This window comes from Theropithecus gelada, chromosome 5 (assembly GCF_003255815.1).
Source record: "Theropithecus gelada isolate Dixy chromosome 5, Tgel_1.0, whole genome shotgun sequence".
Lineage (NCBI taxonomy): Eukaryota > Metazoa > Chordata > Mammalia > Primates > Cercopithecidae > Theropithecus > Theropithecus gelada.
This window is the reverse complement of record NC_037672.1, coordinates 159,780,087-159,852,175: the sequence shown is the minus strand read 5'-3', so window position 1 is coordinate 159,852,175 and position 72,089 is coordinate 159,780,087.

The window sequence follows — 72,089 nt, the reverse complement described above, 5'->3', positions numbered from 1 at the left end:
GTAGAAAATTCAGAAGAACATGTTATTAAAGCTTCAATTTATGTTTTTTCCTAGATGTCTAAAAAATTTCTTTATTGAAAACAAATATTTCAAAGTTCCTCTTATCTACAGAGCACTGACTAATCCACAGCTGCTATTCAAATCATTTTAGCCAGGCAAATATTTCATAGGAATTTTATGTATTGAAATGCATACATATGTATGTAACTGGTTCTACTACAAAAATAGAGGGGGTTATCTTTTCTGCCAAGTATATTAGAAAACATGATTTTCGTGCTCTATATGCAAAGGAGCAAAAAAGGGGACAAAATGCAATATATTATAAAATGAACAATTGGTTAGGTTAAATTCTAAAAAATCATTTTAAGTAAAATTAGTTAGACAAAAGCAAGGATATGAGTACACTGAGGAATACATTGAACACTATTGAGAAACTCAGAAGGAAATAATTATAATGTTGTACTTTTTAATAAGATATCTGTGGTATCTGGCAGCCTGTCAGCAGGGACATTTACTCTGCTCAATAATTATACAGAGAGGAATTATTTAGTCTGTGTTCCCAAACAATTAATGAGATCAAGATTTCTTTCTTCTGAAACCAACTTTGATGGTTTGTTTCTGGAGTGTTCAAGAAGTCCTTGACAGGTTCTAATAAAAGCAAATTTAAAATTGTTCTTGAGATTGTCTTTTATTGACACGCTAGCATTTGTTACTTTAAATTTTAACACTTTATATCTTGGCAAAGTGGTAGATAGAGAGAATTATGAGTAGCAGATTTTTGTTTTGAATACTGGTTAATTAAGTGATAAAGTTTTATTGTATCCTGCCTTTAAAGGAGTCAACTTTATCCAGACTGAGAAATAAATGCTGTACTGGAAAATCAAAAACAATAATTGAATAACATCAGGACTAGAAAATCATATTTATTTACCTATCTATTATTTGCTTATTTTTAGTATAAATTGTACAGATAGTTCATATAAAACTTTCATTGTTATTTAGCTTTTAAATATCAAGAGGTTTCCATAAGCAATAGAACAATGTTTGAAAAATATTTTAAAGTGTGATTCCTATCATGGCAAATCCATCAGTGAAACTGATCAACTGAATTATAAACACTGTTTGAGGAGAAATCTGACATGACATGAAAACACAGGCTCATCGTGTGAGTTGGTAGTATCCTGAATCTTCTCCTTAGAAGTTGAGTGATCCTGGGCCAATCATTTAATGTCTCTACACTTCAGTTTCCTCATTGGAAAATTGGGATGAGAAATGATATATTTTTAGTGTTTGGCTGTATTAGACAGGTTACTAGAAAGAAACAGATGACACACTGAAAATTTAAAACAAGCTGTTCAGTGAAGGAACTATTTTCAGAAGTGTGAACTGGGGGATCAATGAGGGCTGTGAAGCACCCAGATTCTAGCAGCAGCAGGAAGCTGCTAGCACCTAGGCCTTAAAGGGCAAGAAGCTATGTAAGAGGGTCACTTGCAGGATTTGGGGCTTTGGTAGGTAACGTAACTTCTGCTAGACAATAGCGGGGTGCACAGTGAGCTGGGAAATAATGTTCCTTCTTTCTACTATGCTCTAATCTCTGGCTGGTGCCTCCTAGTTGCTGAATGCAACCAGGAAGCAAATGGACTAGAACTCAGTGACACGGGTCATAGGGTCCTGGGGCATAGAGCACACCAGAGAAAACTGGAGAGTGGACCTAAGTGCGACCCAAATTGAAGACAGGCACCACACTGGCATACATTACATATTAGCTGTAGAACAAGAACAACAAAACAATTTCCTAACCCCCAAGTCTTGCTGTGTCATAAACTTTCTCCAGGTCTTCAATAAATCTCATACATGTGCACTGTTCTTTTATGGTACTTTTTTCCCTTAGTGAAAATCAAGATAAGGGGCTCAGTGCTGTGATTAGGTTAATGCCAGGGCAGAGATAAAGAAATAACTGTAAGATTCAGAACAGAAAAGAAGACGTCAACAGAGTCAAGAAGTAAGAGCCAGAGAAGGACTTGAGGACACAAAAGCCGTAGGAATTCAGAGAATGTTTTGGAAGAACATGGTGTTGGATTTTCTGCAAAATAATTCTTGTTTTGTATTTTCTGCAAAAAATGAAATTTTGTTGAGGCAAAGGGTAGGGGTACCAAAGTCTAACTTGCAAAACAAGAGCAGAATCCTGTGTCAGACACATGGACAGGACACTTAACAACAAAACAGAATAACTGAGATAATTAAAAATGTCTGAGATCCAAACTGATAGCGTGGTTTAAGCAAGGCAGAAGAATACACAAGCACATTTCTAGGGCAAGTTGCATGTAACTGGCCAGCCTTCTCCTATAAGCATGGCACTGCCAAGAACTATGGTACCTGAGCTAATATCCTACTTGAGAGCTAAGAAGGTAGAACACAACAGTCTCATGGCTGCTGGGAGAAGACACAGAAACTTCTGGATCAAGCCCAGGGATTTTATTTCTCATGGCACAGCCAGCAGCATGAGCATCAGCACATTTGTGACAGGAATTTTTTTTTTTTTTTTTTTGCCTCAAGTCTTATAGGCTGACATGAACGGGTCCACTAGAAGCCTACATGCCTAGTGCATTGCATTACTAAATTTATGGGACACAAATCTTTTATAATGGGCAGTTAAGCATGCTTTTATAATGGGCAGTAAGCATGTTCCAAAGGAGATACCATCTTCCAAGGTTATTCACTAGACAAATATCCATGAAAAGATTATCTACCACAAAGGACAGTTACCAAGAAAACATGCAGAAATGCAAGAGATCCATATAGAAATGTGTCTCAACAGACAGTTTACAGGGCTTGTGGTTGAGCATGAGTTTATGAGACTAGCAATGGCATAGCATTTTGACATGATTGTGTGCCATAAATAATAATTCCTATCATAAATCTGGTCTATGTAGATATTACTAGACGTACATGTGTTCTATGTAGACATTATTAACCTATAATATGAGGAAGGCAATATTCTATAATAATTTGATATCAATTTTATAGGAATTTTTTTTTTTTTGAGATGGAGTCTTGCTCTGTTGTCCAGGCTGGAATGAAGTAGTGTGATCTCGGCTCACTGCAACCTCCGCCTCCTGGGTTCAAGCGATTCTCCTGCCTCAGCCTCCTGCCAAGTAGCTGGGACTACAGGCATGCACCACCATATGTGGCTAATTTTTGTATTTTTAGTAGAGACAGGGTTTCACTATGTTGACCAGGTTGGTCTTGAACTCCTGACCTCAGGCGGTCCGCCCACCTCAGTCTCTCAAAGTGCTGAGATTACAGGCATGAGTTACTGTGCCTGGCTGATTTTATAGGATTTAGATGTTTATGTTTCATAGGTACAAAATAAAGGTTAAAAAAAAGGACTGACAGGTAGGAAGGAATCATTTAGTCATTACAAACTGTCTACTTCTGCCTTAATTAAAGATGAAAGAAATGTCCAGAGGCATTCTGGGGGTTAATTATAGGGTCATAACTGAAGTGATTTGGGCTCAAATGCTAATACAGTTTTCTGAAGAGCTGAATTGGATTCAGATGATGGCTCTTTTACTCCACTCCTGCCTATTCTTCCTAAGGCTGGTGGTCCATACTAAATTGGTGGCAACTTAAGTCATGTTTTATTACAGCAGACATCAAAAAGAAGCACTTAGAAGTTAAAGGAACCCAAGATGAATCACGCAGTAAACTATGAATGAATAGAATCCTACGTTGATGACCTAAGAGCACAACGGTCTTTACTCCAAGAATTACCAGCTGTCAGGCTGCTGTTGGGATTTAACAACCCCTTTGACTCTCACAATGATTTAAAACATTGCTCTAGTTGTCAACTCTTAATAAGAACAATTCACATAAAGAATCAAATTATTGACTTTTGTAGGAAAAAACCTCTAGTACACAGGGACGATATTTTTAGATGGCAGAATTGGGGGCTGCTCCTCATTCAGGTAAATCTAGTGATTTTTAAAATTGTGTTACAGTTGTCATTACTCTATATTGTTTCTTAAAAATGGAGGCATAATGCAAGTTACTATTTTTCATACATTTGTGCTTTTTCCTTATAGCTAAACTGTAAAGTAGAAATTGCTTCTTTGATTTGACTAACAACTTGGTCTCTTCAGATATTTAAGTTTACAAACCCTGTTTAACCTGTTTGCTCTTGACTTTGAAAGGCAGTCACTGGTATGACAGCCAGGAGTGGCTTTTACCCTGATCCATGTAATTGGGATTGGGTCAAGACTTGACCTTCTACTGGAGGATGAAAGGAGCTCCTACTGTATTCCAATCTCCAGGGACAGAATTTAGACTCCAAATTGGTTATAGAGAGGGAAAATTGGACCTGCATTTCTGGTGAAGAAGCCAACGTTTGTAATGACAGTATTCTTAGTTTCTTATTATTTTACAAAAGATACATATTTTGCTCACAAAAAAGAAAATATTCCCCCTGGCTCAGGTTCACTGTTTAAGTCTTGAATGAAAATCTTAAGAATCCTTCTGACTTTATTGAAGCTTTTCTATCTTATCTTTTCATGTTTTTCCACACCTCTGATGTAATAACAGCCATGATTCTATCAGTAGCATTCTGCTGCATTCCCTAGAGTGAGTGGGAAGCTTGGATGTCGCCTAGACTTGCTTCACTAGCCGTCCACCCACGTCACATCTGTCACTGGCCTTGAGCCTGTGAGCCAAGCTGAGGCACATTAGACTAATTTTGTTATCCTTAGTTCATAAATGCTTGTCCGTATCACAGTGCCTTGTTATAATCTCCCACTGATATGTAGGTGGTATTCAGCTGATTCTATGTTTTTGGGACAGACTTCAGATTTAAACTAGGACAACAGGTACAATAATTTAAAAATAAAGGCAGCAGTATTTACTTCAGAGTAGTTGCCTATAAGTGAGAGGTGAAGCCAGCTGGACTTCCTGCGTCAAATGGGGACTTGGAGAACTTTTCTGTGTCTAGCTAAAGGATTGTAAAGATTGAGAGGTGAGGCCAGCTGGACTTCCTGGGTTGAGTGGGGACTTGGAGAACTTTTCTGTCTAGCTGGAGGATTTTAAACACACCAATCAGTGCTCAGTGTCTAGCTAAAGGATTGTAAATGCACCAATCAGCACTCTGTAAAATGGACCAGTCAGTGCTCTGTAAAATGGACCAATCAGCAGGATGTGGGTGGGGACAAATAAAGGAATAAAAGCTGTCCACCCCAGCCAGCAGTGGCAACCTGCTCGGGTCCCCTTCCACACTGTGGAAGCTTTGTTCTTTTGCTTTTCACAATAAATCTTGCTGCTGCTCACTCTATGGGTCCATGCCACCTTTAAGAGCTGTAACACTCGCTGCGTGCGAAGGTCTGCGGCTTCATTCTAGAAGTCAGCAACACCACAAACCCACCAGAAGGAAGAAACTCTGGACACACCATCTTTAAGAGCTGTAACACTCACTGCTAAGGTCTGTGACTTCATTCTTTAAGTCAGCAAGACCAAGAACCCACCTGGAGGAACCAACTCTGGACACATGAGGAAGAGGCAAGAAAAGAGCTCTTTTGTGAACCCATTGTGCCAGCATAGTGAAGCTTAAAAGAGTCTCTAGATGTGATAAGACCCCAAGAAAATCAGTGGCATGTGACACTGTTAATAGCCATATATGGCTATTACCATATGTGGAACTTAAAGTTCAAAATCAAACAAATCTCTCTCTTTTTTAATACAAGTTGTACCAGCAATAACTTTTAAGGGCTGTCATTGTAGCCCATGTGGGATGGGGCAGGAAACCAGAACTAACTCCCAAGAAGAGAAGGTGGCAGCAAGGAGCTGGGAGTGGAAAACTCATTGGCCTCTCTATTCCAGAAAGGGCAGCTGCTTAGGCAGAGATGAAGTAATTTGGACAATTGAATAAGAAAGTCCAGGCCTCTAATTATGGTTTGGGCCCCACAGAAGCCTTGATAATTAGAGAGTTTTGTGTACTAAACTAAAAGTATGAAGACTCATTTAGGGGTCATGAGAATAGACATTGGATAGCAGGTCCCAGAGCCAGAGGTGATGTGGAGATGGCACACTCAGTAATTCTGTGAATGTGGTATATGGTTGGCAGTCGAATTTTTAAGGTCCATGCCAGCGTTCTTGTCTTTTAAATGCCTGGAAGCCTTTTTTGTTCGACTGTTAGAGGATGGGGTTATGATTGATAAGTATACAATTTAAAATAATTTTTTCTTAAAATTCATGGCCCCCAGCTAACATTTCGAAAATGAAATTATGTAAGATTATCCAAGGTAAAAATGTGTCAATATCTTATTTATTCATACACAAATACTGCTATCCATAACAATATGGAGCATTTAGGCAAAGAAAAAGAACTCCTGTCAATATTTTTCTAACGAGTAAGAAAATAGAAAATTAAGCTTGTATAACATTATAGAAAAAAATTCAGTTTACTATGTTGTAACATGACAAGCAATATATAGCCTTAAAAATAACTACATATATACACACACACACACACACACATATATATATCTCCTGTTTCTTGAAAAGTGTTTCTGACATTGACATTCAAAATAGAAGTAATTTCAATATCATTGGACCTGCACTGGAAACATGAGAGGAACTGAATTGTACAATAAGAAATAATTCAAGAGCTTTTTCAAAATGTCGGTTGTTTAAAGAAAGATATTTGAATCAGAATGCAAACATTTGAATGTAGGAAATGTTTCCTTTGGAATTAAATTGCATACCAAATAATGCAGTTCTTTGTTTTTCTATTTTTTTCTTTTATGTTACTTAGTGCAATTGTTTGTCCACAGCAGGTGACAAACGTATGCTTGACAGTGGAGCCTCGCGTTGTTAAATTTGTAACTCTACTGTGTTTATTATTACCATTATCACAGCATTGGCCCAGGTTATCTGCCTATAATGAAGAAGTAAATGTGTTGGGTTCAATTTAACTTTAAGTGGGTTAGCTTCCACAGTAATGACTTCACCAGGTGCTTTCACATATATTAGGTGATTTAATATTTCTTCTGAAGTAAATGATACTGTTTTGATTTTACAAATGAAGATACCAAGGTATACTGAAGCTCAACAATTTACCTTAATCGCATAATAAGTAGCAGAGATAAAATTCAAACATATTTTTAAATTTCAAATGTCACACTACTTCAAGAAAACGCCTAGCTTATGGGCATTTTCATTTCTGTAACTCTGGTGGATACCTTAATTAATCTTGGCACATTTTCGATTAACCTAAACTTGTCTTAACAACTACTCAACACAATACTTTAGGCAAAACTTTCGGTTAATTAAATATGTCATTCCAGTTAAAAACTCTCAGTTCTAATTCTGCATGGCTACATTCTAGTTCATTTTCTGTAATGCACAGTAAATAATAACTCTTCTCACTGAAATTACAATCAAATCACACTTAAGGAGTGAAATATACAGTAATTACCTTCTAGAATTCTCAGAGGAAAAGCAAAGGAATAAAGAAGTATCTGAAAGATGAAAACAAGTTTTGCCTTAAGAATTCTATCTATATATGAAAATGTTAAAACGAAAATCATAGCAACTGGAAACAAAAGTCTTCTTAGGGGGAAAATTGTCTTTGTTTAGGAAAACATGTATAAGTACATGGGCTAGAAGGTGAGACCTTGATTATATGGATTTACAGAAGTTAAGCAAATAAACAAAGAGAATTAGACTACTCAGAGAGAGAGAAAGAGAAAAGTTGAGAGGGAATTAAACTCCAGAGGGAAGAGACCCACAAGAAAAAGAGATACGAGAGAACACGTTGAGCGTTTAAGGCATTTGTGATATCCTTCCAATCCCATGAGAATCTGCTGAATGTTTTGAGTGAGAGTTCTGTATCCTGTATTCTTAGATTTCACTGATTCCTGAAATTTGCATGGCCTTAGACACGGATAGTGTATTTGAGAGGTGATTCTACAAGGCCGAAGTGAAGAAACACGAAGGGTGGTAAAGGGTAGTGGGGAAAAAAAGCAGTATAAACTGGGTATCACTCTGGACAAATAGCATTTACTGCCTCTGGGGACGTGATAAGGATCCATATAATGCATACTTCAGAGATTTTTCACCAAAGACTAGGAAGCCAGGGTAATCATCTACCAAGCCCAGTTTCTCGTGGCTTGAGTGTTATCCCCAGGGCCACTAATTCTCTGTACGTATGGGTTATGCCTATGTTGGCTAGGTGGTTTGTCCTGACTGTGGAGAAAGTTTCAAGGTAGTAGAGACTCCATGTGACCCAGAGGTGGGAAGCTGACAACATGCATGCAACAGACCATGACAGCTGTGCTAAAATCTAGTGGACCAAGAGGATGATGTAGGAAGCATCACAATCGTCTGCTATACGTTATAATTTCCCATTTTTCTCTGGACTAATATCCATTGGATTTTGTTTATTGCAAATAGCAAGCCTGAAATAGGAGTACCATCTAAATAAGATATTGGTCCTCTGTGATTATTTGTAATTTTAAATTTATATCTCTGTGGTTATATGTTTTTTTTTTTTTGTTTGTTTTATTAAAATATCTAACCAGGTAAAGTCACATCCCTATGGGGAAAAAAAGTGACCTAACAAATTCAATATGCTTATCTCCTCCCTTTAAAAATAAATGAGCTTGGTATTTTATATTTAAAGAATCATCTTAGAAAGGCCCATGAGTAGAATTTAACATGGAAAATATTCTGATATTAGAGAAATATCTATAGAAAAATGTTCTGAATTTAATTAGAGGACAACAATTATATACATAGCATTTCTTAACTCTTAAAAATGTTGACAGGTAGAGCCCCTTGATGATTTTTACTTTAATAATAAATTTTTAATTAGCATATCAGGTAATATGCAAAGTAACTTTAAAACAGTTGGTAATTCTTTATCTTAATCAGGTTAACGAAGTCTATGCTTCTACTGAGATATTAGCATTTACAAATTTTTTAATACATTTAATGATTTAAGAAGCGGCATACATGCAAACTAATTAATTTGAAGAGCAGAATATTGTCTTACTTTGCTTTTTGACTTGGTCAAAGGAACTAACAATGATGGATATATGAGCTAAATGGATTATTTTTAGGACTCTGTAAATAAACAAATAGCATTACCTTTTAACAATTCATTTCACCATATCACCACCATACATTTTAAAATTGAATGTAAGGTCTTCTCTGCAGCATATAAATATAGACGTTTCTTCAAATTAGTTCTGCACTTCAGTTTTAGCTTCTAATTTTAAATCTGGAAAAGCTTACATCTCTGCTTTTTAAAAAATCAGCATTCAATAATAGTAGAGTCCAAGTAAGTAGAAAATAACATTTCTTGCATTCATATCATGAAGATGTCTACTTCTGTTTTCCAAAGTGTTTCTTTTTCCAGATTGAACTAATTATTACAATATATTTTTAGATAGTTAACAATTTTTTGGTTAATCAACTACATGTGTCCATGTATCTGGCATATTTCATAATGTTTATAGCATTATTTTTATCACTATAAAATTTATTTATTTATTTTTGTGACAGGGTCTTGCTCTGTCCCCCAGGCTGGCGTTCAGTGATGAGATATCAGCTCACTGCAACCTCTATCTCTGGAGTTCGAGCGATTCTTGTCCCTCAGCCTCCCAAGTAGCTGGGATTACAGACAGGCACCACTATACCTGGCTAATTTTTGCATTTTTATTACAGACAGGGTTTTGCCATGTTGGCCAGGCTTGTCTTGAACTCCTGGCCTCAAGTGATCTGCCCGCCTCGGCCTCCCAATGTGTTGAAATTATAGACATGAGCCACCATGCCCGGTTTTATTACTATAAAATTTTAAATGAATTTGAAAGTATAATTTGTAAGGAATATAAAGGATAAGTATAAAAAAGCAAAATATGTAGTTTTTTAGTCTGCATAAAATTCCAAAAAGGTGATTATTGTGTAAAACTAAAAACAAGATTAAACGACAGTAAGGATTAAACAAAAAGAGAAACTGAATGAAAAATCTAGACGAATTACTAGAAAAGCATATAGAAAAATGATAAAGCTGTAAAAAAGATAATATATTTGTTCCTGTAGTTACATTTTATTTTGTCAATAAAAAGAAATAGTGAAAGTGAAAGCAATTATATTTTTATTCAATTATATTTAACTTATTCAGTACTCAATAATTTACACACATTTGAAATGGAGCACTGTTTCCTCATTTTTACACTGTGTTGAAACAGCTATATGAATATTTGCTCTATTTGGAGGCATGTATGGGACAGACTGAATGAAATATAGATTATAAGATATATATGCAAGGTACTCTGAGTAATTTCAGGTAGCTGCTCAAATATAAAGATACCAGGATGATGTCTAGAGATGACAATTATCCAGGCTAAAATAAACAGAATAATACCAGTAGCTAAGATAGGACTTAAACATTCATCCTCTAAGACAGTTAAAGCTAAGATTGCCATCAGATTTCAAATATGCATTTTGGATGGACAAACACAACATAGTATACATAAAGTTTACTTTAAATGGCTTCCAAAGAGCTTAAAAATAAGGAGAAAACACAGTCCCATATAATTGCTAATAGAAACATACCATATGTATTAGATTCTCAGGAAGAGAACACAAACGGTAATTTTAAGTATGACCTTTTAGTTACAAGTTGCAACGGCAGATGCTTTAAACTGCAGTTGTTGAATGACATTTGGCTCATTCTCATAAGTGCATAACTCACCTGTGCATGACAGAGACTGGTGGTAGCAGGTATTTTTTTATTGAATAATGGTTATTTTTTGTATTAGTCCATTTTCACGCTGCTAATACTAGATATACTCGTGGCTGGGCAATTTACAAAAGAAAGTGGTTTATTAGACTTACAGTTCCACAAGGCTGGGGAGGCCTCACAATCATGGCAGATGTTGAAAGGCACGTGTCACATGGCAGCAGACAAGAAAAGAGAGCTTCTGCAGGGAAACTCCTGTTTTAAAATCATCAGATCTCATGAGATTTATTCACTATAATGAGAATAGCACAGAAAAGACCCATCCCATGATTCAGTTACCTCCCACCAGGTTCCTCCCATGACACATGGGAATTGTGGGAGTTACAATTCAAGATGAGATTTGGGTGGGGATGTAGCCAAATCATATCATTATTTTTAAAAAGTGAGAGATAGTTCAACTGTTTTATTTTAGGTATGAGTTGATGAAATGAAAGATGCTGTAAGGTATAGAGAGAAAAGGAGTGGGAACTGTAGTAGTTAGTGGAGTGTAAGCATGTCATATTGGAGGCCACCATGGAAGAAACATGTTACGGGGAATTTTGAAGGGAGGAAAGTACAAAAGTGTAGTTTGTTTCTGAAGAAAGAGAAATTAAATTTGCAATGCTTCAGACGGGTTTAAGAGGATTATGTATGGAAATCATGACTCTCTCATAACTGGATAAATAGAATTATGTGAGAGAGAGGCTGAAAACAGATATTAAAAGCCCATGATCGGTTGTTTAAATATCATATAGGACTTTATTTACCTAAGATTTTGAATGCTAAAATGGTCATATTTATGGATGAAGAAAATGACTCTTACAGTAGGTGGACAAATTTAGTTACATAAAAAGATTTATTAAGAAACACATGCATATGCGATTTCATTTTTAACAGAGCTAATAAGAAGGAGTTTATTTTCCCCTAACAAATATTTTCAAAAGCGTTGGCTTACTTCTTGGTGTGTGCACAAGGGCTGAGGGGATTACTACCTAAAGATTATAAATGTGCAGAAGCCAAGAGATGCTGAAAGATAGAAAGATTGAGAGGGATGAGTAAAATTTATGTTTTAGATATTGTTTGATATTAAGAGGCTTTGGAGGATTCAAGTGTATATACATCTAAAATCATGATATTTCACATATAAATCTTTATTTCTCTTCTGTTCTTTGAGAATATGGCTTATTCAGGCAGAAAAGTATGTGTCAATTTAACTTTTCATGTTAAACACTGCCTTTCTTTCTTGGTAATGTTTCTCTTGCATTATCAGCACCCTTAAAACCATGCCAAATAAATGGTAACACCAATAATAACAATAACTATCATTTGTTTAGTGCTTATTCTGCTTAAGCCCTGTTTTATTTTTATTTCTTTTCTTTATATCACTTAGTCCATAGAGGAAACACATAAAAATATTTTCTGAGGTTTCAAGAGGTTAAACATTTGCTTTAAAACACTCAGCTTGGAATTTCTGGTTCAGGAGTCCAAGCCTAGGTTGGACTCCAAGTCTGTGCTCTTAATTTCTATATTACAATGTTCTGAGTTTTAACATATTGTCACAACTTCTCTTAATGCTTCTTAAAGTGATTAAGAAAAAATTATATTGACTTACATTTGCAGGTTTTATTTATTGACCGCTTATTTACAATGCACTGTGCCAATTCTTTATATTCCTTATTTCATATAACAGTTAGATATATAAAATAGTCACTGAGGATAACAATGAGTTTCACAAAGATACTGGTGCAGCCAGATTATCAGTGCCTTGAACATGGAAGAGTTAGGAAAGCCATCCAGGTTAAAGAGTGAATTTGACTCTGCCAGACATTTACCTATTAACTAGGAAAATGGGAGATGATGATGATTTCAGAAGTACAATATTTATATTGTGTTTCAAGCACTTATTGTATAATTTTTATAATTATTCCTCAATTAGGAAGATTATTTGTGGAAAACTATGTTTCTTAAGAATTGTGATAAATAAAACACATAAAAATACAAAACCATTGTATATTAGCCATCAAAATACCACCTTCAATATTCTAAAAATTCTCAACTTCCACATACTTAAAAAAATATATAACATGAATAATCACAAATCTGAACTAAAACATTTACAGAAGTTTGTGAGGAACAAGTTAATATGCTTTTTATTTGGACAATTTAGAGAAGAATAATGTTTTTTAAAATGTGTAAATCTAAATAGCCACGTTCTCTCAAAATGTAGGGTTTTCCAAGACAATGGGGAGTATCTTAATTCGGTCAGTTACTGAGAAGAGGTTAGGTTAGAGAGTTTTTAGTGTAATTTTCCATGATATTAGATGAGATCTGTGGGTAGAGGTGATTCAGTAATGCGTACACTTTAGATGTCTAGATTATTGACATAGTGTGTGGACTGGTCTTCCTGCTTTGCAGTTTGCCTACACTTTGGATGTCTAGATTACTGACATAGTGTGTGGACTGGTCTTCCTGCTTTGCAGTTTGAGCTTCAAATAGCAGCCAGCATATGTCTGTTAAGGGAAAATCAGATCACGCCACTGTTCCAAATGCTCTAGGGGTTTCCATCTTACTCAGAGAAAAAGCTAAACTTTGTCCACTAACCTATGATATTTGATGTGTTTTTGGTTTCCATTCTTTTTTTTTTTTTTTTTTTTAATTTTCTAGTACCATCTCCCTGGTGTTCAATGTGCTGTAGCCACACTGAGGTACTTGTTATCTGTCACCTGTGCCATTGTGAGGAAGCATGTGGAGGTTCCTGACTCCAGGCCTTTGCTTGGCTGTACTCTGCCAGGAACTCTCTTCCTCGGAGCATTTCTACATAGCTCTCTCTTTCTTCCTTCATTTCTTTTCCTTCCTTCCCTTCCCTTCCCTCCCTCCCTCCCTCCTTCCATTCCTTCCTTCCTTCCCTCTTCCCTCCCTCCCTCTCTCCCTCCCTTCCTTTCTCTTTTCTTCCTTCCTCTCTTTCCTTTCCCTTCCTTTCCCTTCCTTTCCCTTCCCTTCCCTTCCCTTTCTTTCTCTTTCATTTCTCTCTCTCCTTTTCTTTTTTCTTTTTTTTTTTCTGAGACGGAGTCTCGCCCTGTCGCCCAGGCTGGAGTGCAGTGGTGCAATCTCAGCTCACTGCAACCTCCGCCTCCAGGATTCAAGCAATTCTTCTGCCTCAGCCTCCTGAGTAGCTGGGACAACAGGAATGCACCACCATGCCCAGTTAATTTTTGTATTTTTAGTAGAGATGGGGTTTTGCCATGTTGGCCAGGCTGGTCTCAAACTCCTGACCTCAGATGATCCTCCCCCTCGGCCTCCCAAAGTGCTGGCATTACAGGCATGAGCCACCGTGCCCGGCCTCTTTTCTATTTTTTGATGAAAGGTCTTGCTGTCTTGCCCAGGCTAGAGTGCAGTGGTATGATAATGGCTCACTACAGCCTCAACCTCCTAAGCTCAAGAAATTCTCCCACTCTGCCTCCTAAGCAGCTGGGAGGTCAGGCATGTGACAGCACGCTCAGATAATTTAAAAAATATACTGTCGAGATAGGATCTAGCCATGTTGCCCAGGCTGGTCTTGAACTCCTGGCCTCAAGCAATACTCCCACCTTAGCCTCTCAAAGTGCTGGGATTACAGGTGTGAGCAACTGCATCCTGCCACTCCTTTATTTCTTTCAGACCTTAGTAAAATGGCAGCTCATCACTGAAAATTGCCTTGTATCCTTTGTCTAAACTTATATCCCTCTGCCAATTATTCCTAGTGCTACCCTATCTGATTTTTTCAGCACTTCTTACTGTTGAATATTCTACACATTTTACTGAATGTTTTGTTCATTGTCTGCCTTCCCCACTAGAATGTAAACTTCATGAGGAAAAGGATTTGTGTGTATTTTGTTCACTGTTATTTTCCCAAGATCTAGAATAATGCCTGGGATATAATAGATATACAATAATATTTGAAGAGTAAATTAATACATAAATTTATTATTAATTTATTAATTATGCCCATAATTTCCACAAAAACATTAATTGATTTGTGTAGAAAAGCAGGCACACAGTGGATACTCACGTTTTTTTCAGAAAGATTCTGGAATCCACAGGAAAAGATATAATTATTCATAGATTTTCTCTACTTCCACCCGGAGAAGACATTATTAATAATCTCTATTTTAAGATAATTATACGTAGTGATTTCTAGGATATTTAAAAATGGATTAATTTTTCTTTCTTATTGATGTTATTTTCTTGATGATGCTTGTCCAGTTCTTAAGATAGCGATTTTCAACTCACATGTAGGTCTTGCCTCTTAATGAGTTCTAGAATCCCTGGGTTGAACATTTTCCAAAATTAACCTACGTTTGAAGGACGAAAGAAAGTTATTGGCATGAACTTTTCAATTCTCATGTGAGTCCATTTGTCTTGCTTTGAGAAAACGTATCATATCCCAAATCTCACCTATTTATGTCATTTAGTGCTTATAACCGATCCAGGCCCAAATGACAGTGTCCTTTTTGTGCAAAGGAAACTGTTACAATTATATAACTTACTGTAACAATACTTTATAATCCTGACAACAGCAACAGAAAAAGCATAAAATCTGTTCAGTAGCATGTATTAATATTCTCTCTTCATCACGGGTACTAAAATAGCATTGCAGATATGACTAGAAAGTCAATGCAAGATGTTTCAGCAATTGTCTAGATGCCTTATTTTCCTCTTTGGAGACTGTCTCTTTTTCTGGAAGAATTAATCATGTTCTCCTTAGTTAACTTTGTACTCGTTGTATATTTTTGTGATTAAACTTTAGAGGATGGAGAACATGTCTTACTCATCTTGGTAAACTCCACATTAAAGAATTTGAAGAATAACTGACTTGATTAATGTTAATGATATTTAGAAGAGAATGTTTAAACATAGAATCTGATTTTATAATTAAATCTTTCAGAATATACTATAATTGATAGTGTAATACGGCTTGAATATTGAAAATACTTTGATAAAAATTTATGGCATATATAGAGAACCAAAAATAATTAAAAATTTACATCTTTTAGAGATGCAGACTAATTTCTTTTTTTTTTTTTTTTTTTTTTTTTATATTGAGATGGAGTCTCGCTCTGCTCCCAGGCTGGAGTGCAGTGGCGTGATCTCGGCTCACTGCAAGCTCCGCCTCCCGGGTTCACGCCATTCTCCCGCCTCAGCCTCCCAAGTAGCTGAGACTACAGGCGCCCGCCACCACGCCTGGCTAGTTTTTTGTATTTTTAGTAGAGACGGGGTTTCACCATGTTAGCCAGGATAGTCTCGATCTCCTGACCTCGTGATCCACCCGCCTCGGCCTCCCAAAGTGCTGGGATTACAGGCTTGAGCCACCGCACCCGGCCGAGATGCAGACTAATTTCATCTGGTTATAGATAACTGTCAATGGAAGAAAAATGTTAGAAATAGGAAGTTTAATTTCCTGTGCAATGAGGTGAATGATTAACATTATGCATTGAAATTTCTCCTGTTAAATTTCTTCAATGTGATAATTCATTTATCAGCTACTTTTGTAATGATCTAACAATACAAAATTAGCACCATCAGGGAACATGAAGTAACAAGACCTAAGCTATATATGACTCCTATTCGGCCCCTGCATTGTTGTCTTTTCATAGAAAAAATAACTGGAATGTGCAGGCTTACTTTACATTTCCCCTCTATCAATCTCTGATTTCCCAAAGATTGTTTCTCATTGATCAAGTTGAAAAGGAGAAAGTGTAGTCTATTAAGCTGTTAGAATAAAACAAATAGCGTTGGAGTCAGGCATAATCACAGTTCTGTGGTTCCTATGTGGCATGCTACTCAGGAAGCCTCTTGTCAGCTCTAAGATTCTCAGTTTCTCATTTTTGAAATAAAAAAACAAACAACCCAACAAATAACCTCAGTTTGGAAAATCTCTGATTCTTTAGTGATACAAATATAGTGATTTGCAGCAGGATAGCAGCCACTGCTGGTTAAGTAGTCAAGGGATGAGATAGAATTTTATTTGTCTTTATTTATTTATTTATTTTATTTATTTTTTTGAGACAGAGTCTCATTTTGTCACCCAGGCTGGAGTGCAGTGGCGTGATCTAGGCTCACTAAAACTCCTGCCTCCCAGGTTCAAGCAATTCTCCTGCCTCAGTCTCCCAGGTAGCTGGGATTACAGGCGCTTACCACCATGCCTGGCTAATTTTTGTATTTTTAGTAGAGATGGGGTTTCACCATGCTGTCCAGGCTGGTCTCGAACTCCTGACCTCAGATGATCCACCCGACTCGGCCTCCCAAAGTGTGTGAGCCACTGCCCGACCAGAACTCATTTTGTAAAATAGATCACTCTGGCTGCTGTGAGAAGATCACCTGTGAGAAATCCACATGGAAGCAGGTAAGTGGTTAGGAAGCCACCACCATTGTCCAAGTGAATAGCAATGGTGTCTGTGATTCAACAGATTGAGGTGGATTCTAAAGGACATGGTCATACTAAAGCAACACGTGGTATGAGATGAAAGAGAAAGAGACGTTTATGGCCTGAGCAATTGCTATGTTCTAAGAGGATAAAAACAAACGGTACAAATGAAGATATTCCCAATCACTCCCAGTTGTAGTGTGCTTATTATGTGTCAAAGAACTGTTTAACATGTATTTATTAATTTAATCATCAAAACCAAACCTTGAGATAAGTACTATTTTTAATCCCACTTTACAGATGAGGCAACTGAGGGAGACAGTGGTTATGTGACTTGCCCAAAGTCAAACACAGTGGAGCTGAGAAGGGAAACCGAGTTATCTGGTTCTAACATCCATGTTCTTAGCCACTGGGCAATATGACCTCACTGGGCAATATGACCTCACAAAACAGGGACAAGTGCATGTTTTCTGAGAAGGAAACTGAAATATTTAAGACATACAAAGATATTCCTTCTTATATGTGAATGTTGGTTTTAAATTAAAATAATTTATGGGCAGAAAGGACAGTTACTTCCCTCTTATATCCAATACATGATGTTTACTATATTCTATTCTTTTACTCTGTGAGACTAATAAGGATTCATTTATTCAGATTTATATTGTCTATGTTCGTGACTAGGAAGGTGCCTTCTAAGCAATGTCTTTTGTAAGAACTGGGTTTTGTTTTTATTTCATTACCAAGAGAATAGATACATGTGTGGTTGTTATAGCTTACCAAATGTGTTGCTCTCTTTGTATATTAGATTTTAGGGCATCGAGTCTGAGTAAGAGGAGTCTCTTCTCCTGTCTCATTGCACTGTAGCTAAGCAGTCTTCTATCACAGCCCAGAAATGCCAGCTGTATTCTTTTACTTCCTAATCTTCCCTTCTAGACTGTGAGATATTTTAGAGAAGTGTTTATGTCAGTTATATCTGTGTTAGGTATATAGTAGGTTGTTAATAAATATTTGTAGGAGAAAATGGAACTTGGTGTGAGAAAACACAGATTTGCAAGTCAAATATAAATAGGCTGGCAATTAACAGAGCAAACAAATAAAAAATAGATTACTAGGAGACAAGAGTCTTCCAGGGGAAATAAAATAAACTACTTACTAGGATAATTCATCACTGCTGCGCACGTTTATTTAGCTCAGTGGTGCATCAGCACTGTTTAAAAACAGCTTATTGATGCTATTATTTACATGTTTGATATGTGTGTAGCCATTGATCAGTTAAACTGAAGGACACCTGAACTAACTCAATATAATTCAATAAATCATGTTAATATTAGCAATTAATTTAAAAAGCTCATTGATAAAAATAATAGCTAAAATTTTATAGTATTTGCCATATTATTTGCATATATACATTTGTTTAATCCTCATTACAACCCTACAAGGATGATATTATTATTATTATTATATCCACTCTGCAGATGAGTGAAATAAGGCACAGTGGTTAAGTGGCTTGTCCAAGTTTACCCAGCCTCTAAGTGGATATGCAGAAGAAATAGGATTCAAACCCACACATAAGGCTCTGCAGGCTATTATGTTCAGCATATGCTATACTGTTCTGTTAACATCTCACTCTCTCCCCTCAATACAGTTTTACTAAGCGCAAAATAATTAAACAGCAACAACAGAAGCCACAGCAAACACATCCAGGTCTCTGCTAAGGATGTGAATAAATTATGTTGTTTAATGTCCCCAATAATCAAGTCACAGTGGTATTATCTCCACTTTCATATGAGGAAATTGAGGCAGAGGAGGATAAGTTACTGCTCTATGCTGTAGAGTTTTGAGAGAGAGAGAACTAGAATATGAGAAGGAGAAGAAACCATCCTCAAAGAGTCAGTAACTCATTTACTATACAAGAAAACCCAAGCCCAGTAACTTTGCCTGAATGCTTTTGGGGCTGGGGCAGAAAATCACTAGATTTAGCTCTTCTAGGAAGAGTCTTATTAAGAAAGAATCCTGAGAAAGCGTTTCTAAATTTTAATATATTTTATTGTATGGTTTTTAAATTTGTTTTAATTTGAGATGGAGTCATGCTCTGTCACCCAGGCTGGAGTGCAATGGCGCAATCTTGGCTCACTGCCACCTCTGACTCCTGGGTTCAAGTGATTCTCCTGCCTCAGTCTCCCGAGTAACTGGGATTACAGGTATGTGACACCATGCCCAGAAAATTTTTGTATGTTGAGTAGAGACAGGGTTTTGCCATGTTGCCTAGGCTGGTCTCGAACTCCTGACCTCAGACAATCCACCAGCCTCAGCCTCTCAAATTGCTGGGATTACAGGTGTTAGCCACCACACCCAGCCACTTTTCTAAATTTTAGTATATTTTAATGGCTACATGTCTAACTTACTTATGTTAGCATTCATGGATTAAATATCTCAAGGAAGTTACATTTGTTCATATTCTTTGGTAGGCATATAATTGAAGAATTGTCTTGTTCATAAATTAAAACTGTCAGATTACTCTTACATAAAATAATGTATTAAAGATCTTTTAATTACAACAATAAATTATTAAATAAAATTGTACTGATGCAATTATTTGTAAAAATTTTCCTCACTTGTTTATAAAATGACAAGAATTTTAATGAGTTATAAGAACATGTAACCCAAGAGTTAGGGGCTATTTTTCCATTTCTTTTGTTGGGATGGTAATACTGAATTTGAGGCAAGTTAATATTCTGTGAGTTCATATTCTAAACACTAAAAAAAAAAAAAAAAGAAAAACAAACAAAAAATAAAAAAAAAACAAGACAAACAAAAATAGAAAGTACATAGTATAAAAGAAAAACAATGGCTGGACGCAGTGGCTCACGCCTGTAATCCCAGCACTTTGGGAGGCCGAGGCGGGAGGATCACGAGGTCAGGAGATTGAGACCATCCTGGCCAACATGGTGAAACCCCGTCTCTCCTAAAATACAAAAAAAACATTAGCCAGGTGTTGTGGTGTGCGCCTCTAGTCCCAGCTACTTGGGCGGAAGAGGCAGGGGAATCGCTTGAACCCAGGAGGCAGAGGTTGCAGTGAGCCAGATCACACTACTGCACTCCAGCCTGGTGACAGAGCGAGACTCTGACTCAAAAAAAAAAAAAAAAAAAATTAGTCATGATTTATCTGGAACTAGATTCAAATAGTTAAAAGTGTGACTGAACTGTGTTTAACTGGTCCAGCTCTGTGGCTCATGCCTGTACATTCCAACACTTTGTGAAGGCAGGTGGGTGGATCACTTGAGGCCAGAAGTCCGAGACCAGCCCGGCCAACATGGCGAAATCCCATCTCTGCTAAAAATACAAAAATTAGCTGGGCATGTGGCACACTCCTGTAATACCATCTACTCTGGAGGCTGAGGCAGGAGAATCAATTGAACCCAAGAGACAAAGGCTGCAGTGAGCTGAGATTGCACCACTGCACTCCAGCCTTGGTGACAGAGTGAGACTCTGTATCAAAAAAAAAAAGTGTTAAACCATTAAAATTCCCAATTACTTTATTTTTATCTGTAAAGTAATAATATATTTCTCACAATTATGATGATCAAATGGGCCATTATTTTAAAAGTGTTCATTGTATAAAAGTTGTATAATAAATACTATTGTAATCATGAGATTCAATCTTAGTCCTTTATAGGATGAATTTAGGTTTGAATATTTCAAAATTTCCACGTTCTGCAAATATGTTTGCACTTATATTAACCTCTTTCTTAGTATATATTTTTACACCTATCTGCCAAGAAAAATTCGTCATTTTTTAGTAACCTCATCCATGGATTAAGTTTCTTTCTCCTAATATGCTTTGGAATTGTTTTCTGGCTGTCTTTTACATTTGCCTTTCTTATTTCGCCAGGCAGATGACAGCTTTCAATCCCTGATGGGCGAGAGAAGAGGGGAGGCCTTCTTCCAGTGAGTACCGCAGGCATCCCTGGGAACAGCAGCTGAAAACAGGAGGGTTTTCCGGATAATCCAAATGGCATATGGAATGCAAAGGAATGATAGTTAGATGATCCGTTCGCGTTCTATTAACCAGTTGTCACATTCAGGAGTCATGACATTTTCCATGTTCTGACCTCTTTGACTTCTAATAGATGCAAAAATATATGAAACTTATAGATGATATATTGAATATCCAGAACAGGTTTTGGTGGGTCTTGTTAAGGTTTTCACGTGTTCGGCGTGTTACTAGTTCACACTGGAATTAAAAAAGCCTTCAGAGTTCAGGCTTTATACATTTACTGTTTAAACCACACTAGTTTAAACATGTTGGGAGCAAGTCCACACCTTGTACTGGAACATAGAGAATATGGAACATGCTTATTAGACGTGGGAGCAGTGAATATTGATTTGCTCATGCATTATCCACACCATCCATATAGTGGAAATTAGTTTTATTCAGTTCCTTTTCCACTTAGTAAAGGTGGATTTTTCTAACTTACTGACCTCTTCTGGCATTAAAAACCAGTGCTGCAATTTGCAAAAGTGTTTCATCTTTCAGACCACTCCCTCCCCTCTGCCAATAGACTGTCAGTGATAATTAAGTCTTTAATTAGGAATGATGACAAATTACCTTGGCCATATTGCTGTCTATATTTCTTACTCTTAGATATAGTTGATATTTTTGCTTTAAAAATGTTAATATATTTAATGATGTCATGCAATCTGTACTATTCTTCAGTAGTTGTAACATTGTAATATTAATTGCTTTAAAAAATTTTTATTGGGATGGTTCGAATTAGGCCAATTAAATATCTTTGAAAATAATATCTAAATTACATTATTAACTTGGACTTGAAATGTTCCTGGGCTTTTCCAATGAGACCACACCTTTTACTGAATATAAAAAACTGCAATATTCAAAGCTTGGGAGGTAGGTGGTCAGTACTGGTGGGAAGATTCAGATTTGGGGTTAAATTTTAAAGGCAAGAAATGTGTAAAATAATATAGCCCAGTTGCTGGCTTTTATGGGTGCTATTGGAAAACGACCCTACACATTTTATGTTAAAAGGTGACTTTCTTCTGAAAGAAATTTTATTTTGACTTTATCTTTTTTTTGACAGTTTTCCTAGAAATAAAGTGAAGCATTCTTCATATCTACTTTCCAGGCACAAAGACTCACATCTTACCAAAGATTCAAGTCTCTCATTCTTGTTCCTCAATAGTTAGGGCAATAGCTTTCAGCACAGGCAAGTTTGTGTCTTACTAAATCTGTCTTTTCATTCTCTTCAAAGTAAAAGTCCCTTCCTTAGAAAATGTTCATCTCATACCTTGTGTAATCATTAGAGACTATAGACATGTTTCTTGAACCACTATGCATTTAAGTTTCTAGAAAAATGAGCCTGCAGCCACAGAATTTTTAAGAGAAATAAATGTGACAACCTAATTTCCTTTTTCCCCCTGAAAATCTATTTAGTAGATTTAGCAGGTGAGACATGTGTAGTTCAGAAGTACCTATGAAGAACAGTTGGTAATGAAGTACTTCAATGGTTTAGAGAAATTGTGTGCTCCTGCAGGACAACAAAATTGCTAATGGTCAGTTACACTATTTTAATATGATTTTCTCCTTCTGCGTAGATTATTGCTACAGTAGAACGGAGACTACTGAAACTGCCAAACTCCCTCATCCTCTTTTGGTCAAATTTCATTTACTAACAAAGTAGTCCATACTTCTCCTTTCTTCTTCACCTTGCCCCTACCCTCTCTCATCTGACTTTTACTTTAGGGAAAGAGGTTTTTCTCTATGGCCTGATGTGCCCCCAACATAATTAGTGTCCTTTGCCTTCTTGCCATAGTTGCCACTTTTGACCCAATGTCTCCTTATTTTATTTTCTGAGGATCTACATTCTGGAAAACTCAGTGTCTCCTTACAGCTCTCCATTTACATGAGAATGTTATATGCTTGTTAGAAAAATTTAAGCCAGGTGCGGTGACTCATGACTGTAATCCCAGCACTTTGGGAGGCTGATGCGGGCGGATAACTTGAGGTCAAGAGTTCGAACCAGCCTGGCCAATATAGTGAAACTTCGTCTCTATTAAAAATACAAAAATTAGCTGGACATGGTGGCACGCACCTGTAGTCCTATTTACTTGGGAGGCTGAGGCAGGAGAATCGCTTGAACCTGGGAGGCGGAGGTGGCAGTGAGCTGAGATCACACCATTTTACTCCAGCATGGGTGACAGAGCAAGACTCTCTCTCAAAAAAATGTTTTGTTGATGTTCAAACTGTGTCAATTTTTTTTCTCCTTCCTTTTAGCTGTGGGTTGCTTCCAAACATGGAGATTGGGTTATTGATGCAACCAGTAAGTAATATAGCAAATAGTTGTGTTGCCACTTCCCAGAATCAAGTATTTTAAACATGGCAAATATTTTGTCCAAATTGTTTTGTCTTTAAAAAAAAAATAAAATCTAGAAATATATTAAAAGTTAATTAAAAAATTAATTTTACTTCCCTTTGACGGCATCCCCACTCAGGTTTACCTGACAATTGACAATGCATTCTGTGCATTTAATGCATATCTTTAAAAGACATACATACATAAAAGACAAAACAAAACACTCTGTGTGTGTATAAACCCACTGTGAGTTATGTATATGTTTGTGTGTCTGTGTGTATATCATGTATTTATAAATATTATATAATTCTGCATTGCTTAGACTGAAAAATTTGCAGAATTGGTAGTGTTTGGTAATTAATATACTATAACTTGATTTTATTTTTTACCGAATCTAAACAGTATTTTTTAGATATTTCCCTGATAGTACCTTCTTTTTTTCTCAATATTGCTCTGTTAGCTTCATTTACTTTTGTTTAGTTTCTTTTTCTTTTCTTGTTAATTTGAAGTTGTATGGTCTTGTTAACAAAGTTAATAAATTATAATGTTAACAAAGCATAATGATAATTAGTATCTATATTCTTTTTCTAGGCAAGATAAATAATTTAGTGTGTATGAAACTCCCTACAATTTCTCTAAGCATAATTCCTTCCTATGGTTTCTCAAATATGATATTCATCTTGTTTAAAATATTAAAATTTATTATTAATACAATTACTATTAATGGGCATGTATTTAGATTTAGCTGTATGTGCTTTTACTAGTTTTGTTCTTACATCTTATTTTTTTCTAGGTCATTTTTCTTCTTGTTAAACTTATCTTTCAATGTTTCTTCTATTGGGGTCTGTGAATCGCAACATTTTCTAGTCATTGCATTTATAGACATTTTTATTTTTTTTATTACTCCAATCATACTAGGTACTGTTTACTCTGTCACTTTAACTCATAAATAAAATTTTTATTCTTCATGTACTCTATATTGAAGTACTTGATGAACGAATTTTTATGAATTTAAATTACAGCCTCTTATTGATGACCTTTTTTTAGCTCACTACGGCTAAAAAAAAAACTTTCTTAATTGCACTATGGCCCTATTGTATCTCTAATCTAAATGTCACCCACCTCCATTATTTTTATTCCAATGGCAGCTCAAACTCAATGTATTTAAAATTGAGCCAATTATTTTATCTTTCTAAACAGCTCCCCCTGCAAGTACATTATTTCTAAGTACATCATTTCACTTTGTATCACTATTGTTTCAAAATCAATTCTGTGATTTACTTCCCTGTATTCAATCTGTATCTAATTCCTTTGAATTATCTTTCATTTTCTCCTCTTTTTATATTTTTGTTGTTATTATAGTAACACAGGCCCTTATCAACCTTCATCTAGACCTCTATCATATTTGTTAACTGATCTCCATGCTTTCAGTCTTTTTCAGCTGTACAATCTATACAGTACAAAGCTATCAAAGTAATCTTTTTAAAACACAAATAAACATACCAGTTTCCTTTGCTCAAAATCTCCGACAGTTTCCCATTTTAAATAAGAGCACGTCTATTATACTTACGCTTTGAGACTCTGCATAATCTTACTCAAGCTTACCAGACAGCATGCTCTCTTGTGTGTTAAGACTTTAAGTACTTACTTTTCTATTTTATGTACTCTTCTCACTATTCTTTGAACACCAATTTTCCCTTAATCGGTGAATTTACTCGAGTTGCTTTTATATGTGCCTCTACCTCTGGAACCATGGCCCTTCACACTCCCTTTTATTTATTCTAAGATTACTCTTCTTCAAATTCTCTTTCAAGGCCCATATCTGACTGGGGGTGGTGGCTCACACCTGTAATGCCAGCAATTGGGAGGCTGAGGCAGGAGGGTCCCTTGAACCTAGGAGTTCAAAACTAGCTGGGCAACATAGGGAGACATCATCTCTATAAATATTAAATAAAATAAAAATTAGACATTTGTGATGGCAAGTGCTTCTGGTCTGAACTACTCAAGAGTCCGAGGTGAGAGAATCACTTGAATCTGGGAGGTTGAAGCTGTAGTGAGCCATGATTGTGTTACTGTACTTCAGTCTGGGCAACAGAGTGAGATCTTGTCTCAAAAAGTAAAATAAATGCCCCTATCCTCTCTGAAATCTTTCTCAATTCAACTTCAAGACAATTAACATTTATTAAATGACTATGAGGTATTAGAAATTGTAAGGAGTACTGAGATGCATAAAGATTTTAAAATTTATAACAGTGATAAGCAATTTTGCAACTGTTTTTTATGCCAAATTATTATTCAAAAGGCACAAATGATGAAAACATACTATTAGTTTTAGTTGCTAGCAGGACCACATTCAACTCAAAGATCAGGAAAGGCATTTATAGAAGAGAGATCATCTAAGACAATTTTTAAAGATGCAAAAGATATATATTGTGAAGTTTTACATAGATAAGGATAGGAAGGGTAATCTAAGTAGATATAAAAATATCTGTAAAAGTTTGGACTCAAGAGCTTTTTTCTTCATATTAGTCTGCTCAGGCTTCCATAACAAACCACTATAGACTGGATAGCTTAAAGAACAGACATGTATTTCTCACTGTTCTAGAGACTGGGAAGTCCAAGATCAAGGTCCTGGCAAGGTGCATTTCATTCTGAGGCCTCCTCTCTTGGCTAGTAGGCAGTCACTTCACACTGTGTGCTTACATGGTTTTCTCTTTGTGCACGCAGAGAGAGATCTCCTCCTCTTTTATAAAAACACCAACTCTGTTGGATGAGGGTTCATCCTTATGATCTCATTTAGCCTTAATCACCTCCCTAAAATCCCTATCTTCAACATAGTCACATGAGGGTCAGGGCTTCAACATGAGTTTAAGGGAACTCAATTCAATCCACAGAAGTTCCTGGCTGGGTGCGGTGCCTCATGCCTGTAATCCCAGCACTTTGGGAGGCTGGGGCAGGCGGATCATAAGGTCAAGAGATTGAGACCATCCTGGTCAACATGGTGAAATCCTGTCTCTCCTAAAAGTACAAAAATTAGCTGGACATGGTGGCATGTGTCTGTAATCCCAGGTACTCAGGAGGCTGAGATAGGGGAATCACTTCAACCCCGGGAGGCAGAGGTTGCAGTGAGCAGGGATCGTGCCATTGCACTCCAGCCTGGACGACAAGAATGAAACTCCATCTCAAAAAAAAAAAAAAAAAAAGAAGTTACCATCACACTTTGTGGCAAACATAGTGTTTTATAGGATTTGAGCTTAAGGTGTATTTAAAAGAAGAAAGCAATGAAATTATTATGTGGGACAAATAAGGGAAATAATGCATACTGAGTTTCAACCATAACTCAGAACTTATCTGGACATTTCTCATTTATTATGCTTTATAAGATAGAGTTCAGGGGCCCAGAACCACCACATTGCACAATTCCAGAAAATATTATTTGCATTACAAATTACGATTCAAAATCAATGCCTCAAGGAGTTACAGAAACCATCAACTAACAGATATTCTTAAATTTGCAGGATGGCAAGTAAAGAAACAACTTGCTGAAACACTGAAACTCCCTCGCTTGTAAGACAACAAAACGGACTGAAATCAGTTAGAACCAATATGGCCAACTAGAGACTGCGCAGAACCAGCTTGCGGACAGTACAGCTTGAATTTTCACCGTTTGTTTTACACTAACTCACCACAAATTTGCATGTGGGACCCACAAGGGAGCAGGAAGAGATAACTGTGCATGTCTGAGGGCTTTCCTGACCTTCCCTTTCCTTCTATCCATCACCTACTAATCCCAGAATCCACCTTCTCAATCCTAATACAATTAATGTCTTAGAGCTTGCGTGAGTAGATGGATTTGAGCTGAGATGATGTCTCCATGTTAGTCAATTAGCAATTGACTAACTAATTGAAAAACTAAGCAATTGAAAAACTAAGGAGTTTTTCTTGTCTTAAAACCCAGCATCATAGCATTGGCTTCTAGTGCATTAGGCAGTGAGCCCCTTTTGCTTGATGATAGCACCACTAGAACTTTGGATTCTACAGCTTGCAAGGGTCTTTGCAGTGGCCTTGATGGAAAGGGCAAGGGCAACTCCACAACAACTCGAATACTTCTGACAGTAACTAGAATATTTCTGATAAGCTTTTGAAATATTTTATTGATGCAATCAGTTCATTCTAGTCAAAGGAAAGAGATTCATGTTATCTAGGACTTCTTTTTCCACAGAATACTCTAAGTATACCTCCCACCACAGAGATTGAATAGTGCAGCCTAAAAAAAAACAAAACAAACAAACAAAAAAAAAACCACACTGTGCTTTTCTGGTTTTAGTCCTTCAACTCTGTATGTTAGAAGATGAACTCTCAAGGTCCTGGTGTTTTTGATTCTTTATTTCTCCCAAGGTTGTCTAATAAAAATACATTTAATCTGTCAACCCCCTTACATGACTGTCCGGAGCTGCGTGGCCCAGGCATACCGATTATAACTGACGACTGACGCCTAAGCTCTATACATTTCCACTTTATGCCTCCTCCCTAAGATTTACTTTCTTCCCTGTTCTGCTGTCTCATACGCCAGTACAAAATGGCGCTCTTCCTGGTTCTTCATCACCCATTTTCCCGCGCCCGGGAAAATGATCAATTTACAGCGCAGGTGCCATCCAGCGCCCCGGAAAATTACCAACCGAGGGCGCAGGCGCAACATGACGTCGGACCGAAGAAACCCAGACCTACCTGGCCACGCCCACCGCAGGGCCACCATCATCGCCCTGGCCCAACCTCCGCCCCTGCCGGTCTATATAAGGCATTACACTGCCACCAATAAACGAGACTTGATCAGGATACTGTCTTGTCTCCATTTCTCGTGTCTCTTGTCCCCCCGAGTTCCCACCCCCTCTTCTAGGGCCTACATTGACGATCCCGCTGGACGGGACACATCACTGTTAGACAACCAATCTTGGGTTATCTTCTATTTCAGTATTGATGAACCCACACACTTTGTTATATGTAACAGGTCTCTCTCTGTAGCTAGATGTTTTCTACACAAAGCCATGCTAAATTACACCATGCCAGTCATTCAGCTAACACACTCAGGTTATTTGACATTTATTTCCTGTAATAAACAAGAATAAAAAATGAGAAGAAAACCAAAACATACAAGAACATAAAAAGTCCAACTAACATATCAGAAGCCTACAAAGCTCAGCAATTGTGCATTGATTCTGTCTGACTTTTGTAATAAGCATCCTGGAATTGGTTCCAGTCTGGTTGCATAAACCAGTGTTCCTCACTGACAACATCGAGCAGATATATAAGCTAGCTGAAAAAGAGAAAGAGCATTGACTTTCTTCAATGTATCAAAGCAATTCATAGTATGTAGCATATACAAACTAACAACACCAAACAATAATAATGACAACAAAATGACAAACATTTTGCGGAAATTATGCTAAAGTTCTTTTCTTCACAAGCTAAAATGAAATTTTTTAAAGCTAATCTTCTAAATCCTTTTTAATTTTCTTTCTTTTTTTACCTTTCTTTCTTCCTTCCTTTTTTTGCTTTCTTTTCTTTCTTTCCCTCTCTCTCCTTTCTTTCTCTTTCCTTCCTTCCTTCTTTTTTCTTTCTTTCCTTTTTCTTTCTCTTTTCCTTCCTTCCTTCATCTTTCTTTCTTCTTTCTTTTTCTTCCTTTTTCTTTCTTTTCCCTTCCTTCCTTCCTTCCTTCCTTCCAACAATATTCTGCATTTGTTTTATTGTTCATTGCAATAAACAGAATGTTTACTCCCCCAAAATTTATGTGTTGAAATATTAAACCCGTAGGTGATGGTATTAGAAGGTAGGATCTTTGGGAGGTGATTATGTCATGAGAATGGAGCCCTTATGAATGAGATTAATGAATGCCTTTATAAAGAGGCCTGAGAGAGATTCCTCTCTCCTTCTACCATGTGAATACACAGTATGAGAGCATCGTCTAAGAACAAGAAAGTGGATTTTCAGCAGACACTGAATCTGCTGGCACCTTAATCTTGGACTTCCCAGCCTCTTGAACTGTGAGGAAAAAAAATTTGTTGTTTATATGCTACCCAATTTATGATATTTTGTTATAGCAGCCTGAATGAACAGTCATCTTTTATATTACATTTCAGTTTTACTTTCTAAATTTTTATCTTTTTTGAAAAGTTCAAAATATGGTATATAAATAAAATAATGTATGGATACACACATATACAGTCATGCATTACTTAATGATGAGGATATGTTCTCAGAAATGCATCAGTAGGTGATTTTGTCATTGTGCAAACATCACAGAGTGTACATTGATAGTATAGGCCAGGACTTCCCAACCCCTGGCCACTGACCTGTACAGTTAGAGGCCTGGTAGGAACCAAGTCACACAGCAGTGGGTGAGTGGCAAGTCAGCGAGCATTACCACCTGAGCTCCGTTAGATAAGTGGTGGCATTAGATTCTCATAGGAGCCTGAACCCTACTGTGAAGCGTGCATGTGGGGGAGGGATCTAGGTTGCACACAACTTTGGAAAATGTAATGCCTGATGATCTGAGGTGGGACAGTTTCGCCCCCACTCCACACAGAAAAATTGTCTTCCATGAAACTTGTCCCTGCTGGCAAAAACTTTGGGGACCCCTAGTATAGGTTACTGCTCACCTAGGCTATATCGTATAGACTTTAGCTACACCACGTCTGGTCCATTTAAAAGGTGTGGCACCTTCCCCACCCATTCTTTCTCTCTTGCTCCTGCTTTTGCCATGTTATACACAAGCTCCCACTTCACCTTTCACTGTGAGTAAGAGCTGGCAGAGGTCTCCTTAGAAGCCAAGCTATGTCAGTGCCATGCTTCTTGTACAGCCTGCAGAACTATGAGCTGATTAAACATCTTTTCTTATAAATTACTCAGTCTCAATTATTTCTTTATAGCAATGCAAGAACAACCTAATACAACCATCTTCATGTATGTTATTTGTCATTGACCAAAATGTCATTATGCAGTACGTGACTGTAGTTTAAAAATCAGTAATGAAAAAATCTTTCCAAGCACTGAGGCAGAAAACAGGCATATAAGTTGCATTCCAGAAACTCCCTGGGTGCTTCTTTCTGAGCACATTCCATTTTTCTCTGAAGAAGTATCACAACTCCGAATTATGTCTTAGTTGTTCCTTTTTACTTTTCTCATATTTTAATTTTTAAAATTTATGTTGAACCATACATTATTTTGACTAAGTTTATGTTTGTTTGTTTATATATTACATAGTTAGGTTTTCCAATATTTAGTTTAGGGAATATGTATAAAAGGAAATGTACTGTCTACACTTCTGAGTCTTCTTTTGCTCGATATAATATAATGACTCAAGATTGTAATATAATTTTGAGAGCCGTTTAAACATAGCTTTCAATCATTTTCACTATTATGTGATGATAGCGAAATACGATTCTACATTTTTTTTTCAGATCTCCTTAGCAAGAAAAGACTGCAGGTAAGACTGAACTTGAAGTTTTCAGGATGAGGTGTCAGAAAGGAACTGTCCGAGCTTGGTATATTTCCACTCAACCTGGGCTATTGATATATCACAGGGGATGTTACGACTGAATGACATATAGTTTGAGAGACGTATTGAAACCATTTAATTCTATTCTTTTTTGGGCCCATAGAATCCACAATCTTATGCCAAAAGTTAAGATTTTGGCAGATAATAAGTGTCCATTGCATACCGAAGTGTCCCAAAGTGTAATTTTCTCCCCTGACACAAAATGGCAATAGCAATGGTCATAATAGGGAGAGGACAACCATGTTCAAAGTAGAATGAGTCTCACTGACAGAAGAAGCCATTGTTTGGTGCCATTAAAGGAAGAAAAGTGGACTGGGCATGGTGGCTCACGCCTGTAATTCCAACATCTAGGGAGGCCAAGGCGGGGGATCACGAGGTCAGTAGATGCAGACTATCCTGGCTAACATGGTGAAACCCCATCTGTACTAAAAATACATAAAATTAGCCAGGCATGGTGGCACGTGCTTGCAGTCCCAACTACTGAGGAGGCAGAGGCAGGAGAATTGCTTGAACCTGGGAGGCAGAGAGGCTTCAGTGAGCTGAGATGGCACCACTGCACTCCAGTCTGGGTGACCTAGCGAGACTCCATCTCAAAAAAAAAAAGGAAAGAAAAGTAGGAAAATTACGTTTGCCTCCCGAGTTCACATTACTAGAAGCCAGGAAAATTCATAGAAATGACTGTTAACAATGCTGATAGGGAGTTATATTATAATTTAGGGTGCACAACATGCTTCCTTTTGCCAGTTACTAGCCTGTTTTTCAGCTGCAAATAAACAACCAAAAGCAATCAAACAGCACTGGGTATTTTGTGCTCAATCTTCCTCCCATATCAGGACCTCAGATTGCCCACACAGAGAGAAAGCCTAAAATGCTAACACTGAGAAAAGGACAGGCCCACCTGAGAGCATAAAGGACACCTCCCAAAGGTTTGTTTACAGGACTTCTAGATGCAAAAGAAAAGATTTTAGAGCTTAAACCAGTCTTCATGCAAATAATTCTATTAGATATCATTCAACAACTTATATTGAACTTTAAAGCAATATAAAAACAATTTTTATCAAAAAAGTCAATTAGAATTCTAGTTCTTATCCCCATAGCTTTCTGAAACACTCCCTAAATTCAGCAGAATATTCACATTAGTTTTAACCTAAAACATTAGTGTTAACCATTAACATTAAAAATAATTGTCTACTATACTTAGATATAATCCAAGAATCTTTTTCTATACCTTTCTGAAAATTTACAATATATAATAAATGAAGACACTGCTCTTTCCCTGTCATATGTTTCCGGCACTTTTGTTGAACATCAATTGTCCATAGATGAATAGATTAATTTCTGGGCTCTTTATTCTGTTCTGTTGGCCAGTGTGTCCCCCATGCTCTTTTGAATACTCTATCTTTAAAGTGTATTTTAAAAGATATAGTGTGATGTTTTGAGGTTTGTAGTTCCTGCTCAAGATTACTTTGACTAGTCAACATCTTTTGTGGTTTCGCATACATTTTAGATTTTTTTCCTATTTCTGTAAAAATGTCATTGCAGTTTTGATAGGGATTTCTTTGAATCTGTAGATCACTTTGGGTAGTATGGACATTTTTAACAACATTAATTCTTCCAATTCATTAACTGGACATACCTTTCCATTTAATTGTGTCTACTTCAATTTCCTTCATCAATGATTTATAGTTTTCACATAGTATATGACTTTCACATCCTTAGTTAATTCTAAATATTTATTTTTCACTATTGTAAATGGTTTTTACAATAGTGTTTTCTTGATTTCTTTTTCAAATAGCAATAGTTTCAAATCCTACTCATTTTTGTATGCTAATTTTGTATCCTGCAACTATACTGAATTTGTTTTTTAGTTCTCACTATTTTTTGGTGAGGTCTTTGGGGGTTTTCTATACATAAGATCATGTTGTCCATTAACAGTCACAATTTTATTTCTTTGTATCTGATTTGGATGCATTTAATTTTTTTCTCTTGTCTAATTGTTCTGGCTAGGACTTCTAGTACTATGTTGAAGAGAAATGGTAAGAGTGGGCATCCTTGTCTTTTTCTGATCTTGGTGGAAAATCTTTAAACTTTTCACCCTTGAGTATGACGATAGGTTTAAACTTGTTGTGTGGCCTTTATTGTATTGACGTACATTTCTCTATAACAAGTTTGTTGAGAGCTTTTATTATGAAAGAGTGTTAAATTTTGTAAAATGCCCTTTCTGTATCTGTTGAGATGATCGTACGTTTTTTATCTTTGTTTTGTTAATGTGGTATGCGGGCATACCTTATCTTATTGTGCTCTATTTTATTGTACTTCAGATACTGTACTTTTTACAAATTGAAGGTTTATGGCAAGTATATCAGAGCCATTTTTCCAACAGCATGTGCTCACTTCGTGTTTGTGTGTCACGTTTTGATAATCCTCACAATATTTCAGCCTTCTTCATTATTGTTAGTACATCTGTTACGGTGATCTGTGATCCGTGATCTGTGAAGCTACTACTGTAATTGTTTTGGAGCATCACAAATCACATCCATACACGTCAGTAAACTCGATTCATAAATGGTGTGTGTGTTCTTACTGCTCCACCAACCGGCCATTCCCTGTCTCTCTTCCTCTCCTCAGGTCCCCCTACTCCCTGAGACACGAAAATATTAAAATTAGGCCAATTAATAACCATACAGTGTGTTATTCAAATGTGTTGAAGTGAAAGGAAGAGTAATGTGTCTCTCACTTTAAATCAAAAGCTAGCAATGACTGAGATTAGTGAGGAAGGTATGTCAAAAGCCAGCATAGGGCAAAAGCTAGGCCTCTTGCCATGTTATCTAAGTCGTGAAAGCAAAAAAAAAAAAAGTTATTGAAGGAAATTGAGTATTATTGAGTACTATTTCAGTGAACACAAGAATAATAAGAAAGGGGAACAGTCTTACTGCTGATATGGAGAAAGTTTTAGTGGTCTAGATAGGATATTAAACCAACCACAGTATTTCCTTAAGCCAAAGTCTAATCCAGGGAAACAGAGAAATCCTAACTCTCTTCAATTCGATGAAGGCTGAGAGAGTAAGGAATCTGCAGAAGAAAAGTTTGAAGCTTGCAGATTTTGGTTCATGACATTTAGGAAAAGAAACCATCTCCATAATACAAAAATGCAAGATGGAGCAACAAGTGTTTAAGTAGAAACTGTAGCAAATTATTCAGATCTAGCTAAGATCATCAATGAAGGTGGTTACACTACACAACAGATTTTCAATGTAGATGAAGCAGCCAGTCTTTTATTGGAAGAAGGTGGCATCTAGGACCTTCAGACCTAGAGAGAAAATGTAAATGCCTGGCTTCAAAGCTTCAAAGGACAGGCTGACTCTCTTGCTAGAGGCAATGCAGTTGGTTACTTTAAGTTGAAGCCAATGCTCATTTACCATTCTAAAAATCTTAGGCCCTTAAGAAGTATGTTAAATTGACTCTGCCTGTGCTCTATAAATGGAACAACAAAACCTGGATGACAACGCACTTGTTTACAGCACCGTTAACTAAATATTTTAAGCCCACTACTGAGACCTACTGCATGGAAAAAATGATTTATTTGAAAATATTATTGTTCACTGACAATGCATTGGGTCACCAAAGAGCTCTGATGGAAATGTATAAGGCGATTAATGCTGTACAAGGAGATTAATAGCTATTAACACAACATTCATTCTGCAGCCCATTGACCAGGGAGTCATTTTGACTTTCAAGTCTTATTAATTAAGAAATATATTTTGTAAGGCTACAGTTGCCACAGAGAGTGATTTCTCTGATGGATATGGGCAAAATACATTGAAAATCTCCTAGAAAAAGTTGTCCATTTCAGATGCTAATAAGAACATTTGTAATTCATGGAAAGAGACCAAAATATCAATATCGATAGAAGTTTGGAGGAAGCGGATTCCAACTCTCATGAATGACTTTGACGAGTTCAAGACTTCAGTGGAAAAAATCACTTCAGATGTGGTGGAAACAGCAGAGAACTAAAATGAGAAATGGAGCCTGACAATCTAACTGAATTGCTGAAATCTCATAATTAAACTTGAATGAAACTTGCTTCTTATGGATAAGCAAAGAAAATGGTTTCTTGAGATGGTATCCACTCCTCATTAAGATGCTCTGAGCATGGTTGAAATGACAATAAAAGATTGAGGATAATATATAAGCTTAGTTGATAGAGCAGTGGCATAGTTTGAGAGAGCTGACTCTAATTTTGAAAAAAAGATTTATTGTGGGTAAAATGCTATCAAACAGCATCCCATGCTACAGGGAAATCTTTTGTGAAAGCTCAAGTCAATCACTGTGATAAAAATGTATTGTTGTATTATCTTAAGAAATTGCTATAGTCACCTCCACCCCCAGCGACCACCACCCTGAGCAGTCAGCAACCAGCGACACTGAGGCAGGACCCTTTACCAGAAGAAAGATTACAACTTGCTGAAAACCCAGATGATCGTTAGCATTTAAAACTATACAATATTTTTAAATTAAGGTATGTATATTGATATTTTTAGACATAATATTATTTATTACTCATTTAATAGAGAACAATGTAGTGCAAACATGACTCATATGCACTGAGAAACCGAAAAAAAAGAAAAACATGTGTGACTTGCGTTGTTCCCATATTTGGTTTATTGTGGTGGCCTGAAACTGAGCCTGCACTATCTCAGAAGTATGCCTGTACCACACATACTGATTTTTATGTGTAGAACCAATCTTGCATCCCAAGGATGAATCCCACTTGATCATGGTGAATGACTGGTCTTTTACATGTGCTGTGGAATTTGGTTTTCCAGAACTTAGTTGAGAATTTTTACATGTATATTTTGGCCTGTAATTTTTTTTTTTTCTGGTATTGTTTTCCTGGCTTTGGAAAACTGGATATCCATATGCAGATGGGTAAAATTATATCCTTATCTTACATTTTATACAAGAATCAACTCACAGTAGATTAAAGATCTAAAGGTCAGAAACTATAAAGCCACTAAAAAACACATAGGGGAAAAGCTACACGACATTGGTCTGGGCAATGAATTTTTTGGATATGACCTTTGAAAGCACAGGCAACAAAAGCAAAAGTAGACATATGGGATTACGTCAAATTAAAAAGCTTCTGCACTGCAAAAGGAACAATCAACAGAGTGAGGAGACAACCTACAGAATCAGGGAAATTATTTGCAAACCATACATCTGATAAAAGGGTTAATATCTAAAATCTACATGGGGCAGAGGAATAAGGGAGATGTTGGTCGAAGGATACAAAATATTAAACAGGAGGAATACATTTTGGAAGTCTATTACACAGAAGGATGACTATAGTTAATAAAAATGTATTATATATTCAAAAATTGCTGAGAGTTCTAGTCACATACACAAAAATAAATATATGAGATAATGCATGGTTACTTAGCTTGATTTAGCCATTTTACTATATATATATCTAAATCAAATATCATGCCGTACAACATAAATATATGCATTTTGTGTATTTAAAAATAAATGAAAACACAAGAAATGACATAATGGCAATTCTTAAGCATTTCTAAGTACATTCAACTGCAAACAGGTTCCAGGGCTTCTAACTAGCTTGCAGAGATGAAACATGTCATGCTCATCATGCTTACCCTCACTGCATTATATTTTGTTATAAATCTTCAAAACAGAGGGTAATAAGGAATATTTGCTTACCTCTAAAAATGAGTATTTCCAAATAATTATCTAATTTATTAATACAAATGTGTCTGTAATTAAACTGAATTTAAAAAGTAAATGCATCCTTAAAATGATTATATAATATGTCTAATTAATATTATTAACTACATTACCAACTAAATGACAATGTTTTTTTTTTACTATTATACTTTTAAGTCCTAGGGTACATGTGCATAACGTGCAGGTTTGTTACATATGTATACTTGTGCCATGTTGGTGTGCTGCACCCATCAACTCGTCAGCACCCATCAACTCGTCATTTACATCAGGTATAAAAATGACAAAGGTTTCTAACATTTATAACCCCTTACTCTTTTTGTCAAAAATACTATCTATTCAGGGCCGGGCACAATAGCACATGCCTGTAATCCCAGCACTTTGGGAGGTCAACGTGGGTGGACCACAAGATCAGGAGTTCAAGACCAGCCTGGCCAACATGGTGAAACCCCGTCTCTACTAAAAATACAAAAAAAAAAGAAAAAAGAAAAAAGAAAAAGCCAGGTGCAGTGGCAGGCACCTGTCATCCCAGCTACTCAAGAGGCTGAGACAGATGAATCACTTGAACCCAGGTGGCAGAGGTTGCAAGTGAGCTGCGATCGCACCCCTGAACTCCAGCCTGGGTGATAGAGTAAGACTCCATCTCAAAAAACAAACAAACAAACAAAAAATACTATCTATTCAAAATTGTGCAAAAGTTAGTTCTTAGTTTCCTAGGAAACTGCCAAGTTCAATTTCAGGTTCTAACCAAAATTAAAATAAACATCTCTACCTTGTTTTATTTGTGTGTGTGGTGGGGTCAGGGATGTGCTGATTAGGGCACCTTTAACAGATTTTTTAACTAAAAAGAAAAAAAAACCGTATAGGTGAGTTTTCTAAAACTCTGTATCAGCCAAGTTCTACTCAGAGATAAAATTCATTTTTTATCTTTTCACCATCATAGGCAGTTTTAAGCATAATCCAACTCACAAGACAATTCTTTTTGCAGATTTTTTCTTCCAGCATTTTCTATTAAAAATTTAGCACCTATCTTTTTATTTGCCAGAGCCTCGAAAATACAGTGTTCTTCTCTGAGTCATAAAAATGTATGGCACCATGTATTCAACCTGTATATCTGACCAAAGATAGGACAGGTATTGAAAAGAATGTGCCTAATAAGTACATATATCCCTGACTTAGATAAGGTAAGAAGTTTTGTTTCTGTTGTTGCTGTTGCCTAAGGTATGGAGTAATGGTCTCTTACTTCATCAGTATATTCCCTTTGCCTCAATCTTTGGTTCGTGTGTGTACTTCTAGTGTCTCCTCAGGTTAGTGGCTGAATGATGGACTGTGCTATGACTGTTACCCTGATTCACCCTTCAGGGCAGGCTTTAAACTACAAAATCTGTTCTAGGATCTTTTCCTGGCTCCACTGTTTGGCACACTGACACTGTGAAAAGCTCTAGTGCATGTGAAACTAGGATCTCCATTTCTCACTGCCTTTTTAAAACCCATCCACAATATTTTTCTTGTGGAGTCCTCACCTCTCAGGATGGAGTGGACCCCTGCCGGTTCATTTCCTGCATCGATTTCTACCCAGAAGCTTTCATGGAATTGTAATTTTTAATTGGATTTAGAAAGGCAAAGTGTAATAACAAACTTGCAGGAGAGGCATTCCGATTGCTTTAAAAGTCAGCACTCTTGCATTAGAAGTACATTAAATTTTGTGTTTTTCAGATGAGGTGAATTGTGGGAGGATGGGGCACAGAAGAGAGAAAAAATATTTTAAAATCTCCTTTAAGGAAGATGCATTCACATATCCCTGCCTGAATATAGCACGGTGGGCTATTGCTTATGATTTTGGACAAATGTCATTATCCTTGGTATTTCTAAGATTCTAGTAATCTTATCTATCAATCTGTATTAGGTATGAGTTTTTAAAAAATATTTTTATTGCTTTTCTGGGCTGTAGGTAGGAAGAGCAGATGAAGCACCTCAGGAACTGCTGCCAGACTCACAAGTTTCTGCTTTCTTCCTCTTGTTCCATCTCTGTGTGATGATGCCTGGACCTGACTACCGAATAATGACAGGCTGGTCCAGCCAGCAGCCAGTACCAAGGTCCCACTGTATAAGTAAGGGTGCCAGTCCCATGAGTGAGGCCAGTAAAGACTAACAGAACTGTCCAGTTCACCCACGACAAAATCAGGACCAAAAAATGTCGTTTTAAGCCCATTAGTTCTGGAATGGCTTGTTATTTAGCAATTGATAACTAAAGTATAGCATTAAACACTAGCTGAAGTTATAATTTCATTTATGTGCATTTGCCTCCCATATGTAAATGCCAGGAGGGCAGAAATCTTGTATAGATTGCTTACTACTGAGATACCAGTGATGAGATCATAGTCTGGAATGTGGTACAAACCCTAATAATATTTGGTAAATAAATAAACAAATATAAGTCTAACCATTTTGGTTCTTCAATGAAACATGTTAACAAAGAAGTGGTTCTTGTGGTCAAAAAGGTATAAATTTTAGCCTGTTTTGATACCCATTAGACAGACATATGGCTTTGTGACCAACATATGATTTTCCTAAGTTTTAGTTTTATAGTCTATAAAATGGGGATAGTAACATCTATTGTGAGTATTAAATGAGGGAAGGTCTGAAAGCACCTAATAAAGTGTCCATCACATCATTTTTCTTAATAAATAATACTGAAATGATGAAGCCATATACAGAGAAAAACGTGGTGATGTAATTTAATAATTTATAAAATATCTGTAAATGAAGGGAAAACTTTGTTTAAAAAGACTCCACGTTATAGGACTTAAAAAATCAAGTAGGCCAGGCGGGGTGGCTCACGCCTGTAATTCCAGTACTTTGGGAGGCCAAGGAGGGAAAATTGCCTGAGCTCAGGAGTTTGAGACCAGTCTGTGAAACACAGTGAAACCCCGTCTCTACTAAAATACAAAAAATTATCCGGGCATGGCGGCATGCGCCTGTAGTCCCAGCTACTAAGGAGACTGAGGCAAGAGAATCGCTTGAACCTGGAGGTGGAGGTTGCGGTGAGCCAAGATTGCACCACTGCACTGCACTCTAGCCTGGGCAACAGAGAGAGATTGTGTCAAAAACAAAAAAAGAAAAAAAGAAGAAAAAGAAAGAAAAGGAAGAAAAAAATGGAGTAGAGCTGTCTTTCACGAATGGATACGACAATACCATCTCAAGTTTAGGTCATTACTGGGTAGCTTACCCAATAATAACAATGTAATCACTTCTTATGTTGATAACTACATAAATAATTGCATACATTTGAAAGAATTGTCTGATCATGGAGCATAGCAAATCCCTCTATCAGGAAGGCAGTTTGGAATTGTTAGCACAGTTCTCTATCCAACTGTAATAATGAGCCATGGATGTTACAGGAAAACATATTTTGAAGTAATATGATTTAAGGATGTGACAATCTCTTAATAGCTACCTCATAGTGCCTAATAGTATTATATAAGCTTAGAGATTAGGTGGCAGAGGTATGGAATGCCCTGGCATGTAGGAGCATTCTCATGATTTTTAGTGGCTTTTCTAACATTAAAGTATTATGGCATAACCCCAACTGGCCATCAAACAAAATTAAGAGAAAATCCCACTGGCAATAGCTAGAGTTAATTAGCTACAGAGTATTTAATGGTGCTGAGTTGAGTGGGAACGTCTATAATTTTTATGGGAGTTGTTTTGACCATTTTAGGTTGTTATAAACAATATTGGTATTTATTTTTTTTAATTAAACTTTAAGTTATGGGATACATGTGCAGAACTTGCAGGTTTGTTACATAGGCATACACGTGCTATGGTAGTTTGCTGTACCCATCAACCACATTAGTTATTTCTACTAATGTTCTCCCTCCCCTAGCCCCCCACTGTCTGACAGGCCCCAGTGGGTGATGTTCCCCTCCTTGTGTCCATGTTGTTCTCATTGTTCACTCCCATTTATGAGTGAGAACATGTGGTGTTTGGTTTTTCTCTTCCTGTGTTAGTTTGCTGAGAATGATGGTTTCCAGCTTATTCAGATCCCTGCAAAGGACATGAAGTCATCCTTTTCTATGGCTGCATAGTATTTCCATGGTGTATATGTGCCACATTTTCTTTACTCAGTCTATCATTGATGGGCATTTGGGTTGTTTCCAAGTCTTTGCTATTGGGAATAGTGCCACAATAAATATATGTGTGCATGTGTCTTTCGAGTAGAATGATTTATAACCCTTTGGGTATATACCCAGTAATGGGATTGCTGGGTCAAATGGTAATTCTAGTTCTAGATCTTTGAGGAATTGCCACACTATCTTCACATTTGTTGAACTAATTTGCACTCCCACCGACAGTGTGAAAGTGCTCCTATTTCTCCACGTCCTCTCCAGCATCTGTTGTTTCCAGACTTTTTAATGATCGCCATTGTAACTGGTGTGAAATGGTATCTCATTGTGGTTTTGACTTGCATTTCTCTAATGACCAGTGATGATGAGTGTTTTTTCAAGTGTTTCTTGGCCACATAAATGTCTTTTTTTGAAGTGTCTGATCATATGCTTTGCTCACTTTTTGATGCCTTACAAGAGCTTCTGAAAGAAGCACTAAATGTGAAAGGAAAAACCAGTACCAGCCACTGCAAAAACATACCAAATTGTAAAGACTGTTGACATTACGAAGAAATTGCATCAACTAACAGGTAAAATAATCAGCTAGCATCATAATGATGGGATCAAATTCACACATAACAATATTAACCTTAAATGTAAATGACCTAAATGCACCAATTAAAAGACACACATTGGCAAATTGGATGAAGAGTCAAGATCCATTGGTGTGCTATATTCAGGAGACACATCTCATGTGCAAAGACATACATAAGCTCAAAATGAAGGGATGGAGGAAGAACTACCAAGCAAACAGAAAGCAACAAGAAAAAAAAAAAAAAAAAAGCAGTGGTTGCAATCCTAGTCTCTGACAAAACAGAATTTAAACTAATACAGATCAAAAAAGACAATGAAGGGCATTACATAATGGTAAAGGGATCAATGCAACAAGAAGAGCTAACTATCCTAAATATATATGTACCCAATACAGGAGCACTCAGATTCATAAAGCAAGTTCTCAGAGACCCACAAAGAGAGTTAGACTCCCACACAATAGTAGTGGGAAACCTTAAGACCCCCAGTCAATATTAGACAGATCAACAAAACAGAAAATTAACAAGGATATTCAGGATTTGAACTCAACTCTGGACCAATCAGACCTAATAGACATCTACAGAACTCTCCACCCCAAATCAACAGAATATATATTCTTCTAACACCACATTGTACTTATTCTAAAATTGACCACGTAATTGGAAGTAAAACACTCCTCAGCAAATGCAAAAGAATGGAAATCATAACAAACAGTCTCTCAGACCACAGTGCAATCAAATTAGAACTCAGGATTAACAAACTCACTCAAAACCGCACAATTACATGGAAACTGAACAACGTGCTCCTGAATGACTACTGGGTGAATAATGAAATGAAGGTAGAAATAAATAAGTTCTTTGAAACCAATGAGGACAAAGACACAATGTACCAGGATCTCTGGGACACAGCTAAAGCAGTGTTTAGAGGGAAATTTATAGTACTAAATGCACATAAAAGAAAGCAGGGGAGATCTAAAATTGACACCCTAACATCACAATTAAAAGAACTAGAGAAGCAAGAGCAAACAAATTCAAAAGCTAGCGGAAGACAAGAAAAAACTAAGATCAGAGCAGTTCTCAAAGATACAAACTTGAAAAACCCTTCAAAAAAATCAATGAATCCAGGAGCTGGTTTTTTGAAAATGTCAACAAAATAGATAGACTGTTAGCCAGACTAATAAAGAAGAAAAGAGAGGAGAAACAAATAGACCCAATGAAAATGATAAAGGGTATATTACCACTCATCCCACAGAAATACAAACTACTATCAGAGAATACTATAAACATCTGTACGCAAATAAACCAGAAAATCTAGAAAAAGTTGATAAATTCCTGCACACACACACCCTCCCAAGACTAAACTACGAAGAAGTCCTGAATAGACCAGTAGACCAATAACAAGTTCTGAATTGAGGCAGTAATTAATAGCCTACCAACCAAGACAAGCCCAGGACCAGACTGATTCACTGCTACATTCTACCAGAGATACAAAGAGGAGCTGATACCATTTCTTTTGAAACTATTCCAAACAATAGAAAAAGAGAGAATCCTCCCTAACTCATTTTAGGAGGCCAGCATCATCCTGATACCAAAACTTGGCAGAGACACAACAAAAAAAGAAAATTTCAGGCCAATATCTCTGGTGAACATCGATGTGAAAATCCTCAATAAAATACTGGCAAACCAAATCCAGCAGCAATCAAAAAGCTTATCCACCATGATCAAGTCAGCTTCATCCCTGGGATGCAAGGATGGTTCAGCATATGCAAATCAGTAAATGTAATCCATCATGTAAACAGAACCAATGACAAAAACTACGATTAACTCAATAGATGCAGAAAAGGCCTTTGATAAAAATCAACACCCCTTCATGCTAAAAACTCTCAATAAACTAGGTATTGATAGAACGTATCTCAAAATAATAAGAGCTGTTTGTGACAAACCCACAGTCAATATCATACTTAATGGGCAAAAGCTGGAAGTATTCCCTTTGAAAACTGGCACAAGACAAGGATGCCCTCTCTTACCACTCCTATTCAACATAGTATTGGAAGTTCTGGCCAGGGCAATCAGGCAAGAGAAAGAAATAAAGGGCATTCAAATTGGATGACAGGAAGTCAAATTGTCTCTGTTTGCAGATGACATAATTTTATATTTAGAAAACCCCATCATCTCAGCCAAAAATCTCCTTAAGGTGATAAGCAACTTCAGCAAAGTCTCAGGATAAAAAATCAATGTGGAAAAATCACAAGCATTCCTATACACCAATAATAGATGAACAGAGGGCCAAATCATGAGTGACATTCCATTCACAATTGCTACAAAGAGAATACAATACCTAGTAATACAACTTACAAGGGATGTGAAGGACCTCTTCAAGGAGAACTACAAACCACTGCTCAAAGAAATAAGAGGACACAAACAAATGGAAAAACATTCCATGCTCATGGATAGGAAGAATCAATATCGTGAAAATGGCCAGACTGCCCAAAGTAATTTATAGATTAAATGCTGTCCCCATCAAGCTACCATTGACTTTCTTCACAGAATTAGAAAAAACTGCTTTAAAGTTCATATGGAACCAAAAAAGAGCCCATATAGCTAAGACAATCCTAAGCAAAAAGAACAAAGCTGGAGATATTACGCCACCTGACTTCAAACTATACTACAAGGCTACAGTTACCAAAACAGCATGGTACTGGTACCAAATCAAATATATATACCAATGGAACAGAACAGAGGCCTCAGAAATAACACCACACATCTACAACCTTCTGATCTTTGACAAACCTTACAAAAACAAGCAATGGGGAAAGGATTCCCTATTTAATAAATGGTGTTGGGAAAATTGGGTAGCCATACGCAGAAAACTGAACCTGGACCCCTTCCTTACACCTTATACAAAAATTAACTCGACATGGAGTAAAGATTTAAATGTAAGACCTCAAGTCACAACAACTCTAGAAGAAAACCTAGGCAATACCATTCAAGACATAGGCATGGACAAAGACTTCATGTATAAAACAGCAAAAGCAATGGCAACAAAAGCCAAAATTGACAAATGGGGTCTAATTAAACTAAAGTGCTTCTGCACAGCAAAAGAAACTATCATCAGAGTAAACAGGCAACCCACAGAATGGGAGAAAATGTTTGCAATCTATCCATCTGACAAAGGGCTAATATCCAAAATCTAGAAGGAACTTAAATTTAAAAGGTATTTATTTTCAAGCCATTTTTCTTTTCAGAAAGTAAGGTGAGTCCCTTTGCTTTTAGGTTTCCTATTGTTCTTACATTTTCATGTCCAAAATACCTACTGTGTAATGTCCTGTAACATACATTAACTTTAACATATTTTATTATTACTTATTAATATAATTTTAGTGTACTGTGCATTGAGAAATACAGTAATTCACTCTTATGTATGGGAGATACATCCCAAGACCCCCAATGAATGTCTGAAACTGCAGATAGCACTGAACTCTATGTACACTGTATTTTTTCCTATAGATACATACCTATGAGAAAGTTTAATTTATAAATTAGACATAGGAAGAGATAAACAACTAATAATATAGAAGAAATATAACTATATGTTATAATAAATGTTATGTGAATGTGGTCTATCTCTTTTTCTCAAAATGTCTTATCATACTGTACTCACCATGGACCATGGTAGACCAGGGTGAACTAAAACCATGGAAAGTTAAACCATGGATAAGGGTGAACTACTGTATCATATTTTAGGTCTTCATTTAAGAAATACAATTTTCATATTTGTTTACAAGAGTTAGTACAAATACCATATATGTGAGGAAAAAAGCTTAACACCTGGTATTCATAAATAAACAGGAAAATTAAGAAGAAATGCTTTCATTGTTCTTTTTCACTTTTAGCATTCTATTTCATTTAGAACACTTGTTTGGGGTAAAGTAAAGGTCAACTTTAATGTGACAACTTAAAACATTTTCTTAGAAATAGTATAATTATTTATTAAAATAAACTGCCAGGGCTTCCAGTGTTTTAGTATTTAAAATGTATATTAAAAATAAGCTATAGATGTAGCTAAGTTCTATTCAGATTTCTTGTGTCCTAGGAGCTTCCGAAGATAACGTTAGTGTATAAAGAACTGTGAGGAGTCTGACATTTCACTCTCTCTAAAAGCCAACAAGTCAGCCTGCCATAGTTTCATAGATGCTGTAGAAAACACATGACTCCCTTTTTAGAGACAAAAGACACTACATTATCCATGGCACAGGCAATAGCCAGAATACCAGCATTTGTCTCAGTGACCTGAGTTCCAATACACACAGGGCAATATAAACAGGACCAGATGGCACCTGCAAACACAGCAGCTTGCATTACAAAAGAGGAATTCTGAGTTCAGGAAATCCACATCTTTTAGAATCAACAGTAAGCAAACCTGTCTTTTGCTCTAGAGGGTAGACAAACATCTTTTAGAAGGTAGTGTCTCTACTTGCAAGATATACAGAAATGTGATGCCATGGAGGACTGTCTCTCAACATTGTGATGGCCACTTTATCTCTTCACTTTCTTCAATTCAACTAGTAATTATAAAGCTAGCTTGACTTTTAATTTTTAAAATATTCCACAATATTTATGCATAATAAATAATGCATACTGAGAGTTTTTCAGGGGCACGCAAGTTTAATTAATTGCCAATACTTTCACTTGTTAATTTATTCAGCAAAAGCAATAAGCACATACTCATACTAAGTACTGAGCATAAAGTATACAGTGCTGAGTGAAGTGGTTTATATTCTCATAAAATACAGATTCTATCATGACAAGTGTGTAATAAACAATGAAACAAATACGTAATTTAAGGATACATTATATCTTTTGCTTTTAAATATATTTTTATTTTGAAAAATAACACACAGAACATCTACCATGTTCTTTGGAGGCATGGCCTAGTGGAAGCTACTTGCCAGGTAAGGGATCTGACTTTCCTGAGACCACCATACACTAAGGAAGCCCAAGGTAGCCAGTTATCCCAGATGTGTATGAAGAATCTGTCTTGTATGGTCTATATAGTCAAGCATTCAAATTATTCCAACTCCAGCTTTCATCTGGCTGCAACCATATGAAAGACCCAAAGCAAGCTCATCATCCCACAGAACCATGACAAATCGTTGAGTCTGGGATACCATGCATCTTTGGCTCCTGCTGGCTCTGACAGTTTCTCAGACTCTACAACACAGATAGAATGACAGAAAGATCATTTGAAATTAGATGGTTCAAGTCTAAACCAGAGTTGGCATAACTTTAACTCCTTCTGGCTCTGACAGTTTCTCAGACTCTGTAACACAGACGGAATGACAGAAAGATCATTTGAAATCAGATGATTCAAGCCTAAAGCAGAGTTGGCATAATTAAAGACCCCAGGAACAGAAGCCACCGGAAAGCACAGACATCTTGCTTGGCCCTGAGATGTATGTCCCATGCTCTTCCATGACCAGAAGAGAGTACCTGCAGGATGCAGCCCTCACTGGGATCGCAGTCCCCACTGTGACTCTGGTTGAAGGCCGACAGGGAGTCACACATGGACCGAAACCAGGACACGTCAGTTCTAGAATTTCAAGTGTGAATTTGGAATGTGGTGAATTTTTTCCTGAGCTTTGCTTTATTGGGAAGTTAACTACTTCCACACACTGGAGCAGTCACTTTGTAATCATACTGTCTAATTCTTTTATTTAATTATTTTTCCAAATTCACAAATGAAAATTGTTTATATTATGGTATACAATGTGAGTTTTAATATATGTATATATTATAAAATGAATCAAATTAGTTAATATAATATCACCTCACATACTTACAATTTTTTGTTGTGAGAACATTTAAAATCTATTCTTTACAATTTCCAAGGACACAATACATTATTATGAAGTATAGCCACCATGCTGTACATTAGATCTAACTAATTTCTCCTGTCTAGATAAAACCTTGAACCTTTTAAGTAACATCTCCCCATTCCCTCTCCATACTCCAGCCCCTGGTAACCATCATTCTACTCTTCATATCCATCATTTTCACTTTGCTTAGGTTCCACATAGAAGTGGCATCATGCAGTATTTGTCTTTTGGAGCCTGGCATATTTCACTTAGCATAATGTTCTCCAGGTTCATCCATATTGTCACAAATGACTGGATTTCCTTTTTTTTTTTTTTATCACACTGAACAGTATCCCACTGTGCATGTTAATCCACATTTTCTTTATCATACATCCATTGATGAACACTTAGTTTGATTCTATGTCTTGGCAAGCTATTGTGATTAATGCTTGTCCAGCTATTGTGATTAACACTGCAATAAAATTGGGAGTGCAGATATCTCTTTGACATATTGACTTTATTTTCTTTAGATATGTACCCAAACATGCTTATTGATTGATTGATTGATTTTTTTTTTTTTTTTGAGATGGAGTCTTGCTCTGTTGCCCAGCCTAGAGTGCAGTGGTGTGATCTCGGCTCACTGCAAGCTCCACCTCCTGGGTTCATGCCATTCTCCTGCCTCAGCCTCCCAAGCAGCTGGGACGACAGGCACCCACCACCACGCCAGGCTAATTTTTTGTATTTTTAGTAGAGACACGGTTTCACTGTGTTAGCCAGGATGGCTCAATCTCCTGACCTTGTGATCCTCCTGCCTCGGCCTCCCAAAGTGCTGGGATTACAGACGTGAGTCACTGTGCCTGGCCACGTGTTTCTTTAATTTTTAATAAAATACATCAAAGTACAGAAAGCCTAGAAAATAGAAAACATTTATTCCAAAATTATTTAGTTCCACAAAATTTGACTACATTTAGTGTTTTTCCATATGTATACGTACTTTTACATGTTTCCAATGGTAATACTCAACCGTCCATTTTAGTAGTATATTTCCATGCTGTTATATAATTATGATTATTTTAATAATAGTATAATTTTCCACAAAGTTAATTACCATAGTTTGTCTAACATCTTAGCTATTGTTGATTATTAGGTTGCTACCAGTTTTGTTTTCTATTAGAAGTAATGCTATAATGCATATCCTAATAAATTTAAAAAATACTAAGTTAAAGAGTACAAACCTTTTTGCAACTCCATGTACAGCATTAACATTTCATGAAACAATATAAAATCATATGCTGTTTATGTATAAAAACACGAGTGGAATAAATTTAGTCAATTACACAAAAACCCCACACACATAAAAAGAACATAAAACAATATGTGCAGTCTGATAAAGTACTACAAACTACACATCTACGTATATACTATTGAGGGCAAATGTGTCTTTCTATATAACCTTTTAAAATGACAGCACTCTCCTTTTTCCTCAAAAATCACCACCATCTTAACATTCATGACTAATAATTTCCTCATTTTGCTTTGTTCTTTTATCATTTAGCTTTCCCTACCTAAAAGTTATAGTTTTGCTGTGCCAATTTTTGAACTATACATAATGGAGAACCATAGAGTACACATTTTTTTTCCTTTGCGTTTCTAAGTTTCATCCATGTTGTTGCATGCAGCTGCAGTTTCTTCATTTCATTGTTACATGGTTTTAAAAAATTATCTAATTGTGCCATATGGCATTTGTCCATTCTTCATTAGTGATTTTGGGGATTGGTTAACTATTCTAGCTATTGCGGAATATTCTGACCAGAACATTCTTTTTCCTACACTGAATTCTGAGTGGCATCACTTGGTGCAGTGATTTTGCTGACAGGTATTTTGCAAAAAAATCTAAGAGATGAAGTGGTGAGATAATAGAATTTTGAGGAAAACCTGAGAGTTAATTAAACCAAGGGTAAGTTTCCTCACAATTAGAGAAAGTAAAAGGAATTTTAATGGAAAACTTCAAAAGGTCAATTTACTCTGTGGGATTCTGTAAAAATTTTCCTCCTATTCTAAATTCTAGGTGTAAAATTTTACAGTTTGGAAGAGAAGACCAGAAAAGCACTAGCATTTGAGAATGACAGCATTTTAGAGATGAATTGTTTACAAAGAGGATGCTGGCCATTAGATCACACTGGTTGGTCCACAATTTTTACTCGTTGTATTCAAGGTATATTTCATTGTTCTTCAGTGTTATCTGATGTATCAAATTCCTTATTATACGGAAATTTCTTTTTAAATTTCAAAAACTCACCAATGAGTATGGAAAATTGTAAAACTCTTTCAATTAAGTTAATTCATAGGCATTTCAATTATTTTAGATATCAATGATTCAGAGACAGAATAAGCCTGATAAGAATCTCTTCGAAGGAAAGCAGTATTTTTTCCCTTGACTCTAAAATTTTCAATGAATTTGAGACAGCTAGCAAACACAATGCGTATAATGAAACACTAAAAAGAAAATAGAAATATAAGAAATTTAGCCTAGAAGACTGTATAAGATCCAGTTACAGGTTTTGAATAATTTATTATCTCTAGGTTTTTCCTAAGGCACAGGGGAACGTTTTGCATTATGTGGAACAAATTACATACTAGAAAATGGAGAGTTGGCAAAGGAAAATGTCAGAGGCAGCAAAGATAGAATTCTGTTCCTAGAGTCCAATGTAAGTACAGTTTGGGAGTGATAAAAAGAAGGAATAGAAAATAGAAAGGTCTCTATAAGGCTGACACTTAACGAAGAGGCAAAGTATGGTTTAAGTTCCATATTGTTCTAAAATACAATGGTCGCTAAATCCATTGAAAATTCCACAACCCCAATCTCACAATATTCTGAAATGAATAGCATTTCAATTGTGAGATCCACAATCTCAATCTCAAAACTATTTTGGTACTATTCATGTGCTCCCAGGAAAAAAATATAAGGGGATTAGTGAATGTGGGGCCTCAGCATGGCAAAACAATGAAGCAAAATGCTAAAATGCTGTGTATTTTAATTTCCATTCTAATTCTCCTCTTTTTCTATTTGCTTTTCTCTTTTTATCAGAAAATATAGGTTCCCTCTCCCTATTAGACGATCTATGAAGCCCAAAATACTGCTCTCCTAAAAGCTGCTAAAAGCAAAATGATTACTACCCGTAATCATAGGAAGCAGCACTTTGGAGAGTGCCAGACTCACAGCACTGAGTCTCGCTCTCATCTGTCAAATGGGCAGAATGGTAGTACTGGCTCAGCATCTCTATAGATGGGTTCTGGTTCAATAAATGAACTAGGAGAAAAGCTAATTTGGTCTGTAGGAGATACTTTTTTTTTCTTTCAATAGGAATAATTTATGTTTAACACACAGATCTACCTTTTTCTCATATAAAATAGGACAGCTACTGCATAAAATAATAATGGGATTTTTTCTAGATTGGGATGTTGATGAATCTGAGTTCTAGTCATGACTTACTTTATAACTTGGACACTCTATAACTTGGACTTGTGATAGACAGTCTCTATCCTTTTTTTTGTTTCCTTTTCTCTTTAATGAACATATATCATTAAGGGGGAAAAGTTAACAGGAAACATGCCAGCTCTCTACATTAATCTTCTGTAGCTATGTGAGCCAGTGTTTTCAGATTTTAGGGACAGATTTGTATTCAGCAGAAAAGAACATCAAGATTTCTCTCTAATTATGCCCATATCTGTGGAAAGGAGATGATGTTATATGATTGCCATGTGTTTTTCTGACAAGATGACTTCCAAGGTTCTTTGTTCTGTGACTTCTAAGTTTTGCTTTGGGTCTTTTTCTTGAATAAAATAATTCACTTTTGATGTTTCTTTTTTCTAGTGATTTTCACTGTTTTATTAAAGAAAAAATTGGAAGTGAGATTAGTTGCAGGAAATCTGGATCCTTTTTCATGAAAAATTAAAATTTTCACTAAGTGTTGGCCTGGCACAAAGCATGCCTGCAGTGGTGCTACAAATCTCCTGTGCTTGATTAGTCACCAAGACAACTTGAGGCTTAAATCTTATTAAAGTTCTTAGAGAACGTATTTAACAACTGCCTGTCAGTTTCTTCTACCAAACATCCAGAAACTTGAGAAATGCTAACCAATATGTATGGTTTAATCATTTATAGTGTGATGAAAATAGTGAAAATTTACAACCCACTTATGGGAGAATAGACTACAAACACTAACAAAATATACCACAAAGGAGTATGGTAAATGAAATCGTGAAAAGTACCCCCTTGCTGTGATATAAGGATGGTTCCTGACATGTTAAATCCCAACTAATGTCCAACAGCCATCCTCCCCACTTGCTATGCTAGACTACAAAGCTGCCATGCTTAAGAATAGAAACAATTTGTCTCAGCCTCAACCAAACAAAGCAACTCCAAAATTTGCCTCGGGTCACAGCACAAACCTGTGTGTTTTGAGCTTCCATTTTCCATCAAAAGACTGTTCAAACACAATTTCCGTTGCTCTATTTAACTTGTTGACACTTAATGTTATTTATCTTTCTTCTCACTCTGCCTGCCATTATAACAGTATTTCTCTGATTGCAACCTTCCACTTCTGTTTTCTCTCATAATCTTTGTATGTTTCTTTTACCATGTTGCTAATTATTCAGCGCTCATACTAACCATAAATATAACTGGATTCTCCTCCAATTTCCACAATTTCTATAGCCTAATTAAAGTCCAATTAAGAAGAGACTTCTTTCTGTCACCATCTAGGTTGAACCTCATTTCCATTATTTTACAAGTTACATAGCTTTGCAGAGTTTGCTTAACTTTATGGGCTTACGCATCCTCTTAAGTGTGTATGAAAGTAGTCTTCATAATGTTGTTATGAGAATTAAATATGTTAATATTTCTCAAGGGCTTAGAACAGTTTGTGAGACACAGTCTTGTGTTAACTAAATGAAAATCAAGTAACAGTCTAGCTACCTCTGTGTAGGCAGTACAAGTTGGTGTTTTTCTCAGTAAAGTCAAGTCTTTTATTATCTAATAAGGTCACTTCTGCTTCTGTTTGTCTCTGTCTTATAGACAATCACTGATTTACTCATCATTATTCACTGATTCTTTGGTATCTGCGTTGAAGTCTTTCTTTGACTTTCAAGTACTGCCATTATTCCGGACTATGGAATCCGCAGAGGATCAATTCTTCACGCTGGTTTCTCAGTTCCCCTCAACTACAGTAATCTTCCCACTTCACCTCCACTAGCTATACACCAAGAATGACCATTGTGAAAGAGTTTGCAGTTTGTGAACTACATACAAACACCAGACAAGAGGGTGATCAAGGACTGAAATCCACAAGGGCTGAACTGATGAGGGAAAACTTCTCTCCTTAACTGGATCCTTGGCCCATCACTATACTCAGTATTGTTCTGTCATTCAAATGTGTTAGCCGTTTCAGATCAATAGCTTTCAAATCCCATTAATTTACTGCAATATACTGTGCTCCTAGATTATTCTCAACCCTTGTTCTTCTTCCTTATTCATCAAAACCTTCTTTGTATTACTTCCCTTCCAATACAGATTTGATATCATAAATTGATATCTATACCGAAATTCTCCAAGTCTCCATTATTAACACTCATCGCCTGAATCTCAACTGTTATCTAATAAAATTGACCACCTTATCCATATTTGTACCTAAATAGCTAATAAAGACTGGTGAGTCTTATACATTAGGGCACACACTGGTGTCAATATAAACTCATGGACATTAATCTCAGAACTGCACTTAATATTTCTTTATAATCAATTAAATATCTCTAAGTGGTCCTCACTTCTATACTCCATATTTACTATAACAAGGTTTCTCCATATTCTCAAACTACAAACCTCAGACATATCTTTGCCTCCTATTTCAGTGAGAAAAAAAATAGAACTTACCTTACCTCATCACAACAAACTCTATTACAAAATCTTCAATATTAACATATTTTCTCTGTTCTTCTGTAACAATTAGAAGTTATATTTCTTTTTTGCTATAACCTTTCATCTCCCCACCACTGTACCACTAGTCTTTGATCACAGTCTCATTTTTCTATTTCAGAAACTTTGACTACTGTCCTTTCATGACCTATCATTTTCTCTGTCCTCAATCTCTCCATTAGATTATTATTAGTACATTTCTATCTGTATTACACTTATTGCCCATCCTATGTCATTTCAGCTACCTGACTTTCACAGATAACTTTTTGAAAGAGTTTTATATACTCTCCATTTTGTTATCTCCTATTAACCACTCAAACATGATGAATGGCTTTTTGCTCTCATTATTTTCCTTAAATGGACTGAGGTAAAATGTTACATTCATGCTATGTTGTCTTGTGGACATCTTTGCAGTTATCATATGGCTTCATCTTTCAGCTGTTTCCAATGTCTCCTTCCTTCTTTTCTTACTTGACTTATACCATGCTCTCTGGAGTATCTTCACAATCTTTATTTTTTTTTTCTAAATCATTACTAAATGTTGACACTTCTAATTGTCCTGAATTCCTTTCCCTCACTACTCTGTCCCTAGGATAAGATGATGATGATCCAACATTTACTGAGCATTCATTTATTGCCAGGCACTAGTCTATGTACTGAATGTACTTTAACTAATTAAATTCTCTCAATGTGCCCCTAAGTTATTCATTATCATTATTCCTATTTTTAAAATTAGGATACTAAGGCACAGAGGAGTTAACAAACTTAATCAAGATAATTCAGATCATACATGTCAGAGTCAAGATTCACATCTAGTCAGTCTAGTGCCAGAATTTATGTCTTACACTACTTTCTTAAAATAACATGATATAGAAACTGAGACCTCACCCATTTCCGGGGCTTCTGTTTTATCTAAGTATTGATTGTTTTTATTTCTACCTCTTTGGACTAGACACATTTATGAAGGTCTTTTGAATATTACATGACCAACTCAATGAAATGCATCCAAATCTTAATTCATGTCTCTACCCATACCTCTCAATATTCTTAATCTCTAACATTCTATTGTCTATACATGGCAGCTTCATTACCAGAAGGTCAAGATAAGTATCTAAGAGTTATTCTTGTCTTATTCTTTCCTCCAACTACTATTACCCAACAAATCAGCACATTCTGCTAATTTTACCTTCCCAGTGTTTTTTGAAAACATCCTTTTAATTCCATTCCTGCTGCCACATGTTCAAGCCAGGTATCTCTGTGGCTTATTGGAAGCTGCAGACTTATTGGAGTAGCCTCCTGAGATTTCAGTTTCTATCTTTGGTTTCTTATAATATTTTTTTCAAAGAAGCCAGAGTAATGTTTTTAATGTGGAAATATAGTAATGATATTGCCAGTTAAAACTTTTAATTATTCTATTTCCATCAGCAGTGGGTTGGACCACTCCTGGGCTCTGATTTATTACATGGCTTAACCCATTCTTTAGAAGGCAAAACTTTTTTTAAAAAGTATATAAATAGACAAAATATAATACCTATATTTCAGTTGGAAGTAGCAACTAATTATATATAATAAAAAAAGACAGATTATCATATAGACTTCAAAATTTGTTATGTTGATGTATATTCATTTGAAGTATTAATAGTCTAAAAAGTTGAATGCATAACTTAGATGCAATTAAAAGTACTGTATGAAAATTGGCATAGCATGTTTCAGACAAATGGAGAGTTTTACCATTAAAATATTACTCCATACATCATTGTAATAGAATCATAAGAAAAGGCCAATCCAAGAACACATTTTCTTTATAATTCTAACACTTAAAATTAAACAGGAACATTGTGTTACATAAGCTAATACTGGGTAATTTGTCTCTAACATAAAGAGCATTTCGACTCTGTAGAATAACTGGCCTAGAAATTCTAAATCCTCTTGAAAGCACTCTATATATGCAATGGAGGAATCGGGAAAAAGCTAACAATTTGTACTAAAATCAACAGACTTATAAGTCTAGGACCTGGAAGAAGTCCTAGAGGTCACTGCTTCCAAGATCTTCACATTGTAAGTGAAAATAATGAAATAGAGAAAACTTTCCTTCATCAAGATGTATTTCTGGCAAGTAGTGGAATTAGTTAGTGTCCCAGCCTATTGACTTATAAACTAATGTTCCTTTTTCACCACTAAACATTTGATGGAGCCAGATTTTAGCAATGATAGAATACACATTAATGTCTTATTTACATGTATAGAATGATGAACTATACATTTTATTGATTGATTTAGCAAATATATGGAGAATTTGTCAATTAGCAGTTTTACAAAGTATGATGTTTTATACAACATGAAGTGAATAGACGAGTAGATCTTAAGGGCATTCAGACACTGTAAACAATTTAAAAACATGGAAAATGTGACATTGAGAAACATGAAAGTACAAAAGAAATGTCTATGATTCATTCTGGACAAGCTGATGGGTGATAAGCAGTATGACTTGACCCTTTAGAGAGTAAGCAGAAAGGAAACTCATTACTTGTAATTTATTTTTAGAATTATTCTTTGAGGATGTGATATGTCAGAAAACATTTGAATCAAAGGGTACAAAATTTTTGGCCAACAGAGAAAGAGATTATAAACTATGACAATATTTTCTATTTGCCCCTTTAGGTCACACTCTTTAACCTCTCCCAAATTTTCCTCAACTATGGAAGAGTGAACTAAATTTATTACATCAGTGAGATCCCATACACTCCGGCTTCTCATTGTGTTAGGTCACCGGAAATACTGGAAGAAATCTAAGGGAGAGAAGAGAATGAGCATATTCGAGAATAAGGTATTTATTTCCCTAATTTTCATTAGGGAGGGTGGCTGGCTGCATCCATCAGCAGAGGTCCACTGCCTCTCCTGAGGTTACCTGACCAGCGTAATATTTTTCCTTTCTGGGTTCAGAAAAGCTCTCCTTCTATTGTTCCCTAGTGCCTAGGGTGCTAGTATCTCTGCAGCTACTAGTCTTGTTTTCTTCATAATCCTTTATGGTTTCCCTGCTCTAACCTCTGTGAGTATATTCTTTGCAAATACCTTTTTCTTGATATATCTCAATTTTAATTATCCCGTTTATTTCCTACTGGGTCTCTGATTGACGCAGTAATTGTCGCTGGAAGTGATATCTAGAAATCGGTCTTTAAAATGAGATACTGCAGTTTTGTTTGTTATATATTTAAGGAGCACATGATGACTTCCTTGCCAGAGGAAAATGAGACACAGGTAATTCATTGCATGCAAAAAAACATAATTATTCAAATGCTCACTAAAGGGACATGGGATAAACTGCATGCAAAAAATGAGGTCTTGGAAGAAGAAGTGACTATGACAGTTATATGGGGTGCAGAAAAGAGAAATCATAACAGGCTTAAGATTTTTATCCTTAATAGGCTTGCTTGTAAGATTTGTTCTTGGCTGAAATGTGGTTTTTCTGATTTGAGGAATGAGTCTCACCATTCCCAGAGCTACTTAGAGTAGCTCATTATGATTATACTCTTTGTACACATAATGCATTTTATGTTGAACACTTGATTTCCTTTGGTAGTCTGAAATTTTGGTATGTGCTAGGAAGCAAGTACCTATGTGGCTAGCCCCCAGTTCAAACCCTGCAAACTGAGTATCTATTAAGCTCCCCGGTAGACATTTTATACTTGGTGTAACAAATCATGTGAGAGGAATTAAGCTGTTCCCTTGTGACTCTGCTGGCAAAGTGATCCTGGGAGCTTGTGCCTGGTTTCCCCTGCTCTTCACTTATTTTGCCCTTCTCTCTGCTTATTTATCTTTGTATCCTTTTGTTCTAATAAATCATATCAGAAATATGACTCTGTGCAAGTCCCAAACTTCTCCTAGTAAATCAATGAACTAGGGGATGATCTTAGAACTCTCCAACATACATAGTAACAGAATAGCTTATAGTAATTGTGGAATCTCCTGACTAATTCTTAACACGCTAGAGAACATAGATAGAAAAACAAAAAATAAATGAAAATAAAAAAATAAGAACAAAGAGAAATGAAAAACTATGACTATAAAATTAAGACCATGTATGAAGAACCAAAAGTTCTCCATGACAATTTTGAAATATTTTATTTCTTACAGTCACAGGGTAGATGCAGCTGACAATCAAGCATAGAATTGTAAAGGTCTCAAAGTCACAGCACAAATTAGACACTCTATCCCAACAAATTTCTTACACTAAAGTATTGACACTGATAGGGAAAGATTGAACCCTAAAATATTGGCTATGCATACTATTTCCCTGTAGTGCTCATGTTATAGGTGGCAAGCTATCCCCCTACATGAGGAATCCCAGTTCATCTCTGCATTAAAGCTCCCTTGCAATAATGGATTCCCAAGCTGATACCAATTCTCACCTTCGTCACTTTTTGCTTTCTACAGGGCTATGCTTGAGTTTGATCTCAACATANCTTCCTCCTCTTCTTTGTGAGTCCTTAGGAATGGCGATAGCTCTGCTGCTGTTAACTACTATTTTCTTCTCTCTTTTTTGTGATTCCATCTTGCGTATTTTTGGGTAATTAGTCTCCTTGTAAATACAGACTGTTCAAATGATCTCAATTTTAGCATGCCATCACTTTACTGTTGGGACCCTAACAGCATAAAAACTGAAAGCATGTAGCCCGCCCTTCACCCAAGGAGGGAAATAATAGTGAGATAGCTGTTTCATTGGGGAGCTAAAGAAGAGCGTGAAATCAGCAGAAACAGAAGGCTTTTGGAGTAGAAAACAATGAAGAAATGTAGATGATTTGTATACATCTACATGAAAAAAGAAAAAACAAAGTAGATGGTGAGTAACTTGGTTTTTATTGAAGATGCAAGATTCTTCTATGAAAAAAACTAAGAAAAATGCAAGATAAATCTGGTTTAAGAAGAAAATGATATTGTTATATCACCTTCATATTCATCATTATTATCATCATCAGTAGCAGTATCCTTCATTAACATCATGGTGAAAACAAAAATAATAAAGCCAGTAGCTGTAATATTCTTAGTGAGAATGTTATAAATAGTAGCAGCAGTACTTATGTATTTTTGGACAAAACCACGTTGATAAGATTAGTGGTAAACTGATTCTGGAGATATAAATAAAAAATAAAGGGAATTTGACAGAAAAATAGCAAACATAATGTAGAATCATCAGTGATAGCAAAGATTTTGAAAGCTAATAAAAAGAGCGTTCATTCAGCCACAAATATTTATTGACTTCCTTTATATGCCAGGCACTCAGCTGAATTCTGAAACTGCACAAGTGAGCAAAACATATGAGGCCTCATTTTAAAACTACCTCTGTTCATGGTAATGTGAAGAGCTTTTGAATAGCGTTATTATTGTTATTACTTTACCTATTCTTGGTTATTCAGTAAAGTCAACTAAGAACTATTTTAAAATGCCAGTTTTCTCAGTCATATAGGGCCATTTTGTCAATCTCCATTTAGTCATCTAGGAAGTATTCTGCATTGATGTGGCCATATCTATTAAAGATAGATGGGAAAAGAAAAAAAGATACTCTTACTTATCAAGGTAAGAAAATTAAGTAGGAGAAGCAAAGTTGGGATGCAAACTGATACAGATATAACATTCTTCAGTTTTCTAAAGCTCATATTTATTCACAGTTCTTGCCTTACCATGTAAACAGAGAGCAGGTTTATAGTAGTTGCAATTAAAATGTACTTTCCTTTAGAAATGATCAATAGAGCTTATTTCATTCATTCTTCTTGTGGAAATTCCTAAATTCCCTTCCCTTTGTTACATCACATATTGGCCCCTTAAGTGATTTTTATTCTTGGAATGTAAAGACAATACTTAATAAATGAAATTAACTATAGTTTTAAATATGTAAGATTTTCTATATTTTCAAGCTGAGATGAAGGTAATCTTCTTAAGCTACAGTATTCGTCTTAATCTTTGGGACTGGTTTTCACATTCATTTGAAAAATAGTATTCATGAGAGGAAAAACTTAAAAATAAGAGTTGATGATGTGTGTCCATTTTTTTCTCTACCTACTAAAGAAATAAAATAAAACAAATTTACAATGAAGAGAATAGAAGAAAAGTTGTTAGAAGATGTGTTCCATCAAAATTAAGGAGAAAATTAAGAGAAAAATAGAAATAATCAGGAAATAATAGTGAGGGATGGACAGAATTTACAAGGTGTCAGCTGTGCGGCTAGCAAGAGAAGAGCAGTCCAGGTCAGAAAAGGAACATTGAGATCTAAAGGAAGAGGGTCTCCAGGAAAAATCATATAGCTGTTGTGTCTATGAGTGAGATAGTTTTTCTCCTTCCTTCCTTCTTTCCTTCCTTCCTTCCTTTCTTCCTTCCTTCTTTCCTTCCTTCCCTCCCTCCCTCCCCCTCTTCCTTCCTTCCTTCTCTCCCTTTCTTTCCTTCCTTCCTTCTTCTTTCTTGTTTTTTTTTTTTTTTTTTTTTTTTTTTTTTTGAGAGATGGTCTCGCCCTGTCATGCAGGATGGAGTGCAATGATGTGGTTATAATGATCATAACTCACTGCAGCCTCGAATTCTCAGGCTCAAGAGATTCTCCAGTTTCACTCTTCTGAGAAGTTGGGACTACAGACATGCACTGCTGTTCTTCACTAATTTTTTTTTTTCTAGTAGAGACAAGGTCTTGCTATGTTGCCCAGGCTGGTCTTAAACTCCTGGACTCAAACAATCTTCCTGCTTCAACCTCCCTAAGTGCTGAGATTACAGATGTGAGCCACCATGCCCAGTGGAAATAATTTCATATTTAATTTTTGGTTCTGGAGTATGAGGAATCACATACTTATGAGAATACTGATGAAATTAGCCAATAAACTCACCAAAGTATAATAGTTATTTCTAATATATATTAATTTTGGGGGTGTATGTACAAATATTCAACAGACATTTGGAAAATTTTTAAAAATAACAATTTTTAATATGGCAGAAACCTAACATTAATAGTAGAAAGGCCTAAAGATCAAATATCTTTTTAAATAAACTATGCAGAACTCTTTTAAATCAACTCTATTATTATTTCTCTATTTTTAAACTAAGCATCTGCATGAATATACATTCAAGGAAAAGTCTATTCTAGTAATTGTCTATTCCTCACATTAAAGTAGGGCATGTCTACATACAGCTTTCTTTCTCAACTTACTTGGGGCTAGTTACAACTCCAGTAATTAGAGGAACACAGAAAAGGGATATAAAAAGTAGCAAGCAGCAACAGTGGAACCCTAACTAAGGCAGATATGTGAGGTTCTTTCACCCAGTGAAGATCCTGACACTTACAAGTTTAAGTACTTAAAAAATAACAACTGTATAAGTTTTCCCCAAATCATGGCCTCTTTCTATCATCACCTATCCAGTGCTACTGGAAAAGCAGATTCTCACCCTGGCTGAGCCAGCCACTAACCACTAGGGTATAGAATAAGTTGTACTGAAGCTCCAGAGATAAGAAAAGTGTGACAATATTGAACTGTACCTGAGTTCTATGCTTCTGGAAAACAGTGATGATTAAGAAATGCTCTCACTCTTAGTGTTCCAGGAAAGGGCTTACTGCAGAGAATCACAGTGCTCCCATAAAACCTAGATAAGGCTCAGGGATAACCTTTTTGTTTCACCTTGTAGAAGGCTAGACACAGATGCTTCAAATTCCTATTTTTTGTCTTACAAACAACCAGCTGAACTGTTTTTGCCTACTGACCGATTGCTCATTAACTTGTCTTTATCAAATTTGAGTCAGGCTTCTTTATTTGGAGGGTCCCAAAATTTGACCCAACCTTGTACTTTAAGCAAGCATTGGGTGCTTAAGCAGATAATGGAAAGTACAGCAACCAACCTCACCCTCAGTGGCCTCTCCTGAGAACTGGCTGACGGCAAAGAAAGAGACTGCCTGCTCAACTATCCTATCACACCACCTGCTCATCCCACTCCCTACGCCTGATCATTTCTATCCTTGTTAACTCTTCCCAATAAAAGAATTTTCTGTCTGACGTTTGAGACATTTATAGGTCTCATGTTTGTAGCATTCTCTCTATTGCAGTCGTCATTCTTCTCCTATTCCAGTAGTCTTTTCAAATAAAGTCTCTCCTACAAGTCTGACTTTGTTTCTTCTTTAACAAGGGAATCTACAAGTCTGGAGCCTTTTTTATAAAATAAGGGCCTCTTCTATTTTTTTCTTCTATTGTCTATCCTCTTCTCTGTCTTCCTCCTACACTCTTCTTTCTCATTTTAACGTGTCATGAAAGACACACCTCTGTTAATTTCAGGGCATTAGTTAATGCTAATTGTCCCAAGTGGCATTTGTTTGATAAAATTGTGAATTAAAATGTTAGCAGAATGTGATTTCTAATTTTTTTGATAATTTATTAAATGCCAGTGACTTAAGTATTTTATCCTATGTAATCTTCATCATAGCACTGTAGAGTAGATACTATTACTCAAGTCCATTTTACAAGTGAGGGAATTTTAAATGCATGAAGTTTAGGTAACTTAGCCAAGCCACTCAGTGCTCAGGCGCTATGTGGCAGAGCCAAGAGTGGACCCAAGTTTCCAAGTTAGTCCAAGGCCAGATTGCATATATTTATAATCGTGTTAAGCATGCCCTGAAATTAACAGAGGTATGTCTTCGATGGCACATTAAAATAAAACAAAGAGAGTGCAGTTTTATATACTTAATGCTAATTGTGCCAAGTGGAATTTGTTTGATAAAATTGTGGATTAAAATGTTAGCATCCTGTCTTTTTAATGACTCTGGCAAAGAATGTTATAGTGGAAGAGTAAGAGCAGATCTTAGTGTAAAAAAGGGTAAGGCAAGCAAGTGTGAACACAGAACATATATTACTCCACTTGAAAACAGGACTCTATGTGGAAGGGTAGATAGATATACTGGACTAGATGTGAGGAGATGCAGGTATAAGAAAACATAATTTTTTAATATCCATATTAAAATATCAGCATTCTTTATACAGAATTTAAGGACAAACTTAGAGGAAGATGGTGAGAATAATAATATAGGGAAGAGAAGCAATTTATGGAGTAAGTTCACTGTGTAGGCAGGAGGTAAAATTAAGAGCACATGTAGGGTGATTGGCTGTTAGGAGATTAAAAAATTCAGAGGAAAAGAGAGAGTAGTGAAGTCAAATTAGAATGACTGTAAGAGATGGATTTGAGATTTCATATGTGATGAACAGTATTTTCTCAAAGAAGTCCAAGAAATGGTGATATGCTGAAAAATGGAGATCATAGGCAACTATACTGTTGAAGATTTCCAAGAATTACTGAGGAGAGTTGGAGATAATGCACCAGAGACTAGGAGATATTGACTGGGCCCTGGGTGACACTGAAGACCTTGAATTGGTTGGCACTTTCCTGTTATAGTTTCAGCTCCTGGTAAGAGATTTCTCATTTCATGAGCAACTATTTTTTCCATCACATACAATGGTAGTGAATATTTAATTTTGAATACAAATTCTAGTTCATTTGACTTTATTTTAGAAACTGGAAGTCAAATCTATTTGAAATGTGCAAGTTATTTAAATGCATGAAATTTTACATCCATATTCATTTAAAGTATAAAACTCTGTGTCCCCAGATTTGATAGAAATGTTAATTGAATGAAACTGTTTTTTTCATTTTGATGACTGTTCTGGGCCAAAAATCTAGTTACACGTTTTGATACGCAGATTTAAAATTTAATTTGGCGTGTACTAAAAAAAAATTCTGGTTAATAAATCTTTTTGGTCTTAAATGTTTTTCTGAGCCAAAAGTGTATGAATGCTGGCCTTTGTCTCTAAAGCTATCATTACAGAAAGCTTTAAAGTCATTTTTACCCTTCCATTGTCTAAATAAAAATCAAGTTGAAAACAGCTGCATGTAATATCTTGTAATACACTGTATAAATATAATTTGCTTGCTTTTCTCTGCAGGTATCAAGTAAATGTTAACACTACTTCATTTCATACAGAGTAACCTACGCCAATCAAGTTTTATTTCAGATAAACTGTTAAAGTCCTAAAATAGAAGTATACAAGCTCCTTTTGAAATACAAATGCTTAAGTATTTGTAAGAATTATTTAACTTGAAGAGCTCTGAAGAACTATTTTAAATAAAATCTTTAGGGATTTAAAATATAATACACCATTTGTTAATTGTCAGGTGCACATAGCTTACATTATTTAACAATTTCAAAGTGTATTGTTTCTATAGTTAAAATTTTCAGATGAATATACCCTAAGTTAACTGACTTTGGGAATTACACAGCTCATGCCTGTGGATATACTACTGGTATGTTTAAGAGATTCGTATTAAAGTTTCTAAAGTATGAGTGTTAATTTACTTAGTTTGCTATATTTAAATATAAGATATCTTGTGGCTAGCTCCTACACTAAATCTAGAGACAAATTCAAACTCATTTGTTTTGTCATTAAGTAAAATAGTAATAATAAAGCAGGGAGGCAAGCTATGAAGAATTATTTATAATATACACAGTTTGGGGGATTTTCTTCTAAATTATGGCTTTGCTTGTATTGAAGTTTGTTAACTGGACCATAAAAGTTGTTTTGTGCACTGATGTCATTGCTGATAATAGTAATACTAACATGTTACTTAGGCTTTGCAGAGTGACTTTCGCCAGATAATTGTGTGTTACATAAAAAGCATGCCAAACAGCTGATGTTAAACAGCCTTAGTGCATGTTAAGGGGCCAAGGATTAACTATACCTATATAGTCCTTTGTGGGGAAACATGAAGGACAAAGAAGTTCCAAAGTCAGTGCTTTCTAACCATGATTGAAAGAGGAACTGGGCCTTGGCCATTTGCTGCTCAGAAGCCATCACTTAAGCACTGAGCTATCCATTTGCTAATATTGTGGAAGAGTGGACAGTGGATCCCAGAAAGTAAGCAGGGAACTGATGGCTGCATTACGTTATTTTGTCTAATCACCATAATCTAAATAAACATGTTACATTTACAGAGCTTGTGGGTCAAATTTGAGTCATTTGAATATCTTACCAGTTGATTTACAGAGATAGGATAAGCTCTTTTTAGTCTTGATTTCTTCATTTTCTGTGGAGCTTGGTACAGTCTGTAGATAAAATAGTCCAGGGAATCAAAAGTGTTGGAACCTATGAGTCAGTTCGAAAATAGGGGCCACAAAAGTCCAAAATCTCTAGAGTCAATAGTTTTAGTTCAGAAGAATTCTGACACAGTATAGCCCTTGATCTTGAACAATGAGCACAAAGGAAGACATCCAATGGCTGCATGTGGCTTACACATCATTAATCCAGGATTCACCACTACATGAAATGAAATATGTACCTTCTAATTAAAGAGTTCCTCAATTTTCAGTTTTATCCATCTAAATACAGTAATTATTATAAAACAGAGATTTTAAATCAAGAGATTTACTTATCATAAATAAGACTATTTAATATGGTAAATTTTAGGAAGGTACAGGCTAATTAATATATATAAGAACAGGTCTCTATTAATGTCCATGTCACTAAGCGTGCCTAACTTCACTGAATTTTATTGTATCTTAGTATGCCTTCTATTAAAATGTATTTTCTTTTCTCGAGATGAAACAGTCTCTGTAAACTTCTGAGTTTACATAGGTTGAGTTCCATATTCTAACTGTTGATATCTTAACGAGTTCCCAGGGGTGGCACTACAGCCATGTTAGAAATTAAAACAACACACACACACAAAATCTATGACACCACTACTATGTATCAATGATATATATATGATATATCCACTCTAAAAAAATGCATCATTCACCCAAATTATTAATTCATTCATGCTTTTCAAAAATGAGATTTAGATGCCCAGTTGAAAATATTATTCTTGACCTTTGAGAACAATTTCAAATAACACAATTTCATCTTCACAGCTCTTTCTGATAGTCGTTTTGCTCAATAACCATATTATCTTAAATTGCACACAGAAAAACCTGTAAGAGGAGGATAATTTTGTCTTGGACTTAGAAGTAGATCAATGTTAAACCTGAAAAGCAGTCAAACTAAAGTAAACTAAACTATATTGTGTAGTTGCATTTTATGGAGAAAAGCTTAACCATATAAATCCTAATTGAATATTTTGTTAAATATTCGCCAAAAAAGGCTTTAACTGGCAGAACAGAAGATTAAATAGGTCAACATATCCTTCAGGACAATAGCAAAGTACGTTGATGATGTGGCTTCTACTGCTAGAACAAATCGATGATCTGCAGTGTAAATTAGGATTTTACTTGTGCATATCTAACACATGTAGATCTGCTTTTGACATTGTATCTAGTTCCATTTTCCTGAACAGTTTCATTACCAGCAAATCTAAGTCATAATCTGTATGTGATGTAACCATGGTCTCCTGGAAAACAGTTATGGTTATATTTTAGATGTGATAAACTTTGAAATTCTCCACAGGACTTACGTAGAGAAAAAAAGAAAAAAAAATTCCAGAAGCCAGCTGTTATAGGGTGAGTTGACCTAAGGTGAATTGAAGAACGGTAGGCATCAATTTTTATAGTTGTTGGCTGCACTAAGCAATGCCAAAATAGACATTCTCACCACACAATGTAGGATAGATTCAGTGTTTCATAAAGAGGCATATCAGAAAGCAGTTTAAAGAGCTTTCAGAGTGTCTATTAAAGACAGAAAATATTATTTTTATTCTATGTGATTGAGCCCCTGTGTGTATAGACAGACATATAGTAAATATATGTGTGTGTATGTGTCATATATATAAATAAAATACACATATACACAGACACACATACATGCATATATACATAGAGACATAGAGAGTGTGTAACTGTATTAAATAAGAGAATAAAATTGTCCTTATTGAGATTATCTGTGGAGATTTTATCCCAAATAACTGTAACTTATAAAATGGACTAGCTTTTACCAGCTTTCAACTAACTTTAAACATCTTTCCATTTCTATAAATGATGTCAATAGTTTGAGCATTTAGCTGGTAAAAACGAGATGATTTTGACAGGAAATGCTATATGACTCATTGGACAGTTGGAGAAAATTAGTAAGACCGCCAGTTCATCACAGTGCCATTTTAGATAATACAAGAAGCAGTACGTTTTTAAACAATGGTGACAATGCTGGCAGATTCTAAATAAAAATTAATTAGGGTTCTGCAAATTTAATAAATATGATGACAGATGACATTTATATGATATATATAGCTGACTCTAAAAAAGCAGCTTTAGAGGATATATGTACAATACCACTATATAAAGAGATTTTATCATCAAATCTAATGAATTATTTTATTAACTGAATCAAGGACATCTAAATAATAGAAAACTACAGTACTAAACTGTACTGACTTTTTTTTTTAAAAAAAAAACAAGCTTTTATTGATTATCTCTGGGGTTGCTGGTGCCACGCTTCATGCTAGAATTATAACAAACAATAAGCAAGACAGACATGGTGCTTAACCTCAAGTTGCTTCTATCAGAGGATCAGATAAAGATGAATATCCAGGCAACTTCAACGTAACACATTTGGCTCTATGGTAGAGGATACATGTAATTCTGTGGGAGGAAAATAAGTGAATGACAGCTTACATACTTCCTTAAGGAACGGGCATTTTGGGGGAGATTTAAAGGATAGATTGGAGTGACCCAGGGTAAGAGAAGGGGAGTGCCTATTTGTGCCTTCCTTAGCATTGTGGCTGATCAGGTATTCTGAATAAACATCCAATTGTGGAACAATTGGACTCTGGATACGCTGTAACGTTTGTGTGCAGGGTATACAATTATGAAGGAAATAGCAACTGTAAAGGCAACAGAATTCAGTGGTTTTCTCTGTTCAGTCGATGCTATGATTAAGAGGTAAATAAAAGCAGAAGACGATTGGCAGTGAGAAGCCAAGTATAAACATTAAAGCCCTCCTTGTTTGCCTATAAAGGGGCACTCATATTTTATAGCAGAAAAGTAGGGAAAGCTCCAACAGAGGTTAAGCTCTCAATCAAGATAAGCTTGCTATGTAAAAGTCAGGGCCCTGCCTGTGAAAGAATGGGGAACTGATGCAGGTGTTGATGCATCAAATTATTGAACCCACACACTTCCCTGAACCCTGTAAGCCTGCAGAAGTAGCCCACTTCTCTATGCTAATGGCTGGAGCTCTGCTACTACCTTCAGATGATGCAGATGTCTCTCATCTGTAATAAAACATGCACTCCCTCAACGTCTGCCCACACACAACCAATAAATGGACTAAGTCACAATGTCACTCATCTGGGGATGTGCTGGATCTGCAGAAGGAGAAAAGGGATTATAGTCTTAAAAAACTAAACAAAGAGAAATTTAACTTGATTTGGGATAAAAGATAGTTTATTGACATGAAAGGACACCCTCCAGATACAGGATTTAACATTCCCAGAAAGCACCGTGGGAAACTATTCAACCACACTGTTGGGCTATCCCAGAGACACATGGAAAAATCATGGTTCAGACTAAGTAAGATAAAAATGCCTGATTTAATGTTACAGACTGTGGAAGAAAATAATTGAGATGTATATGTTGGTCCGTATGTGTTAAAGTAGTATGTTATGGAAGGTTGGAAAAACCCTTCAAAACTATGTTTCACTATGTCTCCTGAAGGACTCATTATTTTTCAAAGTGCTGATGCATTAGCTCTGAGAGGGGCACCAGCATCATTAAGTTCAATGGTGGCTCTGCTCTCCGGGACAGGCTGACAGAAAATGCCATTGAAAGCCTGGGCTACAAAAGCAAAGAAGTTGGTTGAAGCCTCACTCCCACCCCTTTCCCAGATAGAAGCCAGGTTTCAGCATTAACAGTGGAGGCAATAATTGCAATGAGTGGCAAGGTCAAAGTGGCAGCCAAAAGGATTTGACCTACGGAGACTTATGGAGATAGTGGAGATGGTTAATAGTACATTGTGTCTCTCAAGCAACAAACAGGGATATTGCTCAATCTGTACACTCAAAATTAAGGAAAGATAATCAGGTTGTTGAGGACAATCCCCCTAATTAAAAACAACAACAATGAAAAATAACCCCCACAATTCCTTTGCCCTCTTTCTGGACTTTTGGTTTTTGTTTTGTTTTGTTTTAATGTAGAGTCTATTGATTAAACTAGAGACAAGCTGGTTTCTCAATATATTTGTTTTAGATGCTTTCTGGTCAGTGTAGTAACAGGGGGCTTAAGATTTGGCTATATTTTCTTTATAAAGAGTACTAATTAATGCACATTTTAAACTCTGTCTCACCTTTATCTTCACTTCTGGTGACTCAACGCTCTGAGTCTCTGTATTTCAACATCATAGATTCTGTAACCCCAAACTGACTCCTGGCCATGGAATAGGAGTAGGTGAGATCGGCTACCTGAATGCTCTCAGTTTCGTACGGCGAGTGGGGCAAAGGGCCAATTAATCCTTTGGAGACTTTCAGCCTATACTCCCTTCCATTTTCCATACTGTGACTGGCTCCCCATCTCTGCTATACTTGCTGTCTCTGAGTTCTGAATCTCTCAGGTATCCCTAAGTGAAAGCCATCTCTCGTTCATCTCTGCACACGCTTCAGGCTGCAACTGCCTGCATGATAGTAAATGAGATCGCTTCCTCCATGTCTCCTCTCCTCTTCTCTTTGTTCTTGAGGACATACATATTGGACAAAATCCTCTAAAAGATTTCTTACACATTGGCCCTGTCCCACCAATTTTACAAAGATAAATATATTTGGAGAATTCGATTCAAATATATTTAAATAAATATCATATGCATTATTTTTTCAGACGATGCCAAGCTCCCAGTGACTTCACTCTGGGATATCTGGCTGACATTGGAACTTCCATCTTCAGGGCACAGTCATTACTAGGTTATCCCATGGTGCTCAAGCAGGGAAATCAAAGCTAGCTAGCCTTCCCTTCTAGAAATGTATGTGTGAAATATAGATAGTAAATAACAGGGTGAGTGAACTGCTTAGGGGCAGGAACCTGGTGCTCTCAAACCTTCAGTAGTGGCAAGAGACCTTCTGCTTGTACAAAAATGAGCCACCTTCTCAGAACTCAACTTGAGTTCTCATCATCTGACACTGAAACACTAGGTGATATGTCCAGAAGTCAAGCATGGAAAACTGTGGAAAGCATGGAAAATGGTATTGAGGGTAGAGGTAAATTTTGAATTGTGAAATGAAGGAGCAAATGTCAATCCCTAACTGAGGGCACTAGGAGATGCACCCAATATCTTATAAACCTAAAATGAGCAGTTGTGCCCTCTAAAGGCAATCTAGATAAATCGAGGGTTATCTCCAGGGTGTCTGTATTCTTTAAGGAAATTAATGCTTTTTCATGAGCATCCAAAGGGTTCCACTTGGAGGCAATTATGTAGGGCCATATTTTCTTTCTCCCCTTACTCTTCCATGTGTTGGGTATTTATTCATTCATACTCCAGTACAAGGGTCATTACAAGCTAGAATAATAAAAAGAGTTTTGCAATAAGATAGAAAATATACTAACTAATGCATCTCTGTATTTCCTATCTGTCATTCCAAAGCTGAACAGAGCAAGCTATTTTTCTTTTTCACTCCTTCTATGTGCAGACCCTCTGATTGGTCACACCACCAGTCTTCATCCAAGGGAAAACTGATGCAGTCTTTATATTGAAAGCCTAGACCAGTAGCTGAGGGCAGAACAATGAGAAAGTCTTCAGTGTTGCAGAACAGTGGGATACAAAATCTAGGGAAACAGTGTGGAGGGAGACTGGGAGGAAGAGGAGTTGTGACAGAGAAAGAAGGTCTACCTGATACCATTTAAGAGAGATACAGATGTCAAGAGACAATGCACAAAAAAATTTTCACCTTTATCTCTAGTGTGTGAATGTATTTAATCATGTAACTAAAAATATGTTTTTCTACTAATGGACATTCTCTCATCTATCTTGCAAAGCTTAGGGGCATTTATAAAAGGATATAAAAATGAAGTTTAATAATATTAGAGCATTATAAGATAGGGCTCACTGCAAAAACCTAACCAACATTGACTACGACAGCAGGTGAGCATTGGTCTCATTTGCATTCTTCTCGTTCAAAAGTCTGGTCTACTTACTTTACTGGCATATATAGACAATCTTAGTTCAAATTTTTTCTTGGTAATGTAGATGATACATGCATTAAAGCAATGCCTTCATCTCTTGTAATACCTCAAAGCTGTATTTCAACATCATTTGAATTAAAATTCTTCATGTATTTTTACGATTTTATTATTTTTGTTACTACTGGCATGGACACTGCAAAAAGTCATTTAAATGATAGAAAGGACACATTTTAAATATGAATGCTTGGAAGTTATCTGTGCTTAATGCTTGTGCCTGTGAATATACTTTCCCAAATTATATTGAAATCTTAGTGAGATAACTTTAACATCTATGTTTCCTCCAAAACCAAAACTTGAGACAAAGGTTCATATGGGAAAGGATCAAAGGGAGCAGGGATGAGGGGGGGTGAAAGGAAAACTAGGAAAGGCCCTTCCATGTTTGGTTGATTTGACCATCTCTCATGGTAGGCGCTGCTCAAACCCCAGGCGAGGGTGACGTTTGGATTCTCCCCCAACCCCGCCCACATCTCACTTGCCATTGCATTGTGTTGCTCCTTCTGCAGTGTTTCCTTCCCTTCATTTCCCAATTGGCTAACTCCTGTCTTCTTTAGAATTTCAGTTAATTAGTTTGAATGCCAATTACCATGGAGGATTTCTGTAACTTCCTTGTATTTTTTCTGTCACCTATTGATTCCTTCTTAGCAACTATTCTTTTCTTTGCAGCACTTGTCACACCTGTAATTGCTTGAACTTTTGGATAAATTATTGGTTTTATATTCACCTTACTAGGTTGAAAGTTGTTGAAAGCAGGCGCCATACGAGTTTCATATACTGCAGTTAGCACAGTTGTAGGTACATATTTGTCTAAGTATAGCTTTTACTGAGTGACAGAATGAATAAGTAACATACCTGTCAATGAATGTGATTATTAAAAATGAGATTATTGAAAGCAGTTTTCGATAAGATGCAACATTATTAACTCATAGCCATACTAGACTGACAGCTATATAAACAACATCTATAATGACAGGTAGTTTCATATCCTCCTCAAATTTAACATATATTGTCTATTTCTCACGATGTCTAATAAACCACATAAATCATTTTTATAGTGATGCCTATCTCATTGACTATCACATGTTCTGTTAGCTAGTTTTAGTGGTGTCTGCTTGCATGGATTGACACATTTTTTTTCTTTTTTCTTTTTTTTTTGGAGACAGAGTCTTTCTCTGTCACCCAGGCTGGAGTGTAGTACCATTATAGCTCACTGTAACCTCAAACTCCTGGGCTCAAGCAATTATCTTGCTTTAGCTTCCCAAGAAGCTAGAACTATAGGTATGCACTATCATACCTAATTTAAAAAATATATTTATATTTTTTGTAGAGATGAGGTCTCCCAATGTTGCTCAGGCTAATCTTGAACTCCTAACCTCAAGTGAGCCTCCCATCTTGGCCTCCCAAAGTGCTGGAATTTTAGGCCTGAGCAACTGGACCCAGTCAAGATTTTTAAGTTCAAATTTCCATGATAATATGTTTTTGCAAGAAGTTCAATGAACTTTTTTCCCCCATGTATGTAAAACCTAAAGACTAGATATAGGCAAATATTGGGATGGTATGAAAA